This window comes from Balaenoptera acutorostrata, chromosome 14, assembly GCF_949987535.1.
Source record: "Balaenoptera acutorostrata chromosome 14, mBalAcu1.1, whole genome shotgun sequence".
NCBI classification, from domain to species: domain Eukaryota; kingdom Metazoa; phylum Chordata; class Mammalia; order Artiodactyla; family Balaenopteridae; genus Balaenoptera; species Balaenoptera acutorostrata.
The window spans coordinates 60,500,305-60,553,949 of NC_080077.1; the positions used below are offsets into that span (position 1 = coordinate 60,500,305).

At 36.6% G+C, this 53,645-nt stretch overlaps 2 protein-coding genes and 1 non-coding gene across 10 annotated transcripts; all 3 read left to right on the plus strand.

The window, feature by feature from the left end:
• Nucleotides 1-730: 730 nt before the first annotated feature.
• On the plus strand, nt 731-25,626 carry PNISR (PNN interacting serine and arginine rich protein). Of its 8 annotated transcripts, none has more exons than XM_057527843.1 (13): nt 731-1,004; nt 7,389-7,469; nt 9,311-9,425; nt 10,864-11,052; nt 12,426-12,649; nt 14,128-14,299; nt 15,436-15,626; nt 19,258-19,395; nt 20,561-20,660; nt 21,390-21,443; nt 22,526-22,696; nt 23,952-25,038; nt 25,286-25,626. In XM_057527843.1, the coding sequence occupies exons 3-13, from the start codon at nt 9,338-9,340 to the stop codon at nt 25,314-25,316; spliced, it is 2,445 nt and encodes an 814-aa protein (XP_057383826.1). In that variant the 5' UTR covers nt 731-1,004; nt 7,389-7,469; nt 9,311-9,337; the 3' UTR covers nt 25,317-25,626. The 8 variants fall into 8 exon arrangements, with proteins under 8 accessions (XP_057383826.1, XP_057383824.1, XP_007169716.1 ...); XM_057527841.1 differs by having other exon boundaries at nt 732-1,004; nt 9,307-9,425; XM_007169654.3 differs by lacking the exon at nt 731-1,004 and adding an exon at nt 1,185-1,292 and having other exon boundaries at nt 9,307-9,425.
• A 3,887-nt stretch (nt 25,627-29,513) lies between these two features.
• COQ3 (coenzyme Q3, methyltransferase) lies at nt 29,514-53,398 on the plus strand. Its single transcript, XM_028163402.2, has 7 exons — nt 29,514-29,673; nt 38,732-38,858; nt 41,408-41,560; nt 43,915-44,014; nt 47,358-47,600; nt 50,975-51,134; nt 52,464-53,398. The coding sequence occupies exons 1-7, from the start codon at nt 29,565-29,567 to the stop codon at nt 52,682-52,684; spliced, it is 1,113 nt and encodes a 370-aa protein (XP_028019203.2). The 5' UTR covers nt 29,514-29,564; the 3' UTR covers nt 52,685-53,398.
• Nucleotides 38,273-38,345, plus strand: TRNAD-GUC (transfer RNA aspartic acid (anticodon GUC)). Its single transcript has one exon. It is a non-coding gene; the product is annotated as a tRNA-Asp (tRNA).
• Nucleotides 53,399-53,645: the final 247 nt, after the last annotated feature.

Below are 53,645 nucleotides of genomic sequence, written 5' to 3' on the forward strand. Positions count from 1 at the left end.
TTAGCTATCGAGGACTTTGTTCTAACGCTGATGCAGGAGAATCTGGGTTTCAAGTGTTTCTTCAAGAAGACTGGATTTCATGCAAACAGGGTCTATTCTCACGTCTATCTTTAACTTCTTTATCCATCTAGATGTATTCGTAATATTTTATTTCTACTGTTATTTGCTATTTCTTTTGCACGATTCCCAATGAAACAATTTAGATACTTGGTGCGCAAAAGTTTCATGTTACTCTCTAGAAAGGCACTTTCCAATATTTATTTCCAGTATTTATTTTCCAATGTATCTTCGGAACATTTTTGTTTTCTTTGTAGCTTCTAGCCTGTAAATCGATACTTTAGATACCTGAACATCGTTCATATTAAAACACCATGGAATCAAAGTATTCCATTCGAAGAACTGAATTGCATAAGTCCTGTCGGGAGGCCATCTTGTGGTTGAGAGAACGGGGCAGCAGGACGGAAACGGGACATCTCCGCCACTTTACCCTAAAGGTCCCGGGGAAGGAACGAAACAACGGGAGTAGCCGGGTGAGGCCGAGCTGAGCAAGTGTCCCCGGAAGGGGGCGCTATGTTTTCGAGGTTAACAAAGAGTGACCGCTGCGGGCGCCAGCTAAGGTCTCCGCTATAGTTACCATCTACACCAGTCACTTCACCAACGTCCGGTCTCTCTGGAGGCGGAGCCCTCGGAGGCGCTCCGTGAGACCCAAGTCGGGAGTATTCCGGAAGTTCGGGCCAGACTCTGGTCGGTGTGAAATACGGCTAAGGGCGCACCGAGCAACCCGCCGGAGTTGGTTCATTTGACCCTGGGGCCCCTTCGTAGTCTGAAAGGAGTGCCGCGAACTCAGCCACCTTTTCGGAAGGGAACATACTTCCCCTTGAAGGAGGATCACGTTGCTAAAGTAAAAATTTTGAGCGCGCTCTGTACAGAACACTTAAACTCTTGGCTTTCTCCCCGCCGTAAAGATAAAAGTGGGTCGGGCATGGCGCTGGCTACATTAAAAGGTAACGTACAGGAATGTCCAGACATTTGCATGGTGTTGACCACATAGTCGAGGTGGTTTTGCCCATAACAAAAATGGCGTCGAAACATGTTAACCGGGTACAGTCACGTGGTCAAAGACCTGGCTGGGGGACAGTATGGCTTCAGATGACAAACGGATGTTATTATTCACTTCCGGGTGAGACTAATCGGGCGCCATCTTGTCTTGTTCGCGAAGAAGTAGAAGCATCGAAAGGGTTGGAGAGGTATTATAGGAACGGTGGCGACGCGGTGTTCCGGAATCAGAGTGGGTAAGTGGAGAACGATTAGGCGTGGGGACTTAACGGGTCATTAGAACCTTCTTGGTTTCTTTGGCGAAGGTAGCATAACTTAAACACGTAGGCTGCGTACGCTGCTTGGCGCGACTGTTGGAACCTTATCTCCCTTAAAGCGGTGGCGTCCGCCTGACTTGGTGAATCACGGCGCTGCTCCCGGTTTAAAGGAAATGTTCGTGTTAAAGAGAGTGCTCGCGATCTCTCCCTCTAACTGTGAGAGTTCCCTCTAGGAAGAGAAGGGAGTGATTGTTGGGCTTCCGACCGGCCGTTAAGCACTGCGCGTGCGCAGTGGGAACCCCCCGTATGGGGAGGGGGTGCAGGGGAGCAGAGGAGGCGGGGGCCCGGACCTGGACCTTCTCTGCTGTGCACCTCGGACTCCGCAGGCGCAGCGGAGGGCAACTGTGTCCTTTTAACTACAGTTAGGTTCCTTAGTTTGTATTATCCTCGTGTTTTTAAAGTCACAGACACTATGTGTTAAGTACGCTTTGGGAAAGAAGGAGGTAGCTTCCAACGTTTCAGTTTTATTATCCTGTGATGGATATTATTGTCATCTGAACATCATGGGTACTCGACACATTTTGGTTGTTGGTGGTTAATTCATAGAACAACAAAATAAACTTGGAATTTCCAATTTGAGTGCAGCAAGGTAAATGCAACAAAAACCAGAATCCTGAAGGTGTTTTGTAAGGTGTTACGTGGCTATAGGTAAGGTAACAGTAAATCAGTTCTTTTAAGATGGTCTTGATTGAGACTCTATGTTAAAATTTTGTTGTTGTTGTTGTTAATAGACTTTACTTTTTTAGGACAGTTTTTGATTTACAGAAAAATTGAGCAGATAGTACAGAGTTACCATATAAACTACCCCCCAATCCCCCACAGAGAGTTTTTCCTATTGTTAACATATATTAGTATGGTACATGTACATTTGTCACATTGAATGGACCAATACTGACACATTGTTGTTATTTAAAGTCCATAGTTTATTCACATTTCCTAAGTTTAAACCTAATGTCCTTTTTCTAGCCCAAGATCCTATTTAGAACACCCTATGACATTTAATTGTCATGTGTCCTTAGTCTTCTTTGGTTGTGACAGTTTTTCAGGCTTGTTTTCTATGACTGTTACAGGCTGAAAATTCATACAGTGAAGACCTAACTTCAGTGCCTCAGAATATGACTGTATTTGGAGATAGGGTCTTTAAAGAAGTAAAATGGGGTCATTAGGGTAGGTCCTGTGTCCTATAATGGTATCCTTATAAAAAAGAGCAGTACACAGAGGGAAGACCACATAAAGACAAAGGTAGGAGACAGCCATCTACAAGCCAAGAAGAGAGGCCCCAGAATGAAACCCACCCTGATGACAGTTTGATCTTGGACTTCTAGCCTCCAGAACTATGAGGAAATAAATTTCTGTGGTTTGAGCTACCCAGTCTGTGGTACTTTGTTAATGGCAGCCCTAGCAAAGTAATACAGTGACCTTGACAGTTTTGAGGGGTACTGGCCAGGGATATTGTAGGGTGACCTGCTATTGGAATTTGTCTGATGTTTTTCTCATGATAGGACTGGTATTAGGGGTTTTGAGGAAGAAGATCACAGAGGTAAAATGCCTTTTTCATCACATTCTATCAAGGCTACATACTATGAACATGACTTATCATGTTGATATTGACCTTGATCACCTGCTTGAGGTAGTGTTTGTCTAATTTCTCCACCGTGAAGTTACTCTCCTCTGTCCACTCCCTCCTTTCCATATTGTACTCTTTGGGAAGGAAGTCCCTTTGCACAAAGCTCACTTAAGGAGTGGAGAGTTAAGCTCTCCCTCCTTTAGGGTGGAGTATCTACATAATTTATTTGGAATCCCTCCGCATGGAAAATTTGTCTCTTCCCTCCAATTTATTTATGTCAGTAAGGATTCAATAGATATTTATGTCATAATTTGTGTTATAATCCAGTACTACTTTATTTTGTTGCCCAGATTGTTCCAGTTTTGGACATTGGTAGCTCCTTCAGTTGTCTACTGTGCACCTTTGACATGCCCCCATCTTCCCCCTCCCCCTTTTTCTGAGCATCTTCTTACTTCCTGGCACTACAAGATGCTCCAGGCTCATTTTGTATATTTCTTGCCCCAGTTCTAAGAATCAGCTATTTCTCTAATGATCCCTGATTCCTTTCCTTTGTTAGAGAATGGTATTAGAACCAAGATAAGTGTTCTTGTCGCCACTGGGGGGTTGTTTCCTTTAGGCTTTTTACATTTCTTTTTCTTTTTTTTTTCTTCCAAATTTATTTTTCAATTATCACTTTTTTTTTGGTATCTATAACCAAAGTATTCAATTCTCCAGTATTTTTTGACTACCTCTCTTGAGCTGCAGACTGCAAAGTATTTCAGTATATACTAAAATGCATGTCACATCAAGTATCAAAAAAGGTTACTACATTTCAAATAATTACAAGATTAACTTCGTTAGTGCCATTTCCACCTAATGTGAATTGATCCAAATGAATTCTTTTTGACTTTGAGATCCATTACCTGGAGTGTAAGACTGAAATGGCAGGGGAGAAGAGGATTGTTGCGTTTTGTGGTTTCTAAACTTTGTGTTTGATGTGAGAAACATTTCTCTCTCTCTCTTCTTTTCTTTCTTCTCTCTTCTGTCTCTGCTCTAGGGAAGGATCCTTCCTTGCCTCTTTCTAGTTTCTGTTGGTTCCCAGCAATCTTTGGCTTTCCTTGGCTGTAGACACTTTATTCCAGTCTCTGCTTCTGTAGTCATGTGGCATTCTTCCTGTCTTGTCTCTTCTTCTAAAAGCACTAATCATTACTGGATTAGTACCCGCTTTAATCCAGTATGACCTCATCTTAACTGGACTACATTTGCCAAGACCCTATTTCCAAATAAGGTCATGTTCACAGTTAATGGGAGTGGGGGTAGGACTTAAACATATCTTCTAGGGGGACACAATTCAATCCATAACACTAGTCAAATTCATAAACTAGATTTTTATAGCTCTGTGCGATAATGTGCATGATCTGATGCAAACCCTGGTTGTTGATCTTTCTGTTCTTCCCAAATCCCAATTGTTTCCAAGGAAATAGCAATTAATTTAACCCTGTAAAGGGAAAGTCTTGTAGCCTGGCTCATCAATAATCACATTTCTCTAAACTTGAGAAATGGTGCTTAAGAATCTTTAAAATTAAGGCTAAAGGAAGAATGAATAAATTGGAATTGATTTTTGATGTTATAAAGTCAGAGTAGCAGTACTAGAGTGTCATCTTCATTGTTGAATGTTAATATATTTACTTGATAATAAATTTCAGTGAATGAGTAAAATATTTTACCACTTAATATGGGCAGAGCACTTTGGAGAATTCAAATAACTATTAAGACATTTCCTCTGCCCTCAAGAAGATTCTCGTTTGAGCCAAGACGAAACACGTGAAGTTTTTCATGACCAGCTTCCTGATTCTTCGTATCTTTAAAAATCTGTAGTAGATTTATTTTAAAAAATACACACTCATGGTTAAATAATTCAAAGAATATAGAAAGAGAATTAAAAATTAAAATTAACTCATCTCTGTTTTCCCTCTCCAGAGCTTACCAATTTTAAGAGGTTTTTGGTAATTTAGGAATTTTCTATACTAAATTGCATTCTTCTTTAAAAAAGAGGAACTTCAAGTGGCATCATTATTCATCCTGTATCACATAATTTTTTTCACCATGCAATTCATAATACAGTTCGTACATCAGTGTATGTCAGCATATAAAAGTCTACCTTATTCATTTTAATGGCTGAATAGGAGTCCACTGTATGGTTCACTCTTATCTCACCTACTGCCCTTTGAGTGTCACTGAAAGCAGATGTTCACTGCTGCAGACATGCTGCAGGTTTTTGAGTTACATGGTGTGTATGCTCATCCATGGTTTTAAGTCCTTGAAGTGGAGTTGCTGGGTCAGAGGGATGATTATTAACAATTTTGATAAAATACTTTAATGCTAACTTGTCTTCCAAAAAGACTGAACATTTGGTGTTTTACCTACGCCCTTGTTCAGCACACTCTCTGTAGCCAAATAAAGTTTCTCAACTGCAGATTTAATTGAAGCATTTTATTAAATAGCTTCTAACTTCTTACTTGCTTGAGTTTTACTGTTACCTTTGCTGCGTTTTATTCTGCTCTGTTTCTCACAATTTCACATCCTTTCCATATTTTTCTCAGCCTAAGTGTATCAAACATTGTATTTGAATAATAGCTTCTATAAAAACTTTAGGGGGAAAAGAGCTTTGGAAAGCATAGTAAAACTAGAAGCGGTTGGTTTTAACAAACAGAAAAATGGCTACAAATAATACAGATCACTCTTGAAAATATGCAAGTAAAACCTCTTAGTGCGTAGGAAAACATGGAAATTTTTGTTTTGTTTTAATAAAAGCTGCAACCTATGATATTGTGAGAAGTAGGGACATTCCAGAGATAAAATGAAATCTGGATAAGTCTTAGATTGCTTTAAGAGAAGAAAATGGAATTGAGTAGAAGTGGATTGGCTTGATCACCCGTCCCCACCCCCAGTTGTAAACTTGAGTGCTATCAAAAACAATACTGAGAAAGTCTTAGTGGTGATATGACCACTACTTATTGAAGCTTTCTGTGCCAAGTTTTTATGTTTCCCATTTAATCCTCACAATAACCCTATGAGGTAGACATTTATTACATTCACCACTTTACAGATGAGAAAACCAAGGATTAGAGAGTCGTTAATTTGCCCATATTCACACAGCTAGTGTGTGGTATAGGCAGGCATCATGAACCAGGGCTTGCGTTCTTAAGTCTAGGTGACAAGTGGTAATCAGAAAACTTAAAAGAGGAATTGAAAACGTTGGCCATGATAACCATTAAACAGGAGTAAGTAAAAGAAACTTAGTTTAGATTGATTTCTAGAAAAGTAAATCTATGTATTGGAAATGACGATAGGGAGTCAGTATCCATCATTTTCATCATTAAAGTGGTTTTATTGTGTGCACGTCTATTTGCAAGTCCAGTAGGCACTGTATGGAGCTAGTTATAATGCCCGCATTGTATGAGTTTACAACCTACGACAGAAAAATCGACGCGCTGAGCTCTGATGCGCCATGAGAGCTTTGGGAAACATGGCAAGCTCTGCTTACACCAGCCTTTTTGGTTCTCCTGTATATAGGCCAGCAGCTTTCTTACCACTAACCTTTAAAAGTAAACAGAGGGAAAGAAGGACCTATAGACCCTTCATTTATTCATTTGTTGTTTAGTGACTGCTGGTCACTCGCTTTAGGACAGCAGGAAGCTGTCTGGTACCTCTGGAAGGTAAAAAGATGAATACATTTGTCTTTCTATCAGCTTTAAAAAGGTCTTAATCTGGGTATTAATCTGGGGACTTACCTGGTGGTCCAGTGGTTAAGACTTTGCCTTCCAGTGCAGGGGGTGCAGGTTTGATCCCTGGGGGGCTAAGATCCCACATGCCTCATGGCCAAAAAACCGAAACATAAAAACAACAGAAGCAATGACGTAACAAATTCAATAAAGACTTTAAAAATGGTCCACATCAAAAAAATCTAAAAAAAAAAAAGTATTAATCTAATGGGAAGAAGATGAAACTGTTTGAGGGACAAATTGTTCTCACCTTGCTGATGTAATTTTTAAACTTAGAATTCCATAGAAAAATCTGAATTTATTACCTTATTTGTACCATTTAAGTTCATATCAGATGGAAGAAATCTTTTAAAATGTTTGTTGTTCCTTTTTTTCTCAGCATATATGACAATTCCTAAATTGCTTGACATTATTTTGTACTGTTAATGAATTGTTCAAGTAAATAAAAAAGATATTTTTGAAAGAAAAATGTTTTTAAAGCTTTGCCTTCTCATTTCTGATGTACCTGTTTCTCTTAACTTTATAATGGTAAATCTTGTCTATTATAAAATTAATGGAAGAGAAAGTTCAAATTAATTTGGAGATGATCACACTTCCATGTTGCATCTCTAGAATTTATTTTTATTAGTTCAAATAGCTCTTCATAATTTAAGTGCAAACATACACTTTTTTTTTTTTTTTCAGGGCATAAGTAATCTTGCTGCTATGCTTCCAAGCTGTAGTTCTGAATCAACCTAAATTTTAAACAGAAGGTGAACCTCTGAGGTCAGTCAAAATAGCAGTTGGTATTTCTTCTGGGTGTTCCTCTTTATTTATTTATTTGTTACCTTTTAATTAAAGTTAATTAAAGTTTTCAAGAGTGCTAATGAGTTATTGGTCTTTAAAGGGCTTTAAAGGTATAGTTGGAAAAGAGGAGAGGGAAAAAAGAAGAGAGAAAATCGGAAGAGAGATTAGAAAAAGAAGTATTTTTAGCTTGGAATTGATACCCAGTACAGTTGTTGGCCTCAAGTGTGGTACTATTTAGTGCCTATTTTGACATATTCTAATAATCCCATTATAATAGAATATATTAATACAGCTAGAAGATAAGTGCACTTGACTCATAAGTAAACAAGGTATAACAAAGGAATGCATCTTTCCTAATTCACAGTGTTCTTCGATTGAGAGGTCAGGATCTGCCATTGACAGAACTATGTAACATTCTGAGAATGCTGCAAAGACTGGGGTTACAAGCTCTAAGAGCCTGGATTGTAGTAGCCAATTGTATTAAAGTTGGTGTCTGTTACTTCCTTAATATCTGGCTTTCCCACTTTTTGTGACACTGCAATAAATACTAAGGCGTAGTTTTGTATTGTTTTTAGAATAGAGGAAAGGGTCAGTCTGAAAGGATTCATTTAGTAAACATTTATTTAATGCCTGCTATGTGCTAAGCCCTGGGGTACAAAAATGAAGAAACATACTCTGCTTACTGTGTGTGTCATTGGTTCTTGAATAGGGTTGTATATCAGTGTTGGATGAAGTACAGAGATAAAATGACTGTAAGCATTTAAAACTTTTTATTATGGACGTTTTCAAACTAGTTTACAGATAAGTAAACTAGTGTGATGAACCTCCCTGCCCCCATGCTCATCACCTAGATTTAATAGGTATTAATGTATGTTTTTCCCCTCTACTTTTCCATGTTAATTATATGTTAAGAAACCTGGTCTTGGGTAGTTCCCTGTTGGCCTAGTGGTTAGGATTCCGGGCTTTCACTGCCATGACCGGGTTCAATCCCTGGTCGGAGAACTGAGGTCCCACAAGCTGCGCGATGCGGCCCCCCCCCCCCCAAAAAAAAAAGGAAAGAAAAGATACCTGGTCTTCTGGACTGTCTCACCTTCTAGATTTGTCTGATTGTTTCTTTTGATACTATTTGGCCAGTACCTTTGTCCCCTAATAATTCCTTTACACTGAAAGTGAGAGCCAAAAGCTCAGCTGGATTCAGGTAAACATTTTTGGTGAAAATATTCATAGTGATTCTGGGGACGTAATTTTGTATCTCGTGAGGAGACACTTAATAATCTGTAGGGATGATATTTCGGCAACCTTTGAATTTTTGATTTCCCATCAACTTTTCTTCTAAGACTGCCTGAATCAGCTGTTTTTATTAGGTTTGACAATATGGCACTTTTCTAAATCTTTTCTACCTTCTGCATTCATTAACTAATTTATAAGTAAGAGTTTTCCTTCATTAGCTAGAGCTATTTGGTTACCCTCTTCAATGAGCCTTGGTTTGAGGGAGATTAAATCACTTTTTTTTAATAATCTTCAAAATAATTACATTTCCAGAGAGTTATATTGGGAAAAATTAGATTTTTTCCCCCTTTTGAGCTAAATTGAATAGAGCTGTGCTTGCCCCCAAACTCTTGACGTCAGCATTAACATGAAATTTTCTACTCTTGCTTGCCAACTAAAAAATTCCAGTTGCCTTTGGCAACCTTTTGAGCAGAATTTTAGAGCTCTGATCACATAAATGTATCATCATATAATAATTTCTGATGTGTGAGCTTTAACATTAAAGAGCACTCATTCTCATTTTTAAACTATGTTTATTTTGTTGAAGACAGAAAATCAGATACACTTTAAAAGTCAGGATGTGGGATCAAGGAGGACAGCCTTGGCAGCAATGGCCCTTGAATCAACAACAATGGATGCAGTCATTCCAGCACCAGCAGGATCCAAGTAAGGAAACAAATTGAATTTGGGGAGCGGGGGAGGTGGGTGTATAGAGATGAGTGGGACATAGGCACTGGGATTAAGGGAGGTAGAGTTGGGATTGGTTTATTGGATCATTTTTATGGTCAGATTTTAATTTTTTCTTGTAAATAATCTTACCTAGCATACATATTAGGGAATGGATTTCCCTTTGGAAGATTTCCTCAGAGAGTAGAAAGCTTTATGTAGATTTTAATATTTTTAAAACTGATTTAGTTCTTGTTTTCTAAAGAAAGAGGAAAGTCTTTCTTAAATGTGTTGCTTAATCATACTTTTGTTAATTCGGAATCTTAAAATTCTATGTAGATTATAGTCAACTGATGGTATGCTCTATCATTTTTAAATTTCTCTTTAATATGGAATATTTCAAGCATATACAGATGTAGAAACGAGTATAGGGAGCCCCCATTTATTACTTAGCTCTAGCAGTGGTTAATTCGTAGCCAATCTTGTTTAACTGATATGACCCCTTCCACTGTCCTGCCTTTACTGGGTTAATCTTATCCTATTTCTTTTTTTTAATAGCTACATAGCATTCCGTTATAGGACTGTACTGTAATAAATCCACTTTTAGATGATAGATTGTCTGTGACTATTTACTTTTTGAAGTCATTCCCATAATTTTGTGTATGTACCATTATTACTTGTGCAGTTATTTTCTTAGGAAAAAAAAATCTAAGAGCTAGGTTTGATAGATCACAGTTGTACATTTGAAAGTTTTAGATATACATTGTCAAGTTTAACTTCATTTTCATCAAAATGTATGAGAGTGTATTTAATCTTTGCTAAACTGAGATGTAAAAAACTATCTTAATCTACTTTGTTTACTTTATTAGTAGAATTAGATCTTAAAATGTTAACTATAGATATTTGATGAAAGGAGGAACTTTAAGATAGCAGAAACAATGAATTTTGAATAAAGAATGGCTAAGAAGTTGTTAAGGAGATATATTTTGACTAGAGAAGGGAGTTAAAGATGCTAAAGAAGGGTGACTGAGAAGGAACAAGAATAGCTATCTATATTCACGTGAGGTATATAGGATCCAGAGTAGACCTGGATGGGACCTATTAGAGAAAGAGTGAGGTTAATCATTTGTTTTTATAGTGGTTTAAAAAAGGGATAAGAGTTTTTAAAAATTCAGTAAACTTAAGGTGCAGGGAATAAATTTTCTTATGAGTTAATATTAGAAATTGATTAAGAGTGTTTTTGTGGATGTCTTAAGTAATTTTTATTATTTTGTAGCCTGAATATGGGTTATTTTTGTGTATTCTTTTCAACTATAACATTCTGTAATATTTAAAATCTCTAGTAAGGAATAACTGAGAAGCTTGTTTTACATAGAGGCACTGTTCTTTTAGCTCCGACATTCTGAATGCCAAATTCTGCTATGTTAAATTATGTTAGGCCAGATTGACTGGGCTGCATTGGCTCAAGCTTGGATTGCCCAACGAGAAGCTTCAGGACAGCAAAGCATGGTAGAACAACCACCAGGGATGATGCCAAATGGACAAGATATGTCTACAATGGAGTCTGGTCCAAACAATCATGGGAATTTCCAAGGGGATTCGAACTTTAACAGAATGTGGCAACCAGGTTTGTTGTTTATGTTTTCCAAATTTTAGGACTGTTTTTACAATAAAATGAGGATTAAAATTAAATTGTTTAATTTGCTTAGTTTTATGACTTCTTGAAGTTAATGCTTCTTAAAGACTAGGCAGTTTCAATTAGATTTGACCTTGAAATTTTGTGGTTAAAATTATTCTATACTCATCTGCTAGCATTGTGGCACTCAGTTTGATTCTTTTCTTGGTTCTTCATTCCTAGGCTGACAGGGGCTGGGAACACTGGAAACCTCACTTGGCATCTAGGGAAGAGAGCATTCTATGTCTCTCTGTTGCAACCTCTGGCCTTTTCAGCAGCAGCACTGGCAGAGCAAAACATGTCTAGTCTCTAATTAAAGAAAAATTGTGTCACTATGTGACAAATTAGTCTGTCAAATATACTCTGCCCCTACCATCCACCCATCTCTCTCTTCCCTTTTTTTCAGATAGTGAAGATCTTCCATAAGTTTTTATCTGTTTATTTTTTTTGTTTGTTTGCTTTTTTACTTCATAGTATGATTAGGTTCCTTGATGCTAGTTCAGTTTTCTATGACTTGTGTTATTAATTATTTTTAACAGTCACTTCACATTTTTATAGGTGAATCTTACTTTGATTATGCTAATGGTGAAGTCATAGCTCCTTTTCCTTATTAGTACTTATTATTGTTTCTCAATGTAAGAATGGAAAACTCAGGAAGTAATCCTGTAATACCACTTTTAAAAGAATAACGAATATTCTAATCTTTAATACTGGGAAGTAGTTCATTTCTAGTTTTCTGGAGTCTGTGCCAAATTTTCCCACATTTGAAAACGTTTTGGTTCCTAAGTTCATCAGTGATTCACCCTGGCATTCCCACTTCCCCAACTCTGCTCTGCTGGTGTTCTTTGTGTCCCAGGCAAGTGATTTACCTCTGTGTGCCTCAATTTCCCTTCCTGAAATTGGCAAAAATAGTACCTGATCTCTCCCTACCTCACAGGGATGTTGTGAGGATAAATGTGTTCATGGAAGAAAGAAATTATATAAAAATCTCAAGGTATTATTTTTATGGTATTGTTACTGAACAGAAATAGAAAAATTCAACAGAAAATTGCTTTGGATTTTGTTATGTTCATTAAAAATAATTTTGGGCATTTGGTTTCCATTTGTTTAGGATATGAATTAGAGTGGAAGTTAGCTCATTCTAATTATTTATTAGATTAATTCATTGCTTATTTTTAAGATATGCAAAAGAAATTGGACCAAGAAGTCATAAATTTTTTAATCTGTTTCTTTACTGAAAAATGTAGCTTTCTTGAGATCTTAAAGATGTGTGCTGATTTTGTTATAACCCCTGTTGAATGTTTTTATGCCTAAATCCTGAATAGAATGGGGAATGCATCAGCAGCCCCCACACCCCCCTCCAGAGCAGCCATGGATGCCACCAACACCAGGCCCAATGGACATTGTTCCTCCTTCCGAAGACAGCAACAGTCAGGACAGTGGGGAATTTGCCCCTGACAACAGGCATATATTTAACCAGAACAATCACAACTTTGGTGGACCACCCGATAATTTTGCAGTGGGGCCAGTGAACCAGTTTGACTATCAGGTGAAAGATATTTTGTTGCTTTAATATTGTAGATGTGCACGTAATCCATTCTTTGGAGGTGTCTCATCAAGAGTACCTAAGATATGTGTTTCACTTTTCAGTCTTGTACAGATAAGCACATATTATGTCTCAAAAAAGTTATCAGTTTTTGAGTATTAAAATCATTAGATCTTTATTTTCTGGTTTTTGATTTGCTTAGGAAAATGGTATAAAGGATTGTTAGGGAAAAATTTGGATAAAATGAAAAATGTGTAAGTGCAATAGCCATATGATGTTTTGTTTTCTAATTTATAATTTCAAGATGGTACCTTTAAATATTAAATAAAGTTTAGAAAATGCACGGTAGTTGAATACATTATTTATCAAAAATAGATTACAGTTAAGACATGAATAAAATACATGAAGAACATAGATCATCTTCCTAAAGGCAATTCCTTCTGCTATGTAGAGTTGAGACATTTTCTAGTGTTGTCATTTTTTTTCCGTTCTGACATGACATGTTTATGGAATTGTACATAATTTTCTTTGTAGCATCTAATTCATTCCTAGGGACATAGAACTCTATGGGGAATAGTGTCATTAAGAGGGGCTATATTTTCTCTAATCACTCTGCCAGGGTCCACCCTTAAATTATAGTGCTAGGTGTCATTTTGAAATAATTGATTGCAATCGTTACCTTTAAACTGAGCTATCATTTAAAATTTTGGAAAAAACCCATATGTTATTTCACTACTTGTATGGATAATGGGCATAATCGTAAACAGTATTCACCTTGAGACAGTAATCCTCTTATTCATACACATTCAGATACTTTTTGTATATGAATATTTGGTATACAGATAGGACAGTTTTTGTTTGTTTTGAAAAAATGTAGTAGTGCGGAGCTTCTACTTACACAACATTTGCTTGGTAGATCCCCATGCTAACAAGGCAAAGAGCTCTGTTGGCATCTGGCTTAGAAAAGCCTCTGAAAATGGCAAAATTACAAAAAAAATATATAATGTAATGATTCAGTAGCTTTTATCTTAGCTTAAAATAGATATTTCTTGCAAGATGATAGAAATAAGTTCATAACTAGGAAGTTGGAATTGATTTAAAACTTTTTTTTCCTGTGATTTTCTAGTTACAGAAAAACTGACATTTATTTGATTTCTTGGTAGTGGAAGGATTAGTTTATAAATGGATTCAGAATGAAAAAGCTCATTTATATATCCTTTCTTATACTTCTTGAATGTAGTATATTATCAGCTGGATTTTATATGGCTCTTTGCATTTACATAGGCAGAAAATCTTTATCTTTCTTAAGAAAAGTAAGCCTAGGTTCTTGGGGCTACAGAAATATCGGTGGATATTAGAACCATGGAATTCTTGGATTTGCTGCACACATGGATTTCTACTGTCCCAGTTCATAACACACGTGTGTCCCAGAGAGTATATTGTATTAATGTGAAGAAAAATAAACTGCAATACTCTTTCAGCATGGGGCTGCTTTTGGTCCACCGCAAGGTGGATTTCATCCTCCCTATTGGCAACCAGGACCTCCAGGACCTCCGGCACCTCCCCAGAATCGAAGAGAAAGGCCATCATCGTTCAGGGATCGGCAGCGCTCACCTATTGCACTTCCTGTGAAGCAGGAGCCGCCACAAATTGGTAGCTATTTAAGTTTAGTGAACCACAATTGGCATGATTTTTTGATCATGTAAAAAGGATGTTTTATTTTCTTAAATTGTTCTAATACTCTGATAGGTTAGGAAACGATACTTTAAAATCCTATCATTTTATAGTCATAAACCTTAAAATTACAAAAAAGATGCTATCTAAAATCTTTAAAGTTTTGAATATTTTCCTTTAAAATGAATCTTTACCTTAAACTTCAGATTTTGTGATGAAATTGAAATTTACTGTGACCATAGCATGTTGATATTTCTTCAATGTTGATAGCTACATTATGCCAATATATGATCAGTTCCCCCTTTAAAACCTCCTGTTTGTTCTCTCTCTATGGACTCTTTCCACTCTCAGTTCATCTGATAATACTGCTGTCAGATTAATTTCTTTATTTCACTTTCCATAGTTTTTGGCAGAAAATTTTAATTTTTAAATAACATAATAGAACTAGTTTATTGCAACTGACAAGTTACATATTTATGTTCCTTTTTATCTGGAAATCCAAATCTAGCACTTAATGGACATTTAAGTCTTTCTTTTTTTAATCACAAAGTAGACATTTTAGGAAGATTCTAACTTCTGTTTTAACTTAAGGAATAATATTAGTTCAAATGAATTCTTACTGTGAAGACTTGTGGTTTTGTTTAATTCTGTTCTGTTTTCACATTTTAGGAAGCAGCATAGTACAACAGTTGGCTCTGAATTAGCCCACATCACTACTTATTGTCTTTGTAACCTTGAGCACATCACTTAATCTCTTTGAGCCTCCGTTTCCTCACTTAAAAAGAGATGGAGTAATAGTAGTGCTCTTTTAGGGCTTTTTGAGATTAAGTGAGATGATGGACTTCCCTAGTGCCTTGGCACATTATAAGCCATTAAGGCAGTGTTCACTCTTGCTATTAAAAGTGACGATTTTAAAGAAAAGCGTTATGTTTAGTGGATTGTTTTTATTACCACTGCCTTGCTGGAGAATGATAGTATTTGTCACTAGCACTCAAACGGCACCAGAATTATTTTTTTTTAAGTTACGAAGATTGTAGAAATTTAAGAATAAGAAACTCATGCATTTACAATTTTTACTTAGCTGACTTATGAATATTTTGTCCCACGTGAAACAGATGCAGTAAAACGCAGGACTCTTCCAGCTTGGATTCGAGAAGGTCTTGAAAAAATGGAACGTGAAAAGCAGAAGAAGTTGGAGAAAGAAAGAATGGAACAACAACGTTCACAATTGTCCAAAAAAGAAAAGAAGGCTGCAGAAGATGCTGAAGGAGGAGATGGCCCTCGTTTACCTCAGAGAAGTAAATTTGTAAGTAGACACTCCTGGCATAAAACTCCTTGTGACATCTGTGTGAAAAGTTAATTGACTTTTTCTGTCTTATTTGACTTGGTATGATAATCTCTAGGTCCATCCATGTTACTGTTAATGGCATTATTTCATCTTTTTTTATGGCTGAGTAATATTCCATTGTGTGTATATGGAATATTACATATGCACACCACGTCTTCTTTATTCATTCATCTGTCAGTGGCCATCTAGGTTACTTCCATGTCTTGGCTACTGTAAATAGTGCTACTGTGAACATCAGGGTACATGTATCTTTCTGAATTAGATTTCATCTTTTCTGGATATATGCCCAGGAGTGGGATTGCTGGATCATATGGTAACTCTATTTTTAGTTTTTTAAGGAACTTGCATACTGTTTTCCATAGTGGCTGCACCAATTTACATTTACAATTTATAAATATATCATTTATATGTGGAATCTAAAAAAAAAAAAGATACAAATGAACTTATTTATAAAACAGAATAGACTCACAGACATAGAAAAACGTATGGTTACCAAAGGGGAAAGGTGGGGGGAGGGATAAATTGGGAATTTGGGATTAACAGATACACACTACTATAAGTAAAATAAACAACAAGGACCTACTGTATAGCACAGGGAACTTTGTTCAATATCTTGTAATAACCTATAATGGAAAAGAATCTGAAAAAAATATATGTATACTGAATCACTTGCTGTACTCCTGAAACATTGTAAATCAACTATACTTCAATTTTTAAAAAGTATTGAAATAAATAGATATTAATTTAGCTTATAAAAAAGTATTAGAGTAATGTCCTTGAGATTACTTTCAGTAAGTATATTGGAGATTGTTTTTTTTTTTTTTTTAAACTGGGAGGTGAACAAGATCTAGGAGAATTTTTTATTTATTTATTTATTTATTTTTGGCTGTGTTGGGTCTTCGTTTCTGTGTGAGGGCTTTCTCTAGTTGCGGCAAGCGGGGGCCACTCTTCATCGCGGTGCGCGGGCCTCTCACTATCGCGGCCTCACTTGTTGCGGGGCACAGGCTCCAGACGCGCAGGCTCAGCAGTTGTGGCTCACGGGCTTAGTTGCTCCGCGGCACATGGGATCTTCCCAGACCAGGGCTCGAACCCGTGTCCCCTGCATTGGCAGGCAGACTCCCAACCACTGCGCCGCCAGGGAAGCCCTGGAGATTGTTTTTATGTATGTATTGTTGAGGGTAGTAAGGAGAAAGGGGACAGCAAATTTATAAAACATATCATTCCAGAGAAAAGTTATTAATTGGGGTGCTAGATAATAGGTTTTACCTTGACAAACAAATCTGTGTTCTTTTGTTGTAGTACAGCTAACTCCCTAGTGATGGACTCTAAAACAAAACTATACTTACACCAAAGGATGTAATAACTTTCATAGTTTTTGACATAGGCACTGAAAGTAACAAAGTTTTAACTTTTTTTTTTTTTTAAATTAATTAATTTATTTATTTTTGGCTGTGTTGGGTCTTCGTTTCTGTGCGAGGGCTTTCTCTAGTTGCTGCAAGTGGGGGCCACTCTTCATCGGGGTGCGCGGGCCTCTCACTATCGCGGCCTCTCTTGTTGCGGAGCACAGGCTCCAGACGCGCAGGCTCAGTAGTTGTGGCTCACGGGCCTAGTTGGTCCGCGGCATGTGGGATATTCCCAGACCAGGGCTCGAACCCATGTCCCCTGCATTAGCAGGCAGATTCTCAACCACTGCGCCACCAGGGAAGCCCAGTTTTAACTCTTTAAATCTCCATCAGTGGGCTTCCCTGGTGGCACAGTGGTTAAGAATCCGCCTGCCAATGCAGGGAACATGGGTTCGAGCCCTGGTTCGGGAAGATCCCACATGCCGCGGAGCAACTAAGCCCGTGTGCCACAACTACTGAGCCTGCATTCTAGAGCCCGCGAGCCACAACTACTGAAGCCCGCATGCCTAGAGCCCATGCTCCGCAACAAGAGAAGCCACCGCAGTGAGAAGCCCACCTACCGCAGCGAAGAGTAGCCGCTGCTTGCTGCAACTAGAGAAAGTCCGTGCGCAACAATGAAGACCCAATGCAGTCAAAATAAATAAATATTAAAAAAAAAAAAAGAACTCCATCAGTTAGATGGCATGAGTGGCTTAGAAATTTTTTTTTTTTTTTTTTTTTTTTTTTAAGGATTTTCTTTTTAATTAATTAATTTATTTATTTTTGTCTGTATTGGGTCTTCGGTTCGTGCGAGGGCTTTCTCCAGTTGCGGCAAGCGGGGGCCACTCTTCATCGCGGTGCGCGGGCCTTTCTCCATCGCGGCCCCTCCCGTTGCGGGGCACAGGCTCCAGACGCGCAGGCTCAGCAATTGTGGCTCACGGGCCCAGCTGCTCCGCGGCATGTGGGATCTTCCCAGACCAGGGCTCGAACCCGCGTCCCCTGCACTAGCAGGCAGACCCTCAACCACTGCGCCACCAGGGAAGCCCTAGAAATTTTTTTGTTTAGCAACAGTATGCTCCTAGACGGTATGACAGCCACAGCACTGGCCAGTATGCAATTCAGGAAATGGTTCTTCCTCCCAAGGCCATTTTCTGCTTCAGAAATAAGTCTCAAGGACAGCAAATTAACTAGACTTAAGCAGATTGGCTTTGCTTAAATTCCATGAGTGCCATAAATTACTTTTATTTTTTAACAAAAGAACCATGCCGAAGATGTGATTTTATCCTGGGTGTTATACCGGTAAGAAACAACAGGATGCTACTATTAAAGTTTACCTTTAACAAAGAAAAAAAGATTTTTTTCAGTCTTTACATGAAATAGTGGATTTTCAGGTTTGATGTTTTTTTTTAAGTGTCAAAAAATCTGTTTGGAGATTATCCTCCCTCTCCTCCCAGATGCCTTTGGACTTGTGTTACATGTATCTTCCCCTGGTTCAAATAGTCTTTCCATAGTTGTATTTAGGTGATCACCTTGTCTTTTACTTAGTAGGATTGTTAAGAATGACTATGGAATACTTCTTTGCTTAAAGAAGAGTCCCCTTTTTAAGGTATGCTATCTGGATACTGAAAACTTAAAACCATTCAGAGAGACAAACTGCTGGTATTTCCTCTGTCTGAAGTAGACCTCATTTCTTGCTTATCTGTCTGTTACGTAGCTAAAAAAAGCAAATTTCACTAGCCAGCTGAGATCTGGAAACTGACTTTAGATTTTTAAGTCACATGATTTTAGGTAAGTAGCTTACATTTACAGCTGTAAAAGTTACACTGAATAATATGACTGTGGTGCATTTATCCAAAATTCTACACGCCACTCATGTCAGGACCATCATATATAATGGATATTAATTAAATCAGTCTCTGGGCCTGATGTGCTTCTAGTTATTTATAAAATAAGGTAAAACTTAACTAAGGAAAAAAAAAGGAAAAATAATTGAAATTGATCCTCATAAGTCATCTTGTAATCTTAATATTTCCTCTCAGGTAACATTTTAAATTATCAAATGAAACCTATAGCACAAAAATGTAATTTAGAGAAATTTCATTTTTATATATCTGTTTCATAGACTTTAATTTGGGGTTTTAAAATAGAATATATAAGATAATTAAGGATGAATTTGGGCTACCCGAAAGTGCTATTACTTTTTTTAGGATAGTGATGAGGAAGATGAAGACACTGAAAATGTGGAGGCCGCAAGCAGTGGAAAAGTCACCAGAAGTCCATCTCCAGTTCCTCAAGAAGATCAAAGTGAACCAGAAATGACTGAAGAAGAGAAAGAGTATCAAATGGTAGAATGTTAAATTTCTTACCTTTACCATGTACAGGCTTAAAAAAAATTTTTTTTAATTGAGGTATAATTGACATGCAACATTATATTATAGGGTTTATCTTGTTTATAATTTTTTTAAATTATTGGTTGGCTATCTTAAACTTGAGAGAGAACTTGTGAAACAGTTATAAAATGTGTATTTGCTGGGTGATAATGTCTGCAAAATCCAAGTAACATAATACGAAATCACAGCTTATAAAGCAGTTATTTAAGCACATTTTTAATTAAACAGTGTTTTACTACATGAGACCCAAGAGAACATTTATTATTTATTATTTTTCTAAAGTGTGTTTTTTGAATACTGAAAAAGATTAAAAGGCTGCATAGAAAAATAAATTTAGGAAGCACTGGATTGAACACAGTTAAACATATTTCTTCATTGCAAGAATTCTCAAAGCCTTCAGTGCCTATAATGTGTATTGCCAGTTTCTGAGATTGGGAATATAATGTGCTGCGTTTCTCGTATTGAAAGACCAGTGATATTTGAAATGTCTTTAGATGAAGCTGATTCAGTATACTCTTATTTTAGTAGATGAGTAATCTGAATCCCAGAGAGGCTCACATTTGAAACAGCTGTTGGTAGCCAAACCGATGCTAGAATCCAGCCCTTATTTCAAGTCTATTGTACGCTGTGCTATAGTAATCAAGAAAAAAAGGACTTCATCTCACAGAATGGAATGACTGCCTTTTTGTTATTTTCCTTGTTTTTTTCCCCTCAAATTTTACTTTGAGCTGAGGGTTAATGTAAGTTCCTAAGTGACATAAGAAACTAGTATTGTGCTGCTTACTAATAATATTATTAAATGAAGGGATAGTTCTCTCAAAACACTTGTGGAAACTTTTATTAATAGGGACTTTAAAAAAATGTTTTGTATCTAGAATTAGAATTCAGTTTCTCTACTATACAGATAAATTCATATATATATTTTTTAATCCACATGATTTTAAAATTTTTAAAGTTTTGATAATACAGTAATTTTCAAGATACTCTATTCCTTGGAATAGCTGGTCTGATCTCTAAAAATGTTTTGTAAAACGGCTTTGCCTTTTAATTTTTTTGAAAATGTCAAACTGTATCAGTAACTATAATAAATTAGAAAAAAACATAAAATATCCTTCCGTAGATGTTGCTGACAAAAATGCTTCTGACTGAAATTCTACTGGATGTCACAGATGAAGAAATTTATTATGTAGCCAAAGATGCACACCGGAAAGCAACGAAAGGTATATTGTGGGTGTTCTTGGTTCTCTTTTTCTGGGGGTCTTTTGGTTTTGGTGGCTACTTTGGACTTTTTTTGTTGTCCTTGTTGAATTACTAGCAGATTTTGAATAGTCTCTTGCATGTTTTAACTCTTTGGGAAAGGTTAGATTTGTAGACACCATATTAAAAACTATACAGATATTTTTGTTTTATCCAACCTACCTGAGCACAGATTAGCAATTTTGCTGTTGTTCTATAAAATGTATTGTGGAAAATTCTTGATGTTCAATTTCACCTGATTTTTATATATATATATAGATACCATGGTATTGGTATATGATTTCTAATACAATTAGTTTGCCTAATGAATTATGAACCTTCAGAATTTTCACAGTTTGCCACTTATAATTTTTACAGAAGCAGCTAATGTCCCCCCCCCCCATATTTTTAGTAACACTTAAAAAGTATATTGAAAGAAAAATTTAAATTATGGGCCATATCTCAAAAAAAAAAAATACCAGTGTACTGGTCAGCATTTCTCCTCATTATCAACCAATTTCAGCTCACATCAGAATTATAATTTCAAGGCAAGACATGCTACTGGTTTAAAATGAATGTTATGTTTTTAATGTTTCTTCTCTCCCCGAAAAGCAGCAATAGTAGTAGATTTAACAATACCATAGACTCTCATGACTATGAAATCGTGGCTATTTGTGTTAACATGTTGTTCCTGTTGTTGATGTGATACAAAGCTCCTGCAAAACAGCTGGCACAGTCCAGTGCACTGGCTTCCCTCACTGGACTCGGTAAGTGTTCTCCTTATTTGTGAGAGGGCCTTAAAGGGAAAAATCACACTTACCTTGTCTCTCTACGTGTTCTGTTTTGAAACTGTACTAGTCCTACACAGTTTATAAAATTTAGGTTTTAGGGTTATAGGCTCTAAAAGGTTTGCTTTTTTTTTTTTTTTTTTTTTTTTTTTACTAAAGCATTCACAGTGGGATTATAAATGTGGTGGCTAATTCATAGTTTATTAGTACAAGTTATAATAGTTCATAATTTAGCCATGATAGCATTTAAGCTCACTTTGAGAATTATTACATACATGCCTTAGGGAAAAACCTATCCACTAATGCTCTTAAGGACCTCTATTTAAATTGTGTTGCAGCAAGTCAAGTTTTTACGTAGAGGAAAGGGTTTATCTTACAGCATGATAGTAGTGATGTGTTCGTAATTTGCAATTTGCATGATATATTATCAAGTATATAAGAGCTTGAATTTGCCTTTTTTACATCATCATTTCAAATTAATATTTGTGAGGGTCAACAGAAATGGGTAAAACCAAATGCCCATGTGATTTTGTTATGATTACTATTTAGATCACTTCAGGGTGGGGAGCAGTTTTAGCACCATACCATTTCTGTATCAGTGAGAATTACAGTATTCCAACTTTGTTAGGAAAAAAATATTTAGCATCCCTTGGATTTCTAAGCTTTGAACAATGAAAGAGTTAATTTTAGAAATATTTTCAGGATCATCATAAATTTGAGTAAGGTAGTTTGAATTGATTATGCTTTAGTAAGGCTTTGTTACTGCCCTATTAAATGGCTTTGTTGGTTAGCATGCACAGTAAGACAATCATTTTCAAGATTCCCTTATGGTGAGAAACATATGAAATATTCTTTAAAGAATAAGATACTAAGTATCAATTTTCTTGAGGATTCTGTGTTCTCCTTAAGCATTGTAATTTATACTCCTCCCCACCCCGAATAAGCATATTCTTCCAAGAAAAGGCAATGAAAAAAGAAATGAGCTTTCTTCTCGGGCCTGAAAAAGTTTTTAGTGCATGGAGTAAGTTTGACATATGATAGACTGGGCTTTATGCACACAGGTGGACTGGGCGGTTACGGATCAGGAGACAGTGAAGATGAGAGGAGCGACCGAGGCTCTGAGTCATCTGACACTGATGATGAGGAATTGCGGCACCGAATCCGGCAAAAGCAGGAAGCTTTTTGGAGAAAAGAAAAAGAACAGCAGCTGTTACATGATAAACAGATGGAAGGTATATCTTTTAGACTCAGTGTTTGTACAGTTCTGTTCATATTTCTTTTTATTTTATAACCAACTTAAAAATACCAAACGATAGAATCAAGGCTAGATTATAAATAATATGTTACGTAACTGAAACTAAGGTTTTTTGGCTCATTTGCAGTTTTTATCAAAGTTAAAGTCAAAACTGATTGTAAAAAGTTATAGTTTATAAAAGTTTTTTTGTTTTGTTTTGGGAGACATTAGTTCCATTGGCTGTAAGTTAAGCTATTTAGTGTATTTTTATTTCTTATTAAAGTTCTTAACAGGACTACCCTGGTGGTCCAGTGGTTGAGACTTCACCTTCCAATGCAGGGGGTGCAGGTTTGATTCCTGGTCGGGGAGCTAAGATCCCACGTGCCTCAAGGCCAAAAACCCAAAACATAAAACAGAAGCAATATTGTAACAAATTCAATAAAGACTTTAAAAGTGGTCCACATCAAAAAATCTTTAAGAAAAAAAAAAGTTCTTAAACTGAAAAGACTTTTGAAAGGGGAAATATATTGTAAACTATTGAAAAGTAATTTGTAGCTAGCATATTTAAAGATAATAGAGGACTTTTTAGAAGGTTTTTTATGTAAAATGCTGTACATGTGTACAGTTCTTAGTTTATATAATGATACTAGGAATAATGAAAGAATATTTATTTAGAATTTCTTTTTTGAAAAATCTTATTTGGACTATTTGAGAAGTAATTACTAAGAGTTAACAGCCAAAAATTTCATATAAATTACTTACTTACCTTCAAGTTGCCTTATTGTACAAAAGGGAAATCTTTTCTTACTTGCTTTACTGTAGCTCTACACTTTGGTACTCTATTGCTGTACTGTCCAGGAAGGCAGCTAACTGCATGTAGCTATTGAGCATTTCAAATGAAGTCAGCCCAAATTGAGATGTGCTGTAGGTATAAAATACACACTATATTTCAAAGACTTAACATTAAAAAAAAAAAAAAAGAGCAGAATATCTCAATATTCTTTTTAACATTACATGTTGAAATGATAATATTTTTTATATGTTGGGTTAATAAAATATGAAAATTAATTTCACCTGTTACTTTTTACTTTTTAAATGTAGCTGTTAAAAAACCCTGAATTGCTTATTGCATTCTATTTCTGTTGAACAGTGCTGCTGTATTTTTGTAGTCTGGTAGCTTGAAATTTGGTAGCATGGGAGTTTTTTCATTGCACATTTGCCTTTCTTACTGTTTTTGTCTTTTTCTGTTTCAGAAGAAAAGCAACAAACAGAAAGGGTTACAAAAGAGATGAATGAATTTATCCATAAAGAGCAAAATAGTTTATCACTACTAGAAGCAAGAGAAGCAGATGGTGATGTGGTTAATGAAAAGAAAAGGACTCCAAATGAAACTACGTCAGTTTTAGAACCAAAAAAAGAGCATAAAGAAAAAGAGAAACAAGGAAGGAGTAGATCAGGAAGTTCCAGTAGTGGTAGTTCCAGTAGCAATAGCAGAAGTAGTAGTACTAGTAGTACTGTCTCTAGCTCTTCGTACAGTTCTAGCTCAGGTAGTAGTCGCACTTCTTCCCGATCTTCTTCTCCTAAAAGAAAAAAGAGACATAGTAGGAGTAGATCGCCAACAATTAAAGCTAGGCGTAGTAGGAGTAGAAGTTACTCTCGCAGAATTAAAATAGAGAGCAATAGGGCTAGAGTAAAGATTAGAGATAGGAGGAGGTCTAATAGAACTAGCATTGAAAGAGAAAGACGAAGAAATCGAAGTCCTTCCCGAGAGAGACGTAGAAGTAGAAGTCGCTCAAGGGATAGGCGAACCAATCGGTCCAGTCGCAGTAGGAGTCGAGATAGGCGTAAAATTGATGATCAACGTGGAAATCTTAGTGGGAGCAGTCATAAGCATAAAGGTGAGGCTAAAGAACAAGAGAGGAAAAAAGAGAGGAGTCGAAGTATAGATAAAGATAGGAAAAAGAAAGACAAAGAAAGGGAGCGTGAACAGGATAAAAGAAAAGAGAAACAAAAAAGGGAAGAAAAAGATTTTAAGTTCAGTAGTCAGGATGATAGATTAAAAAGGAAACGAGAAAGTGAAAGAACATTCTCTAGGAGTGGTTCTATATCTGTTAAAATCATAAGACATGATTCTAGACAGGATAGTAAGAAAAGTACTACCAAAGACAGTAAAAAACATTCAGGCTCTGATACTAGTGGAAGGAGCAGTTCTGAGTCTCCAGGAAGTAGCAAAGAAAAGAAGGCTAAGAAGCCTAAACATAGTCGGTCGCGATCCATGGAGAAATCTCAAAGGTCTGGTAAGAAGGCAAGCCGCAAACACAAGTCTAAGTCCCGATCAAGGTAGTATACTTTTTAAAGTATTTTGTCTGATTTAAAAAAAAAAAAAATTTGACTGAATTTATGCAAAGTTGAAAGTGTCCTTTCTCTCTCTCTCTTTAATAAACTCAGTTTGGTACTTGATAAATGATCATAGTCTTAAGTAATTTTAGAAATCCTATATAATATTATTTATTTGAAAATTGCAGATTCTTTAGTATAAAATACATTTTTATTTTTAAATTTTATCTTTTCCCTTTCTTTTTTTCAGATCAACAACCCCTCCCCGTCGTAAACGCTGAGGAATGATGTGGCAAGAATGCCATGATGTTTAAAAAATTCCATGAGTTTTAAGGGCTTGTCTCATTATAGAGGCACATTGTGGCTGTGTAGGTGAAACCAGAATTTTTTTTTTTTTTAATCTGTAAATAGGTGTACTTTTTCCAAATGCTGCTCCAAGTTACTTAATAGGATTTCTTTGTATTACATTTTTTCAAAAAATAGTGCATAATAAGACTATAAACATGCCATTCTCTTTCAGCTGTAATGTTCTTAAAATTATTCTTGAATGTACTGTGATGTCAATAAAGCTCTTTAGTTCATTTTTGTTAACCTCTTGCACATTAATTTTATGATTTTAATCTAAGGAACGTACTTTTATAAAAAGGCAGCTGGAGTTTTGTATAACAGGTTTTAAAGGTACTTCCTCTCATCTCCCCCAAAGAAAATGGTTTTAAATTAATAGTTTGTCAAAATCTGTAAATTGTACCATGGATTTTTGTCAAATTTCAACTATAAGGGTGTAGAAGAGGGCCAGAAATAGATCTTTACGTTCATTTGGAAGCATTTGACAGCTTTCTAAACTTTTCTTCCTGCTTTGGGGATTTTCAAGTAATATGTTCTCTGTGTGTATAAAGTATGGTTCACTCCTGTAAAATGAAATTGCTGGAATCAATCAGAGCAGTGCACCATTAGAATTATTTATAAGGAATGACTGACTGTGTTTGACACTAGCAGCAGTGCAAGTCTGGAACTATATTCTGCAGTTTCCCACTTCTGTTTTAAAGCATATTTTAAACACTTTGGGGTTGCTATAGAACTAAAACTCACAATTTGATATATTTATTTATATTTTTAAAGTATAATATGACCTCAGCTCAGTGGAGGAATACTGTATTATTCAGGTTTGTGTCAGTTTCATAACATTAAAATGATCTGGTTTTGTCAGTTTCTTAAAATTATGATCAGTGAGTTGTCTAGCAGTTTAAGGCAGTCATAACTTACGAGTAAAATGAGGCTCTGCAGGCACTGAAATGCTCAACTGAAATGCTTTTAGGGTCTTTATATGATTACTCACTTATGCCACAATAGATAAATCTTTGAAAACAAATGCTTTTAAATTTTAATTTAAAAAGGAAAAAGCAGGTGCAGGTCACAAGAGTTTTAGAGTATGCCTTGTTACCAGCAGTAGTTCATTTTAAAGTAAGCCACGTTTTTGCCAAGATCAGTGTTTCCTCAAAATGAAGGTAGAAATAGACTTGTAATAGTGTGCTCTTGTACCTCTACATAGGTTCTTAAATAATTTTGAGCAGTTACGCATTTATCTAGAGGAAATCAACTGTGAATAAATGCATGTTTACCAAAAATATTGTTTTACAGTGCATTTAGTTCTGATATTTATTAAGTTGACATTTCACACAATAACTTTTAAATAGTTTGGAATTCTATATAGTTTAGGCATCAGTCACATCTGAGATAAGTAAAGGAAAATGTGCAATATTTTTTATGTAGGTGAGCTAACACAGTATACCTAATTGCAGAATTATCTGATTAATTTGTAATAGATAAGTTGTATAACATTTTCATATCTAAAAATGTTTTTTAGATCAATCTCAAGTGAAATAATATTTTCAGAATAAAATTCTACAGAAAAAGTCTACTGGCTATGATATGCACATTTTTAAGCAAGATATGAACTAGAGCCAAAAGTAGCATTTGACAGTTTGATTTACTCTGCCATAATATGCAAGTTTCCTATCTGTAGATATTTTTAAAAACATAGTCATGATGTATGTGATTATTAGTAAATACATCAGTATTATAATTAGATATTTGGGTTTTCAGTTTAGAGAATTCATCATTTCACTGACATTAATGGAGTATGTTTACCTTGAATGGTAAGATTTTATAAACAGGGCTTCCATGATTTGGGATGTGAATGCAAAGACTTATACGTAAGTTAATTAGATGTGTAATTTGGTTATGAAGCCTTTTCTAAAATGATACCACCAGAAAATTAATAGATTAATTTTTTGAGACAATCATTGGTCTGGATTGGTTAATAAAAACTGTCTTAAGAGGTTTTCTTTTCAAATATTTCTAGTGTATTAATCACACTTGTTTTTGTGGAATGGGGGTAAACCACACCATTAAGAGAATAAAATGTAATTTGGAAAGAGGTAATTATAAGATTTGTTTCAGGCCCCAAAATATAAATAAAGATTGGTGTGGAATTTCAGTGTATATGTTTCCTGCCCTTGTAAAATGTCTTTTTAAAAAAGCATCTGTTCCTAATGGTATAATACACAATAGGTGAACTTTCCAAACATCATCTTTTTTTTAATGTCTGAGTTATTTTGTTTCTTCAAAGGAAGACATGAAGTATATAAATAGTATTTTTAATTTATTGAAGTTTCTAAAATGTGCAAAGCATGGTTTAGTGGAAATAGATTCATTGGCTTGTCCTGCCTCTGCTGTTTGATATATTTTGGGCAAATCAATCACAATGGAACTCAGTTTCTTCAGCTGTATAAGGGTGGAATTAGATTATCTCTAAGGTCTTAAGTTCTTCAGTTTTAAGTAGAATTTGGTTGTAATGTCTAAACCTTATATGAGAAAATGGGCTTAAAATAACGTAATAGCCCTTAAAATAACTCATGTGTGATGAGTTACATTGATACCATGAAGGTTTACTAGGTGTCATCCATAGAGGTTTCCTATAAAAACACATAAATTAAATCTGCCACATTCTGATTATGGTAATGTTAAGATAAAATTATCTTAAGTTACCAATTTATTGAATATATGGAATTTTGTAAATACAAAAATTTATCAGTTAAACCGAAGTGGATGTAGTAGTGTTATCATTTCAAAGAGGTAAAACTGTTAGCTTTAAGGGAGCACTTTACCCTTAACTTGAATGAAAAAAGTTTATATAAAATTATAAAATTGAATTTCAAAGTATTAAATAGATTTTTAGTTTTATAGCAAAATAAACTGTAGACTCTATAACACGTTTATGGGTGAGACTATGGGGATGATCTGAGGAATATCTCACAACAGCCATACATCGCATTATACCTGCTGTTCCTCCAGTACAACTTGGGTTTAAGTGTCATTGGAAGAGCCTTTTATTGATATTTGTAGAGAAAAGTACTGCAAGCTAGTTTTGCTTATCTGAGCCAAACTAGTGGGTATTCAAGAGGCTTTTGTTTCCTATTGGTATTAAGGCAAATCACTGATTGCCTTTGTTGTTGAACTGAAAATGTAGTGGAGAGGCTCTGAAGCCCAGTGAGGGGAATCATTCAAAGAAAGTACATGTAAATCAAGCTCTTAGAACTTTAATCATACTTGCACTTTGCTTTTTCCTGGGATCTGTCACTCCAGCAGACATAACACATGCTAAATGTTCTTTTGTGCAGAGCTTTCTGCCTTCAGTTGGAGAGATGGTCATGCATCTTGAGAGAGGAGCTCTGAAGACAACTGAAAAATCTGCAACCACTCTTAGGAGGAGGTCAATATTTTACTAAGAAGCCATAAGAGAAAGACCATTACTGAGCAGTAAATTTGACTAATTCAAAGAACCCTTTACCAGTCTGATCCTGCCTGTTAAAAATGTATAATGATTTTGTTTGTCTTTGATGTTGGACATTTATCATTGTTCTTACCCAAGGAAAGGCTGTTACACATTTAGAAGTAAAATGTTAGGTTGCCTGTTCTAACCCTTAAGTGAAGTTTGCCTAGCCTGAGTGATTAACAGTGTCCTGCTATGTAATGTGTGCCCTGTCGGGAACATTATCAGGTCACTCACAGAAAACAAACTTTCAATTTAGACTTCTGGCCCTCTGACATTTGAGTGCCTTGAAATGGGAAACAATTCTCTTAGGGAAGAAGTGCTTCGGATCTTTTGTGATTATAAGTTTTGGTCAGTGTCTTACAGGAGTGTCCTTGGGAGACATCTGTTAAATATGAAATAATTAAGAGCTATACAGGAATAAAAGCTAGATCACATAGCTTGAAGTGGTATCATGACTGATGGCTACTTTGAGGTGGTCATACAGGAATAGATGGAGGATCTTGAAGTTAGTTTATGACAAAAGAAACATTCTATAGTTTAACTGCATGCACAATTTGACATGTTGAGCGTGTAAGAGTAACTACAGTCACACATCTATAACACCCATCACTGCGACCATGATTAGTTTGGCTCTCGGAACCTTTCTGTTCGGGATGTTTTGCGGGAGGGACCGGAAGAGGTGGATCCTTTCGCGATGTGGGGAGGCCGCAAGTTGAGCTCCTCCGGGAGTCGGTTTTTAGGAGCGCATAGGTCGGCGTTCCGGGGCACACAGGCTGATTGTCCTCGCTTAACCACGTCGGCAGGTGAGTGTGTGCGTGGGGGTCGCTCGCACGCAGCCCACGGCGCGGGCCGGCTGTTCTGCGCAGGCGCGGGCGAGGGCGGCGGGCTGTCTCGGGGCTCCGCGCGGGGTCAGCCAAAGACCTGTACGTTGGGTCCTGCGTCTCGCTGTCCGTTGAACGCTCGGCCTGGGCTCATACCGTCCCTTCCCCAGAGGCTGGGAAAAATAGCTGAGAACTAGCGGTCCGGGCCGAGGAGAGCGCAGCCTGCGGGCCGCCGCCATGTATCCAGTGACCTTTTGTCTTATTTTCGTTGAGCTCCTGCAGGAGCCGGCCACCACTGTGCCGGCTGGAGTCTCAAGGTCATGTGCCTTTTTCCTTTGCCCCGGCGGGAAAAGACACCAGCTGTCTTATTGGTCGCCTTTTATTTGTGTTTTGTTTGCACGTATCTTGCCATGTTTCAGAATTTAAGGCAGCAATATTATTATTATTATTTTTAATTTTTAATTTAATTTAATTTATTTATTTATGGCCGTGTTGGGTCTTCGTTTCTATGCGAGGGCTTTCTCTAATTGCGGCAAGTGGGGGCCACTCTTCATCGCGGTGCGCGGGCCTCTCACCATCGCGGCCTCTCTTGTTGCGGAGCACAGGCTCCAGACGCGCAGGCTCAGTAATTGTGGCTCACAGGCCCAGTTGCTCCGTGGCATGTGGGATCTTCCCAGACCAGGGCTCGAACCCGTGTCCCCTGCATTGGCAGGCAGATTCTCAACCACTGCGCCACCAGGGAAGCCCAGCAATATTATTTTTTGATGAATAGATTAATTCAGCACATTGTATTGGCAAATAAGATCAAGAAAGTAACACACCGAACTTGATGCTTGTAGAAGACAGTTTGATTATTTAACTCCCAATATTAACCAGAACGTTAAGTTCATTTATTACATGAAACTCATTTAACAAATACTGTTTGCCAGGCACTGGGAATTTTTAAAGAAGTGATACCTAAGGGTCTCTTTAAAAAAACGTCAGGATGGAACTAAGATCAGGTTATAAAGAGCAAAAACTGGGAAACCTAAAGGCCTCCAATAGAATTGACAAGTTGTGGGAGTTCCCTGGTAGCCTAGTGGTTAGGATCCCGGGATTTCACTGCGGTAGCCGGGGTTCAGTCCCTGGTAGAGGAACTGAGATTATGCAAGCTGTGTGGCCTGGCCAAAACAAAAACAAAAAACAAAAAAAGAATTGATAAGCTGTTACTCTCAATAGAGTGAAAAATAGTGCAGCCAATAAACATGATTTAAATCAATGTGTAGCCACATGGAAAATGATTAGATGTAGTGTTAAGATTCTTAAGTTACAGAAGACCTAAATAGACAGTTCTCTGAGGAAGGCCTACAGATGGCCAACGGGCACATGAAAAGATGCTCAGTATTGCTAATTATTAGAGAAATGCAAATCTACAATGCGGTATCACCTCACACCAGTCAGAATAGCCATCATTAAAAAGTCTACAAATAATGCTGGAGAGGGTGTGGAGAAAAGCAAGGCTCCTACACTCTTGGTGGGAATGTAAATTGGTGCAGCCACTATGGAGAACGGTATGGAGGTTCCTTAAAAAACTACAAATAGAGTTACTATATGATCTTGCATTCCCACTCCTGGGTATATACCTGGAGAAAACTCTAATTTGAAAAGATACACGCACCTCAGTGTTCATAGCAGCTCTATTTACAATAGCCAAGACATGGACGCAAACTAAGAGTCCTTTGACCGATGAATGGATATAGAAGACGTGGTATATATACACAGTGGAATATTACTGAGCCATAAAAAAGTGAAATAATGCCATTTGCAGCAACATGGATGGACCTAGAGATTATCATACTAAGTAAGTCAGACAGAGAAAGACAAATGTATCATTTATATGTGAAATCTAAAAAAATGATATGAACGAACTTACTTACAAAACAGAAATAGACTCACAGACATAGAAAACAAACCTATGGTTACCAAAGGGGATAGTGGTGGGGGGGAATAAATTAAATTATGAGTTTGGTATTAACATATACACACTAATATCTATAAAATAAACAACAAGAACCTACTGTATAGCACAGGGAACTCTATTCAATATCTTGTAATAACCTGTAATGGAAAAGAATTTGTCTGAATCACTTTTCTGTACACCTGAAATTAATGCAACATTGTAAATTAACTATACTTCAATTTTTAAAAAGGTTAAAAAAAAAAAACCTTACAAATCAGTTTGTATTATGAACTTGGAGATATATAGTGAGAATAGAGATACATCAAAATTTTAACAGTGATTATCTGAGGTGGAGTTGGTGATCTATCATTTTATCATTCGTTATATTTTTCATAATTTTTTTCAGTAAATATGTCTTTTATAATCAGAAATTCAGAAAAAATACAGTATAAATATTTCCAAATTTTGGAAGTGAACATAGAAGGAATAAATATTTGGGATGAGGGAAACTTCTTAAACAAGATATTTAGGGAGCTGTCTTGAAGTTGTCCAGTTTTAGAAGAAGTTGGAGTGGCCAAAGGACCAGCTTGAGTATCTGTGAGGAGGTTTCTAGGAAACTGCGAGGTGTTCCTTGAAAAGTACAGTGTGGATGGAGGGCTGGAAAAGAGGGCAGAGAATGGCCAGGGATAAGACAGACTTTTTCGGCCATGACAAGTACACGAAAGACCATGTACACCTCCTGGGATTGACTTTATCTTCAGGACAGTGGGAAATTACAGAAGGAACAACATACTCAGACTTGTTTTTTAGAAATAACACTTGGCAGCTGTGTAGACAGTGGGACGGAGGCGGACAAGACTAGGCTCAGGGAGGCCTTAGAGTAATCCAGACAATAAACGATGAATGCTGGGACCACGCCATTAGAGGGCTCGTTCACTGTCAGCATGGTACCTGATAGGTGCTGATAAATGACTTTTTGAATAAATTAAGTGAAAAATGTCCCCATTCCTTTAAAATTTCAAATACCAGAATGATCAGAGATTCGAGGTAAAGAAGGAATTGGTAGCATTCTATTAATACGAACTTGATGAGTTTCTCTCAGTTATGGTGAGGTGGATTTTAAGGCTCTTAAGAATTCTGGCCATACTGATGACTGAGGGACTAATTTTCCAGAAATAGGGGAGGTGAGAGGGAGATTGGGGTCATCACTGACCAGAGAGCAAGGACTGTGTTGAAATCTTTGAGGCTCAATTTCATGATAGTACCTTACACAGTTGACCCTTGAACAACACAAGTTTGAACTGCACCAGTCCTCTTAAATGTGGGGAGTTTTCTCCCAATAAATAAGTACTACAGTACTATACTGCCTGAGGTTGGTTGAATCCAAGGACGTGGAGTAGCAGATGTGGAGGGCTGACTGCAAGGTTATACCTGGATTTTTGACTGCACGCGTGCCTTGGCGCTGCTAACTGCCACATTGTTCAAGGGTCAACTGTAAATCCTTATCTGTGTATCACAGTCTACATAATTCTCTGATATCTCATTTACCTACCTAAAGTCATCAGGGAGGTGATATTTGACCTGGGTCTTAAAAAATAATACAGATAGAAATGGTGGAAGAGAGAATAATTTGAGCTAAAGCCTAGAAGCACAAACTTTTTTTCTGAGGATGTTAAAATGAATTTTGGCCAGGCTGTGAGGTCCTATTAAACAAAAGAAAATTTTAAAAACATAAAAAGCTCAGGAGAAAAATGTTCAGAGACTATGGAAAGACAAGACATGAAATATAAATGACCATTTGTCTTAGTCCATTCCTACTGCTACAACAAAATACCACAGACTAGGTGGCTTATAAACAAGAAAAATTTATTTCTCACAGTCCTGGAGATTGCAGAGGCCAAGATTCAGTGTCTGGTGAGTGTTCACTCCCTGGTTCATAGGTGAAGCCTTTTTGCTCTCTGGGGTCTCTTTTTATAAGGGCACTAAACCCAGTCATGAGGGTTCCACCCTCAAGGCCTAATCCCTCTCAAAGACCCCCGCCTCCTAATACCATCCCCTTGAGGGTCAGGATTTCAACATGTGAATTTGGAGGATGGAGGAGACACAAATATTCAGACCATAGCACCACTAAACTTAAAAAAAGACACTTAACCTCACTCATGATAAAACTGTAGTGAGATACCATTTTCACCTATTGGATTAGCAAAGATAAAGTTTGATAATACACTGCATAGGTGACTATCAAAGTATTATCAGTGTGGGGAAACCAACACTAGAAACTCATAGTTTCTAGTGAGATTGCAAATTGGTTTAACATCTAAGAAAGTAATTACAAATTTATAAATACACATGCCAATTGACACAATTCTTGCAGTTTTACATACAGGTACTCTCAAAAATAAATTACCTATGTAATTCAATCTTATGTTTTCGGAATAGCAAAAAATTAGAAATAACTTAAATAAATGTACATTAATACGGCACTGCTTAAGGCAGAAATAGAGACACAGATGTAGAGAACAAACGTATGGACACCAAGGGGGGAAAGTGGCGGGGGGTGGGTGGTGGTGGTGTGATGAATTGGGAGATTGGGATTGACATGTATACACTGATGTGTATAAAATGGATGACTAATAAGAACCTGCAGTATAAAAATTAAATAAAATAAAATTCAAAAAAAAATAGGGCACTGCTTAAATAAATGACGAGTTACAGCCATACAATGGATTACCTTGCAAACCTAAAAAAAAAGGAAGTTCTTTATGCTCTATTATGAAAAAAATCTCCAAGATACATTGATAGGTGGAAAGAGCAAGGTGCAGAACAATGAGTATACTGTGCTACATTTTGTATAAAATAAGAGAGAAATTGATACACAAAAATGAAATATGTATAAAATATCTGGAGGCTTACATGCAAATCTAGTAACATTGGTTGCCTGCAGAGAGGGAAGCTGGATACCTAGAGTCAGGGGGAGGAGAAGCACTTTGTAGTGTCTACTTTTATACTTTTTAATTAAAAATTTTTTATTTTGAAATAGACTCATAAGAATGTGCAAAAATAATACAGAGAATTTCCATATGCCCTTCATCCAATTCCTCAGTGATAACATCTTACATAACCATAATACATTGTCAGAGTCAGGAAACTGACGTTAGTATGATACCATCAACTAAACTACAGTCCTTCTTTGGATTTCACCACCTTTACATGCACTCGTGTGTGTGTGTGTGTGTGTGTGTGTGTGTGTGTGTGTGTGTGTGTGTTACCGCACATAGAGATTTGTGTAATAACCACCACAATCAGGATATGGAACTGTTCCACAATCACAGCGAAACTCCTGGTAATACTCCTTTATAGTCAAACCCTACCACCAACCTTAAACCTTGATCTATTTTCCATTACATTATATTATTATTTCCATTATAATTTTGCCATTTCACAAGTGTTATGTAAGTGGAATCTTACAGTATATACCTTTTGAAAAAATGTTTCTGCACTCAACATAAATACCCTTGAAATCCATCCAAGTTTTTGCATGTATCAGTAGTTCATTCCTCTTGATTTCTGAGTAGTATTTTATGATATGAATATGCCACAGTTTGTTTAACCATTCATCTATTGTAGGATATTTTGATTGATTCCAGTTTGGGGCTGTTATGGATAAAGTTGCTGTGAAAGTTGATGTACAGGTTTTTGTGTGGACGTAAGTTTTCACTTCTCTGGGATAAATGCCCAGGAATGCACTTGCAAAGCTGCATGATAAATATATGTTTAACTTTATTAGAAACTGCTAAACTGCTTTTCATGGTGTCTGTACCATTTTACATTCCCACTAGCAATATATAAGAGATTTAGTTTTTTCATATCTTGGTCCACACCTGGTAATATCAGGGATGGTTAAATTTTAGCCAATTTGATAGGTATGTAGTGGCTTTCATTTGCATTCCTCTAATGGCTACTGCTATTTAACATCTCTTCGTGTGCTTATTTGCATCTGTATATCTTCTTTGATGAAATGTCTGTCTCTTTTTATACCCTTTTTATAATACCCACAGCCGTTTTAAAATTGGATTGCGTATTTTGTTTTCCTGTGGGAGGTTTTTTGTTTTTCTGTTTCGTTTTACTTTTGAGTTTAAAGAGTATCTTTATATATTCCAGATACAAGTTCTTTATGGGATATATGTTTTACAGATATTTCCTCCCATTCTGTGACTTGACTTTTCTTTTTCTTAACAAGGTGTTTTGCCAAGCAAAAGTTTTAGACTTTGGTTAAATCCAATTTAATCAATATTTTCTTTTATGGATTGTGATTTTGGTGTCAGATGTGAGAACTCTGTGTGTAACCCTAAGTCAGGAAGATCTTCTATATTTTCTTCTAAAAGTTTTATAGTTTTGCATTTAGATCATTTTGAGTTCAGTTTTGTATAAGATGTGAGATTTTGGTCAAAATTTTCTTTTTTGTCGATGACGTCTAATTGTTTCAACACCATTTACTGAAAAGACCATTCTTCCTCCTTTGAACTGCTTTTGCACCATTGTCAAAAAATCAGTTGGGTGAATTTTTTTTTTTTTTTTCCTCTCTCTGGACACTCTTGTTGCATTGATATTTCAGTCTGTCTCTCTTCCAGTACCACACTGTCTTGATTACTGTAGCTCTATGATAAGTCTTAAAATTGGGTATTTGATTTCTGCAATTTTATTCTCCTTTTTAACATTGTTATATCTATTCTGTCTCTTTTGATAGAAATTGTGTCAAACATATAGATCAATTTGGGGAGGATTTATGTTGACTCTTCCAATCCATGAACACAGTATGTTTCATCATTTACTAGGTTGTCCTTGATTTCTTTCATAAGTGTTTTATATAAATTTTCAGCATACAGACTCTGAACGTATTTTGAGGGATTTATACAACAATGGAAGTATTCTTTCTTGTACTGATTTTAAATAATAGAGCATTTTGATTTTTGCTTTCCAGTTGTTCATTGTTAATGTATAGAAACAATTGACTTTTTTGTGTGTTGAATTTGTAGTCTATTACCTTGCTGAACCAACTTATTCCAGGAGCTTTTTATTTTTATTTTTTAAAGATTTCTTGGGATTTTCTACATAGACAATCGTATCATCTGTAAATAGGGACCGTTTAATTTCTTCCTTTCCATTCTGTATGCCTTTTATTTCCTTTTCTTGCCTTATTGTACTGGCTAAGATTTTTAGTAGTACGTTGAATAGGAGTCATGAGAATGGGCATTCTTGCCTTGTTCTTGACTTTAGGTGTAAAGCAATTAGTCTATCACCATTAAGTACTTTGTGAGCTATAGAATTTTTATGGGTGTTCTATCAGATTGAAGAATTTCTCTTCTATTCTTAGTTTGCTGAGAGTTTTTAGTCGTAAGTGGGTGTGGAGTTTGTCAAATGCTTTGTCCACATTAATTAGTAAGCTTATGTGTGTTCTTCTCTCAACTATTAATATGGTAGATTACACTGATTGATTTTCTACTCTTGAACTAGTGTTGCATAGCTAGAATAAATCCTACTTGGTTATGCTGTATTTTTCCTTTTATATGTTGCTGGATTCTGTTTACTAATTATTGAGAATTTTTGTGTCTGCTCATGAGAGAAATTGGTCTGTGGTTTTCTTTGCTGTGCCATCTTTGTCTGGTTTTTGTCTGTTTTTTGCCAGAGTAATTTGTCTTCTTGGTGGATTCTCTCTCTCTTTTTTTTTTTTTTTTATTTATTTTTTTTTTACTCTTTTTTTTTTTTTTTTAATTTTATTTATTTATTTATTTATTTATTTATTTATTTATTTATTTATTTTTGGCTGTGCTGGGTCTCTGGTTCGTGCGAGGGCCCTCTCCAGTTGCGGCAAGCGGGGGCCACTCTTCATCGCGGTGCGGGGACCGCTCTTCATCGCGGTGCGCGGGCCTTTCACTATCGCGGCCCCTCCCTTCGCGGGGCACAGGCTCCAGAAGCGCAGGCCCAGCAGCCGTGGCTCACGGGCCCAGCCGCTCCGCGGCACGTGGGATCCTCCCAGACCAGGGCTCGAACCCGTGTCTCCTGCATTAGCAGGCAGATTCTCAACCACTGCGCCACCAGGGAAGCCCTCTCTTTTTTTTTTAATTGAAGTATAGTTGATTTACATCTATATATGTAGATTTATATATAGATGTAAATCTATAGATTTACATCTGTATATGTAGGTTAGTACATGTATATATAACCTATATATCCTATATATAACCTATATATCCTTTACTGGCTATTACAAGATATTGAATATAGTTTCCTATACTATATAGTAAATCCTTGCTGTTTTGTCTCTTTTATCATAATGTAATGTCCCTGGTAGTTTTCTTTGCTCAAAGGTCTACTTTGTTTAAATGTTTGTTGAACAACTGAATGTTCTGCAGCAGAATAACTAGTTCATAAAGCAGGTCCCTGTGTAAGTTGGAACATATAAACTGGATGACTGTTTATTTTAGGAGATATATATGTCTAGAAGTGCACATTTTTTTTCCTCTGTAAAATGTGTTGAGCATACGTATAAATCCATTTCATGTAGCTAACATGAAAGTGACATAATTTGAACTGGTTTTGATAAATAATCTCAAAATTAACATTACCCTAGTTTGTGGGAATTCCCTGGTGGTCCAGTGGTTAGGACTCTGTGCTGTCACTGCTGAGGGCCCAGGTTTGATCCCTGGTTGGGGAACTAAGATCCCACAAGGTGCGTGGTGTGACCAAAAAAAAAAATTACTCTAGTTTAAAAGGTAATGTAGTTTTAATTTGAATATCATTTTTTAATAATTTTGTGCAGCATAATGTATATGTAAAAACAAATGGCATGAAAAACTTTACCATAGGCATTACTTATTTTTGATGATTATTATTTCAGAAATATCTGATTGGAGTTAGATGGCAGAATGCAAGATTTTTGTTTTATAATTTAAAGTAAAATCCAAAATTAAGGGAAAAAAACCCTTTTGTTTATCAACTGTAATATAAGATTGCTGTATAAAATAGTTTCTAAAATTATATGCATTTCTGGGATTCATACTGTGCAATGCTTTCTCTAGACATTTAATTTTCTTTTTTCAGCTTATTCAAAAAATCAGCTCAGTTGGACTCTACAAATTAGACCATCGGTTTTCAGTGAATACAGAATCATGTGTTTCAAATCCTATAGCATGACTTTTGCCTGCCTGAATAGGATGAAAAGTTACAGGTAAGTTTATTCATTACTGTGGCAAATACTCACATAATTATGTGCAATAATAGTTTAGTATTGATTGTGTTTAATAAACTTTGTCAGTGTAGCTCATGTGGTTTGATTAAGGTAGCTTTTATTTATTTAAATATTCTTATTTTTCCAACAACTTTTAAATTTGGGAAATTTCAAACCCACGGAAAATTTGTAATACAGTATAAATCCAGTGCATGCCTTTCATCCATATTTAGCGATAGCTTTTATTTTTAATGCAAGACTATATTACTCAGAGAACTACTTTTTACTTCCTCATAATATCCTTATTACAGGACACAAATAACGCAGTGCTTAAATCGTAAATGATTTGGGTGCAACATAAATATAAGGTGGTTAAGTATACATTCTAGATAGTAAGATTGAATCAAAGTAATATCTTTATGTATTCATATATTAGAAACCAATTTCTAACTTTGTGAAAAATATTGCATTGGTTTAAGGTATGAGCTCTGTTTTCCAAGTGCATGCTCTACTTATAAATGAACTGGCTCTTTTAAGATTGGATGTCTGTAAAATCATTCTTAGTCAACTGAGCAACCACCTACTGTTAACTATTGTAAGTTAGTCATTTTAAAAAAATTTTTATTTTATTTATTTATTTAATTTATTTTTGACTTCGTTGGGTCTTAGTTGTGGCATGTGGGATCTTTCGTTGCGGCACACAGGCTTCTCTCTAGTTGTGGCATGCAGGGTTTTTTTTTTTTTTTCTTTCTAGTTGTGGCGTGCAGGCTCCAGAGCACGTGGGCTCTCTAGTTGAGGCACATGGGCTCAGTAGTTGCAGCGAGGGGGCTTAGTTGCCCCGTGGCATGTGGGATCTTAGTTCCCTGACCAGAGATTGAACCCACATCCCCTGCGTTGGAAGGCAGATTCTTTACCACTGGACCACCAGGGAAGTCCCTGTAAGTTAGTCCTTGATTGCTGAGGCTTTGCATGAAGCATGATAAAGAGGGTAATATTCATAAGATAATATTAAAGAAGAGTGATATTTAACTCTTAAAAGGATATTAAGTAATCAATATAGAATGTACTCTATGTAGCTAAGAAAAACGTAGTAAAAATTTAAATGGCATTACCTTTGCTACCGTAACAACCTATTCTCTTTTACCCAAGAGCTTCTGGAGGATTTTCCTATCATGTACTTTGACGTGGGACCTGGTGTAGTGTCTGTCTGATCCCCATTTAGTCCCTGTTTGATTCCATTTGATTAAAAAAAATATTTACGTGAATTATATACTTTTCTGGGCCTTCTCCTTCAGATTATTTATTTGACAAATGTTTCCCGAGCACCGTGTTTTAGGAACTGTGCTTGTCACTAGGAATAAAATGAAAAAAAAAAAAAAAAAGTGGTAAGCAAGACAGCTTACGTTCTAATGGAGAGACATGATCAACTAATCACGTAGGCTCACAAAGAAGTACAGAGTTGTATAGGAGTTAAAATAGGAGAGTATTAGATGACGTTCCATTTAAACTAAGGTCTAAAGGATGAGAAGGAATTAATTAGGTGTGTAGAGGAGGGAAGGGGGGATGTGAGAACAATGTTCCAGGCAGAGGGAATGACATATCCAAAGTATCTGGGGAATGATCAAGCATGGTCAATTCAAAGAACTTAGAGAAGGCCCACGTGGCTGGAGTGGGGAGGACGAGGAGAGTAGTGGGAAGTGACTTTGGAGAGGGAAGAAACTGGGGACCAAATAATTCAGAATATTTTATGCTATGCTAAGGATTTTGGTCTTTTTCCCACTGTCACTGGAAAGCCATGGAAGCATTTTAAGTGGGAAAATAGCATGATCGTATTTATATTTCAGAACAGTCACTTTGGGTGCATTGTGGGGAACAGATTAGAGGGGGATGAAGTCGTAAGCAGGCCAACTAATTAGAAGGCTAGGACAATAGTTCAGGCAAGAGATGACGGGAGCTTGGATTAGTATGATCAAGCAGTAGAAATGGAGAGAAGGCTGAGGCATCTGAGTTCAAATCCTGGCTCCACCACTTAATCTCTCTGAGCCTTCCTTTTGTTGTCTGTGCACTAGAGATAATAATAGTACCTACCTTATGGAGTTGCTGAGGATTAAATAAGATGACATATGACATATAGGGATTTCTTAAACAAGCAGTACCTGGCGTTTAGTAAGTGTTCAGTAAATAGTTACTACTTCTACTACTACTACTACTACTACTACTACTATGTGACCCAAAAGGCCAAGTTTTATAAAGTTTCATTTTTGTTGTAACTTACTTCGAAAGCAAATTAATTTGTTTCATCTGTGACTATATATATATATATATATATATATATATATATACACACACACACATATATACATATATATATTTATTTACTTATAAGCAATGTGATTATAAGAAAACTTGTTTTGAAGCATCAAAAATAAGCGATACATGTATTTAGAATCTAATAAATTGCAAATCAGAATATCTTTCTACTTAATATATCCCATGTTACATTTTTTTAAATGGCAGTTTTTGCCTGGCTCTTCCTTCTGACCTCTTAGACTCCCTTGGACAAGACTGTACAGTACTTCCCGGACCACTGTAGACAGCAGTGAGGTGAAGACCTTCCTGGCCTTGGCGCACAGGTGGTGGGACGAGCAAGGAGTATATGCACCTCTTCACTCTATGAACGACCTGAGGGTGCCGTTCATTAGGTAACATTACAGAAATTCTAGGTCTTTTAAAATACAACTCTTTTCAATAATTCATTTTCTTTCGAGTTCATTTTTCTCTCGGTTTATGCCTAGGTTCAAAATGCTGCATTTTAAATTTGCTTTAGAAATTAAGGAGATTCTCTTCAATGTCCATTGTTTGATACTATTAATTTTTAAAAAAATATTTTTAAAAATTTTATTTATTTATTTATTTTTGGCTGCGTTGGGTCTTCGTTGCTGCACATGGGCTTTCTCCAGTTGTGACGAGCAGGGGCTACTCTTCATTGCAGTGCACAGGCTTCTCATTACTGTGGCCTCTCTTGTTGCGGAGCATGGACTCTAGGCGCGTGGGCTCAGTAGTTGTGGCTCACCGGCTCTAGAGCGCAGGCTCAGTAGTTGTGGCGCACGGGCTTAGTTGCTCCGCGGCATGTGAGATCTTCCCAGACCAGGGTTCGAACCCATGTCCCCTGCTCTTGCAGGCGGATTCTTAACCACTGTCCCACCAGGGAAGTCCCAAAACTATTAATTTTTTAATAGCATCACTCGAGTTCTACAATGTTTCATAAATTAACTTGAAGTATTTTTGGATATTATCAAGTTAATTAGAATTAAATCCATATGAAAAGGAATTAGGGTCCTATGGCATCAAGGTCATTTCATAGCATCTTTGGCCTTTAGGCAGTTCTGATAAAGGGAATAGTACTGAGAAGGTTCAATTCAACAAATATTTTTTTGAGAACTTACCTTGTACAGAGCTTGGGGGCTAGAAACTGTAAAAGCTACTGAGATATTCATCATTCAAAACACAGTCCGTGTGCTTCAGGAACTTAGAGTTTGCCATGGGAGATAAAGGCAAGGGTTCATCAGACTCCACTTATCAAGACTCCACTTGTCAATTGTTCATTCGTTCTTCTGCCCATTTATTTATTTATTTATTAAACATTTTTGAGCAGCCGACATGGGCAAGGCACTGTGACAGACACAGAATATCAGATTCAGACTGCCCTCAAGGAACTTCCTGATTGGTTTTTGCTGGTTTTATCAGTGCAGCAAAAAGGAAAATATTGGCGCATTCTTATTACCACTGAATTGGTGGATCATTGAAACACTAAGGCAGAGAAAAGCAGAAATGTCGTTCTGTTAGGCTAGATCAGTGGTTCTCAAGGTTAGGCCTGGACTATAGCAACATCAGTATCACCTGCGATCTTGATAGAAATACAAAATCCTCAGGTCTCACACTGGACCTACTGCTTTGGGGGGTCAGCAGCCTGTGTCTTCCTTCCAGGTGATTCTGATGCGCGCTCAGCTTGAGAGCTACTCTATTCCAACTAATGTGACACTACTAGTTAGACATCACACTAAAAAAGACCATCCAGGGCAGTACAAATTATGGTTAGAAGCTTAGATTTTATTCTGATCATAATTAAAACCATTGAAAGGGAGCAATGTGATCTAAACTATGATATAAAGAAGTCATTTTGGCCAATGTGTGAAGAATGGATTGGATTTCATTTGAAATGGGTCCTTTCTGTATATTATAATGTTCTGAAATTATCTACTTAACCACTATCTAGGTTTTTCTTAGAAGTCAATTAATTTGAATAGCAATAAAAGATTTCCTAAGATGTCCTTATTATATATGACATTTATTTTAATATAAGTATAATTAGAATTTGTATGTAGTCCAACTTAAAAGTTTAGTTTACAATACTGTTAGCTATATATATCTGTGTGTGTATATGGGTGTGTATGTGTGTGTGCTTACATTTGTGTATGTGGTAAAATATTGCTATGATTATCTTAGAATTAAGTTTACTTGATTTGGATGCCTGTTTACATGATCATGAAAACACCATTAACTTAGAAGATGAAAAGTGACTCAATTTAGAAGGGAATATAGGCAAATTCTGAAAATATAGATCTCCAGTCTGCTTCTACTAAACCCTGTAAAATAACCTATTTGTTGCTGACATGAAATGGGTCTAGCAAGTACTAGCAACATAGCTAATAATACCTCAGGTGACATGATATCTCAAGTGAATAAAATTAGGTTAATCTAAACTAGATTGTTTTTAAAGTTTTTCTTTAGATTATTACTAAAGTAATAGTTAAGTCATAATTATTACTAGATTATTTCAAGAACTTTACTTTAAACCTCCTGCTTCTGATTACTAAAAATATCTTGTAAGTTAAGCATAATGTCATTTTATGCTGAAAATAAAAGTTTTTTTACCCCCAAAATCAATAGTCTATTTAAAAAGAGAGTTTAATATTTCTTTGAAAATAATGCACTTTTAAGACTTTATTGATAAAATTAATAATTTGTTTTTATATATTTTGAATTTTTTTAAAAGAGACAATCTTTTAAAAACAGTTGCTGATCACCAGCCAGGAAAACCTTTGTCTGGGATGAAGATTCTTGATGTTGGCTGTGGTGGTGGATTGTTAACGGAGGTAAGTGATTTACAACTTTCCTGGCATTTTTCTTTTTCTTTTTTTAAAGGGAACTTTATATTTATTTATTTATTTATTTATTTATTTATTTATTTATTTATGGCTGTGTTGGGTCTTCGTTGCTGTGCGGGCTTTCTGTAGTTGCAGTGAGCGGGGGCTAGTCTTCATTGCGGTGTGCGGGCTTCTCATTGCAGTGGATTCTTTTGTTGCGGAGCTTGGCCTCTAGGTGCACAGGCTTTAGTAGTTGTGGCACGCGGACTCAGTAGTTGTGGCTCTCGGGTTGTAGAGCGCAGGCTCAGTAGTTGTGGTGCATGGGTTTAGTTGCTCCGTGACATGTGGGATCTTCCCGGACCCGGGCTCGAACCTGTGTCCCCTGCATTGGCAGGCAGATTCTTAACCACTGCGCCACCAGGGAAGCCCAAACTTTCCTGGCATTTTTAACTGGAAAAAAAAAAATTGAGAAAAAGTGGGCTTATGCCTCTTTTATCCTTTTAACAAATAATATTGTTCATTTTTAAAACAGGAAGTATATAATGTTGTTTTTAATATTTTTATGATTATAAACTAGTACATGCTTTTTACTTTCTTAAAAATATATAAGTATTTCAGAAAATTATAGTGAGGAATTTTTTTTTTTTTACACAAAAATGGGGCACTGGTAAAAGTAAATAAATGGGACCTAATTAAATTTAAAAGCTGTTTTTTTTTTTAAATTTCATTTATTTATTTATTCATTTATTTATTTATTTATTGGCTGTGTTGGGTCTTCGTTTCTGTGGGAGGGCTTCCTCTAGCAGCGGCAAGTGGGGGCCACTCCTCATCGCGGTGCGCGGGCCTCTCACCATCGCGGCCTCTCCTGTTGCGGAGCACAGCTTCCAGACGCGCAGGCTCAGTAGTTGTGGCTCACGGGCCTAGTTGCTCTGCGGCATGTAGGATCTTCCCAGACCAGGGCTCGAACCTGTGTCCCCTGCATTGGCAGGCAGACTCTCAACCACTGCGCCACCAGGGAAGCCCTAAAAGCTTTTTCACAACAAAGGAAGCCATCATCAGAACAAAAAGATAACCTACTAAATGGGAGAAAGTATTTGCAAATGATATGATTGATAAGGGGTTAATATCCAAAATATATAAACAGATCGGACAACTCAACATCAAAAAACAAACAACCAGGTCAAAAAACAAACAACCAGGTTAAAAAACGAGCAGAAGACCTGAGTGGACATTTTTCTAAAGAAGATATACAGATGGCCAATAGGCACATGAAAAGATGCTCAACATTGCTAATCATCAGAGAAAGGCATATCAAAACCACAATTAGATATCACCTCACACCAGTCAGAATGGCTATCATTAAAAAGTCTACAAATAACAAATGCTGATGACGATGTGGAGAAAACAGAACCCTAGTACACTGTTGGTGGGAATGTAAATTGGTGCAGCCACTACAGGAAACAGTATGGAGGTTCCTCAGAAAACTAAAAATAGAACTACCATATGACTGAGCAGTTCCACTCCTGGGTATACATCCGAAGAAAACAAAAAAACTAATTCGAAAAGATACACGCACCCCAATGTTCATAGCAGCACTATTTACAAGAGCCAAGATATGGAAGCAACCTAAGTGTCCATCAACAGATGAATGGATAAAGAAGATGTGACACACACACACACACACAATGGAATAATAGCCATAAAAAAGAATGAAAATTTTGCCATTTGCAACAATGTTGATGGACCTAGAAGGTATTACACTTAGTAAAATAAGTCAGACAAAGACAAATACTGTATGTTATCACTTATGTATGGAATCTTAAAAATAAAGCAAACAAATGAATACAACAAAACAGAAACAGATTCACAGATACAGAGAACAAACCAGTGGTTGCCAGTGGGGAGAAGGAAGGGGACAGGGGCAAGATATGGGTAGGAGGACTAAGAGGTACAAACTACTATGCATAAAATAAATAAGCAACAAGGATATATTGTACAGCACAGGGAAATATAGCCATTATTTTATAATAACTTTAAATGGAGTATAATCTGTAAAAGTATTGAATTACTATGGTGTACACCTGAAACTAATATAATATTGTAAATCAACTATACTTCAATTAAAAAAAAAAGCACTGGTCATTTGAATAGCTTTGGAAATTTTGTTGTCTCTTCTCTCCCAAGATATTAGGCAATTTCCGCTGGTTTAAATGCACTGATAAGCTGTCCTTTTGCACTTGCTTCAGTATGAAAACGTAACAGAATTTTGCCTGCTTTGGGGGCTCTCCCCTTCTTAGGTGCTCTAGAGTACTTCTCCCTGTGAACAATACTTGCTTTAGCTGACAGAATATTTATGCCCTACAGTTCTATTTTGTAATCTCCTATCAACACAATAACTTTTTGTTTAAATGCTGCATCATAATCTTTGCTTGAAAGATATTTTAAGCAAACAGTATAGGATACAAATGTAAGTGAAGATACAATGGTGTGTGTTACTGTCAAGGTCATAACAGCCAAGTTGACAGTGAGGTTAACAGAGGCCTTTGATACATAGCTAAGTTTCCATATGCACAGAAAATGTGTTCTTCATATGGCAGTGCGCTGGTTTCTCTTGACATCAATTATAAAATTTCAGGAAATGTAAAATATGTGAAAATGCATCCCTTAGAATCAAGAATATGAGGTGTACCAAATTGTAAATTAGTACAATTTTACTGTATGTGTTCTATGATCTTCTCTGTGTATTATTACAGATCTATGTCTCTAAAGTTAAAATAATTTGATTTATACTTTTAACTTATTAACTAAAGAGTTATAAAATAAATGCTATGCAGTTTTGATCAAAATAAAGGCTGTGTTTAAAAACTCGGGCATGTCATGGGAAGTGACTGAATATAAAGGCTGAAAGAAGAATTAGCTACTAAGAATCGTTTTTAGTCAGTCACAAGAGAAACTATGGAGAAAAAAATGTGCTTTAGAGAATTTGAATATTAGAAAATTTTGCTCTTTTTACAATGACATGTTACATTTATTGCACTTTAAATATGTTAATACTGTGCTGTGTGCCTGTAAATATATCTAGAGAATGTAGACAAAAATTTCCTCACTATTCTTAAGCAGTTCTTGATAAGTTTTTTTGTTGTTGTGATTATTGTTCTCACTCTTAAGCTTTTTATTATGGAAATTATCAAACATGTACAAACTAGAGAAAATGGTATATTGAACTTTCGTGTACCCATAAATGATCTCCAACAATTATCACCTCGTGCCTAATCTTGTCTCCTTTTTGAGAAGCTTTTTATTGCTAACGTGTTCTATTTTCTTCGAGGGTAATGATTTCTTATGCCATTAGCCTCTAGGGCGGCTTGGGGCTTCAGTTATTGGAATTGATCCTGTGGATGAGAACATTAAAACAGCACAGCACCATAAATCATTTGACCCAGTCCTGGATAAGAGGATAGAGTACAGAGCGTGTTCCCTGGAAAAGATTGTGGAAGAAACTGCAGAAACATTTGATGCTGTCGTAGCTTCTGAAGTTGTAGAACATGTGATTGATCTAGAAACGTTTATACAGTGCTGCTGTCAAGTGTTAAAAGTAAGACTTACAGAGTTTACTTATTTGTTTTTTCTTTTGAGTTTGTGTATGTATCCATAGCAATAAATGTTTTATAATACTTGAAACCAGGAAGACAGGATGAGGGGACAGCATCTTTACTGGAGATTACTTCTGCCTCTCAGCCTGCCCTCAATATCTGGGGTTTTCCACATCCAGTATCTTGATGTCCAGGGATCTTGAAAAATGTTGGTGCTGAACAGTGTAATACAAACAATAGATTTATAGTGGTATTTTTCTTTGGTATAGTCTGGATTAATTACCTAATAGGCACTGAATGACAATTACTAAGAAATTGACTTGGATTAATACTTAAAAGTAAAAAACCATTATTAGCATAAATTGGTTAGCCAGCATTTGTTAAGTCACTCTGTATATGTGATATGTGTAACAGTTATCAGCTTATAAAAGAATATTTCATACAAATGATCTCATCAGATCTTACCTACAACCAGGTGAGGAAGGTAAGGCAGGCATTGTGACTTCCTTTGACCCAATGAAGATCAGAATCTGAGAGGTGTCAAAGGTCACATGGTCTCTAAGTCAAAGGTCACTAGGCACTTAAGTAGGGCTTAAGGCTACCTCTTTTTATTTGAAGTCTGGTTCTCTCCATTATATTATTATCTTTTTTTATAAATTTATTTATTTTATATTTGGCTGTGTTGGGTCTTAGTTGCTGTGCGCGGGCTTTCTCTAGTTGCAGCGAGCGGGGGCTACCCTTCGCTGCAGTGCTCAGGCTTCTCATTGTGGTGGCTTCGTTGCGGAGCACGGGCTCTAGGTGTGTGGGCTTCAGTAGTTGCGGCTCTCGGGCTCAGTAGTTGTGGCTCGCGGGCTCTAGAGTGCAGCCTCAGTAGTTATGGTGCATGGGCTTAGCTGCTCAGCGGCATGTGGGATCTTCCTGGACCAGCGCTCGAGCCTGTGTCCCCTGCATTGGCAGGCGGATTCTTAACCACTGCGCCACCAGGGAAGTCCCTACATTATTATGCTTATATAATTTGACACAGTCCTCTGAAGGTGTTCCAAATTTTCTTTTAATAAATATTTCCAAAGTATTATTATTATTATTACTATATCAACTCTGTTGTTTATGTATTCAAGAGGTAACTCCCTAAGGTCAAGAGCTAAAGGAATTAAATGCTTAGCCTTTATCTAAATAGAGGTTTTAAAAAATACTTTTTGTTTTAAAATAATTTTAGATTTATAGAAGAGTTGGAAAGATAGTACACAGTGTTCCCACTGTGAAGGGTGGTGAAGGGTGCCCTTCACCCAGTCTCCCCTACTGTTAACATTCTACATAATAAGGGTAGGAACTGGGGTGAGGCAGGTGTGGCAGAAAGTCAAAGGTGGCACTCGCTATTCTGCGCCAGTCCTGCATTTGCATGCCCCAGACAGTGAGTGCCTCCTTGGATTTTGTGCCCTCAGTACTTCACTTGCCTCACGGTACTCCTAGCCCTGTATGTAGCCCATGGTATATTTCTCAAAACTACAAAATTAGTTGACATTATACTATTAACTACACTACAGACCCTGTTAAATTTTATTAGTGTTTCCACTAATGTGATTTTTCTGTTGCAGGATCCAATCCAGTATTCCATATTGCATTTAGTTGCCATGTCTCCGTAGTCTCCTTCAATGTGTATAGGTTTTTTTTTTTTTAAATGTGTATTTTGTTGTTTTTAATTTAATTTATTTATTTATTTTATTTATGGCTGTGTTGGGTCTTCATTTCTCTGGGAGGGCTTTCTCTAGTTAAGGCAAGTGGGGGCCACTCTTTATCGCGGTGCGCGGGCCTCTTACTATCGCGGCCTCTCTTGCTGTGGAGCACAGGCTCCAGACGCGCAGGCTCAGTAATTGTGGCTCACGGGCCCAGCCGCTCCGCGGCATGTGGGATCTTCCTGGGCCAGGGCTCGAACCTGTGTCCCCTGCATTGGTAGGCAGACTCTCAACCACTGCGCCACCAGGGAAGCCCTATATAGTTTCTTGGTGGTGTTTCCTCTTAAACAAATTTTATTAGGTGTACCTCCTATTTTCCAAGGAAAATTCCTTAATTATTTCTTTTTGTGTAGTGTCTCAGTCAGTGTGTATGGATGGAAGATATATTAGGGATACTGGCATCGTGGAATTTAAAACTCATTTTTGCTTTAATGGAAAGCCTATTTAAAAAAAAAAAAAATGACCAATGCTCATCACTATTTCCTTAGAGTAAGATTTTATGAAACACAGATTGGATACTTATAAGTAATTTTTCCCTTAGCTCTGCTGAGATATAATTGACACATAAGTGATTTTTAATGAGATATTTTGGAACACTAGCGTTTTACAGAGAAAAGTTATAATGTGTAATGAAGTAGTGCGTGATATTTTAGTTTTAAGGGCACATCCCAATATTTCAGGGCCTTCTCTTATCATTTTTATTTTTGGTTTAGAGTGGTATTTGAGATATTTTCATACATATATATCTTAATATGATTATTTTGGAAGGGGTCTTTGGCATTTTATCTCCATCAGGTGCTAATGAGAAGGTGTGGAAGAGACCTTAATGTTCTTGCCATTTGTGGGAGTAGATACAGGAAACACTATAAATATGGTCACTAAAAAATGGCAGACTAAACAATCCTGTAAGTGGTTTGCATTCACTGAAGTTCTTATCTTGATCTCTTTATGTTCTTTATAGTAATGAAATCAAAACAAAACAAAACACTTTCATACCTTAATCATTAAGGCTTTTGTCGGAGGACACTTATTGGCCTTGCCAGCCTGCACAAACCATGGGGCAGTGTGCGCTGTACCAAACAAGTTAGGCAGGCTCGGCACCCAAAAAGAAAGCAGTGTTGACACATGAAGACGTTAATGTGGACATGTAACAAGGAAGAGCAGCCGGATCTCATTTCTATATTTTTATTATAACTTATTTGATATGTACAAAAGAATGTATATAATATAAACATAAATCATAGTAATGTATGATTTTAGGAGTTAGTTGTAAGCACTGTTGCGTAAATTCAGTACGCACATCTGTAGTGGACTGCCCATAGCGATGAACTTCCCGAGAGAAAAAAAACCTCTATTTTGGTAGATTATATTTTATTCACACTTGTGGGTTTGTGTTTTGTTTTTGTTTTGTTTTGGCCGCGCGGTGTGGGATCTTAGTTCCCCAACCAGGGATCGAATCTGTGCCCCCTGCACTGGGAGCACGGAGTCTTAACCACTGGACCCCCAGGGAAGTCCCCATACTTGTGTATCTTAACTGCACTTAAATTGTTTGGAAGGAAGGAGGAGGGTGGGGGAAGCCAAGCCTTTATCTAACTGATACTCCTAACATTTAAAATTTTACTTCTACACATATTTTTTTTTAGCCCGGTGGTTCTTTATTCATTACTACAATCAACAAAACACAGCTGTCCTATGCCTTGGGAATTGTTTTTTCAGAGCAGATTGCAGGTATTGTACCAAAAGGTACTCATACATGGGAGAAGTTTGTTTCACCTGAAAAGCTAGAGAGCATTCTGGAATCAAGTAAGTATTAAAATTTTTTCCAATTTCCAAGGCCTAACTAAACTTTTAATGTGCCTATAATTATTAATCACATAACCTAGCACTTAATGAAATAGGCCACTATTCTTTGGATGTTGCTTTTCTCTCCTCAACTAGATCATAAACGCCTTGAAGTTAGGATCAAGTATTACATCCACTTTTCTCTCACCTGTGGCACCTAACCCAGGGCCAAGGAAATCATAGATGATCACTGAATACTTTTTGGCTGTTTAGTCCTCACCTGTTTAAGGATGAGGTACAAATGTCTTTTAGTTACACATCCTCAGTTTGTCCTATTGAGGCCGTGCTTGAATCAGCTTATTTTACGTATTACTTTTCCTGATTCCTTCATAGTCAGATATATTTTGAACTTCCTTGTCACTTTTTATGTAGTGTTTTATGCTAGTTATAGCATGCCTTATAGTACGGTTATTTTAGTGTTCTTTTTTTTTTTAAATTTATTTATTTATTTATGGCTGTGTTGGGTCTTCGTTTCTGTGCGAGGGCTTTCTCTAGTTGCGGCAAGTGGGGGCCACTCTTCATCGCGGTGCGCGGGCCTCACTATCGCGGCCTCTCTTGTTGCGGAGCACAGGCTCCAGATGCGCAGGCTCCGTAGTTGTGGCTCACGGGCCTAGTTGCTCCGCGGCATGTGGGATCTTCCCAGACCCCGGCTCGAACCCGTGTCCCCTGCATTGGCAGGCAGATTCTCAACGACTGCGCCACCAGGGAAGCCCCTATTTTAGTGTTCTTAGCCTCTTTCTGGCTTGAAGGCAAGACTGTCTCCTTTTTGTGCTCCCCACAATGCCTAGCTCTGCTTTACACCTCGTGAGCACTTGATTTACCTGTTGAATTCCTGTCAAGTAATAACACTTGTCAGTTCATTTATTTGGCATTTGGTAGTCCTCTTAGGCTCATGTGTGTCTCATGCTTTTTGTTCATATAACAGTATATCAATAAACTTGATTTTACTTGGAATAATCTTATCTGTCCAATGAAATGTGGTAATTTCTCCTCTGCAAGTAACTTTGTTGAAAATAGAGTAGAAAAAATATTTTAAAGATGATTGGAACAGTCAGTTGTTGGCAGGTATTTTCTAAAAACAGCTAACATTTATTGAGTACTTACCAAATTCCAAATACCATGCTAGAGTTTATGTTCTGCTGCAGTAAAGAATGAGCTGTACATGGCTACAAAGTATTTGTGCCTATTGAGTTAGGAATCCTTTTTTAATTTGGAGAGTTGCATGAGACTCTTGGCATGTGGAAGGTAAATATTTATTAAATATGCTCTGTCTGATATTTTTTTTCTCAGACGGTCTGTCAGTTCAAACTGTGGCAGGAATGCTCTACAACCCCTTCTCAGGTTACTGGCATTGGAGTGAAAACACCAGCCTTAATTATGCAGCTCATGCCGTGAAATCCAGCATCCAGGAACACCCAGCTCCTGCCGAGTTTGCTTTAAAGGAGGAAACAGAAGAGCTCCGAACTGAAACCTCCACCAACTCAGGTGTGCATGAAGAGCTGAAGAAATGAATTGTTTCTAAGGACTGTAGTAAAATGGCTTGAAAGTCTGATGTTTACAAATACACAAAATATACCATTTGTCTTTTGAGACAGGATCCTAAAGAAAAGAAAGTCAATAGAAAGGGCTAAAACCTTAGATAAAAGCTTTTGTTGTTTCATCTAATAGCTACCTTCAAGGGATTAGTCTATGGATTAAAAAAAGTTTTGATGAGGTATTATGTGATCTAGGAGTTTAAGTTTCTCAGCCTTTGTTATATAAATAGGGTATACATATTTCACTTCATCTTACAGATTATATGATATTTTTCCCGCATGTATGCACATACATATATACTGTAATGTTTTAATTTAAGTAAATTTGTATCATCTAGGTTCTTCTTTATTTGGTTTTAGTTAAAGGCAGTTATGCTTCTGACTGGTTTTATTTTATACCAGTTATATTTAGGAAGATAAAATGTCTTTTTTCCTTTAAATTTTGCTTTTTGGAAAGCAAATTGATTGTTAAATATATACTGGGTTTGGTCAAACATTAGAATCAAGAATTTCAGATTATGTTGGACATTTTTCTCTGTACAGTTCTATAAATGTTTTGTGGTGTCTTTTTTTTTAAGTAGAAAAGATTTTTGAACTCAATTTAAGAGTTTAGTTATGGACATTTTCTTTTTTGGCTAACATTTTGTAATTAGAGGGACTGACTTGAAATATACTTTCACGCCTCTTGAAGTATGTGATTTTTTGGCTTTTTCTGAAAGTCCAGAATGTATAAGGACTTTGATAGAGGGTGTTGACCAAATATGAGAAATATAGATTGAATGCCTGTGACTCATATAGAAAGTCAGCTTTTACTTTCTAGCCTTTCTCACCGTTTTTTTTTTTTTTTTGGCTGCACCCCACTGGACCACCAGGGAATTCCCCAACCTTTCTCACTTTTAAGCTCATAAGCTTTCTATATTTCTTTGTCAATGCCTGT

Bases quoted from the DNA above. Each gene is read 5' to 3' on its own strand.
- COQ3 (XM_028163402.2), top strand. From the start codon at position 29,565: ATGTGGGGAGGCCGCAAGTTGAGCTCCTCCGGGAGTCGGTTTTTAGGA. The intron at 44,015-47,357 runs GTAAGTGATTTA...TTATGCCATTAG, and splicing joins GTGGTGGATTGTTAACGGAG to CCTCTAGGGCGGCTTGGGGC. The intron at 51,135-52,463 runs GTAAGTATTAAA...TTTTTTTCTCAG, and splicing joins AGAGAGCATTCTGGAATCAA to ACGGTCTGTCAGTTCAAACT.
- PNISR (XM_057527843.1), top strand. From the start codon at position 9,338: ATGTGGGATCAAGGAGGACAGCCTTGGCAGCAATGGCCCTTGAATCAA. The intron at 12,650-14,127 runs GTGAAAGATATT...ATACTCTTTCAG, and splicing joins TGAACCAGTTTGACTATCAG to CATGGGGCTGCTTTTGGTCC. The intron at 22,697-23,951 runs GTATATCTTTTA...TTTCTGTTTCAG, and splicing joins ACATGATAAACAGATGGAAG to AAGAAAAGCAACAAACAGAA.